Raw genomic sequence first — 72089 nt, 5'->3', positions numbered from 1 at the left:
GATAGGTTAGATTGGGGTTTTTGATATGACTTCTTTTCTGGTACTTCATATTATACATTTTTTGGAGATATGACAAGACATATAGAAGTGTCTTCAAGTTAAAATTTCATAGTGAGATTTGCAAAGTTGGATATGTGACATTTATAACCAGTTCATTCTTGGGAAGAGGCAAAAAAAATAACAAGTTTTAGGAGAAAATAATTATTCTGGATTAATCACACCAATAATTTTCTGTCAATATTTTGAACCAACCAATGTGGTTCGTCATCAAGACATAAATGGAGAGTATGATCTATTCATAGGACTAAATAATGTAGAGATGCATCTCTACATTATTTAATCCTATGGATAGATAAGATTCTCCATGTATGTCCTAATGATGAACAACATTGGTTGGTTCAAAACGTCAACAAAAAAATGCTAGTGTGATTAATATGGAAGAACTATTTATAAACATTATGAATCACATAAGCTTGAACTTAGAGAAGCTTTGGGCGGGTTACCATAAATTTCATTTGCAGATTCAAATTTTGGTTAAACCTAGTGAACGTGATGGTAGTAAGTAAACTTAGTGAAGGAAGAAGTAGCAAGTCGACCTAGAAAAGGAAGAAGTAGTGAGAATACCCAGGGAGGGAAAAAGTAACAAGAAAACTCGATGAAGTTAACATGAATGTGATTATATAATGAAGAATTTACATGCACTAAAGAATATTTTTAATTGAAGGTTCTCGGTCAATCAAAGGGATTGTTGTATCTCGCTAAGTTGGTGCTTGGAAGTGGGGATTGGTGCCCCTAGTAGGTTGGTGCCTATGAATATTTGTGATAGTGGGGATTGGTATCTCTAGTAGGTTGGTACCTACAAATATTTGTAGCAATGGTGATTAGTGTTTCCAGTAGGTTGTTTCCTATGATTTTTTGCAATGGTGGGGTTTAGTGTCTCTAGTAGGTTGGTTCCTGTGAATATTTGTAGCAGTACATGTTAGTGTCTAAAGTAGATTGGTGTATACAAATGTTTGTAAGAGTAGGTTGGCACTTACCAGAGTTTGTAACAATGGGGATTGATGTCTCCATTAAGTTGTTGCCAACAAATATTTGTAACAATAGGTAGGTGCCTACAAATAATTATAAAATTATGTTTTGTGGTTTTCTATTCAAATGATTTCAACATAAATCCATGTTTCATGTTTTATAGTTGATGTATCTCATATGTGATTGTTTTCTCATGGTTCATGAAGTTTTAAATAATTAAAAATTGCCCATGTTAAAATGATGGTACAACACATTCTTCCATACTTTATAAGAAATGTCCCCATTTATGGTACTTTATGGATACCATCCTCCATCCAAAATATCACCCTTGGAAGGGACTATAAATGTTTAGGAAGTGGAATACCATAGAGGGCACCAACATGAGGTTCTCAAAATATTGAAGGATAACTTGGTAATAACACAAAATAGGATGAAACACCAAGTAGATCAACATCGTAGTGAAATGAAATTTGAAGTGGGGGATTAGCCTATATTTGTGAGACTATTTCCCTCAAGAAAGAAAATAATGACAATAAATTAGGACCATGGTATTATGGCCCCTATAAAGTGTTGTAGAGAATTGGAGGTATGTCTTACAAAATGGAGTTTCCTCTTTCTTCACATGGACATCTAATATTTAATGTTTCTTGGTTAAAGGAGGTAATAAGCGACAAGACCCTAGTTTAAACTATTTTAACAGAGATTAATGAAGAAGGAAAAAAAATAGTAGAATTATAAACAATCCTAGAAATAAGGGCTAAGCAGTTGAGAAATCAAACACTTACGAAGTACCTCATCAAATGGAAGAATTTGCCAGTGGAAGGGGTGACATGAGAAGATGAGTTTTTCATGCTGAAACACTTGCAATTAGTCAAGTGTTAAGGAAAAAAAATATTTGAAAGGGAGTGGCGCACTAATCCCTATACAAGCCACATGTTAACTTTAAAACCCCTTATTAACTTTAAAACGTTGAGTTAGTTTGTATGCTACCTTTTGTAGGGCATTGGTTATATTCTTTGGAATTCTCAATGGAAATTTAACTTGACAAAAAGATGAGAGATAAAAATTATGATAATAATTAAAATGAGAAAGCCTCAATGTCAAGAAGAAATGCTCATTTTCTTCTTATAATAATGTGCACAGATTTCAAGCCATCATTTAGAGTTAATGAAATAAAACCTTGGGTTGGTTTATATGTTATCTTTTGTAGGGAACAGGTTATATTCTTTGCATGTCTATCTCCACGTGTGATTCGTTGTGCCTAGTGTAGCAGGGGAAAAGCTCTCTTACATGAGGGTTCATGGGCAGCATTTTCTATCTTTTTTTGCGGTTTTTAACAAATGACTTTTGTTTTTAGTGATATGGGGTGCATAGTGATTCAACCCATTATTTTGTGATTACATTTAAGGAATTATGGTTTTATTCTAATCCAATATTAATGGATTGTGGGTTTATGAATGTTACACGATATGCATATTGTATTGTAACATTGTAAAGAATGCATATACTAGAAAAAATCTTTTTGATTTTTCAATTTATATTTTCAAAGTAAAATTTTTATGTTAATATATATATGTGTGTGTGCACTCCATTACATCTTTTATTGTTTTTATTAAAAATATTTGCAATAATTAATTATACATAGTTAAAGCTTATATATTTAATATTGATATTTTATTTGAAAGTAATATTATTATTTTGTTATTTTTATTGTTTATTTGTTATTTATATTTTGACTTTTTCGAAAATATTGTAAAGTAATAATATTATTATTTATTTTTTATTTATAGTTAGATTTTTTAGGGGGGAAAAGTATTGATGCACTATAATATTATTGAATTAAATAATGTTATGCCATGTTGTTTTCCCTTTATCTATATATATATATATATATATATATATATATATATATATATATATATATATATATATATATATAATTTGATTCATGTTTCCTGTTAAGTTTTTTCTTTTTTCTTTTTTTTGAGGTGAATTGTATTATCTTCAAAAAATTGGGATTTATGAAATGACTTAAAATAGTCTTGTTATAACAAGATCTAGAAAGAACTCTTCATAGAGAGGACAAAGATAATTGTATATTAAATACCATACAACGTGCATTCATATGGGGGGATATATATTGAGGAAAAAATGACATAGTATATTGAGGATATAATAGGGGGTAAAAGGTTTTTATATTGGAAGGTATAAAAAATGGAGCTCAAAGTTAATGAAAAATATAAAGGAGTATAAAAAATGTTAATGAAAACATAGGTACCTATAATATCTAGTGAAAGTAAAATTGGGAAGGTATATTGGTAGGGGGTTAAATAATGCAGTTTTTAGAGGTATTTTCCAATATATAGTCAAATTGAAGGTATTGTTTAGTATGCTATGAACACACGTGATATGTCAAAGGTTCATTGAGTGAATCCCCCATGCTCCTCCTTTGTAGCTAGAAGCTCCTCATCTAGTGGTATGCTCAACTCTCGCTCTAGAGAACTCCTCATGGATTTCTCTTCATCAAATCTCACATCTCTCCTCATAAAAATCATCCTGAGTGAGAGCATGTACACCCTCATAAATATGAGGTGTCTCAGAATGGCCCACAGATATCCCACTCTTTGTAGTGGGCTCCAACTTTTTCCTGCTATCGTTGGAGACATGACAATAGACTATGGATCAAAAAAAGTGAAAATGTGAGGCATCTGACTTCATCACAGTGAAAGCCTCTTCAAGTGTAATCATTCCAAGAATTTTGTGAGGATTCTTGTTCTGCAAGTAAAATTTTGTATTGCAAGATTATGCCCACAGGGATAGTGGCAACCCCTAGTCGTGCAACATTACTGTAGAAACTCCTACAATACTTCTATTTTTCCTCTTTACAACCCCATTTTGTTGTGGGTTGTGGAGTGCAATCAACTCCCTTCTAATACCTTCCTTGGCACATAATTCTTTGAAGGCATTAGACACACACTCCCTCCATTATCACTTCTCAAGGATTTAATTTTCTTTCGAGTCTCATTTTCAACTACGGCTTTAAATTCAACAAACTTCGAATAAAACTCATCTTTCTTCTTCATAAAGTGGTTCCAACATTTGCAGAAAAATCACTTATGCTTTGTAGTTGAGATTGTGGAAAGAGGTCCACACACATCTGAGTGAAGTCACTCTAAGATGGCTCCAACTCTACTATCTCAACCCTGGAAGGAGGATTTAACATATTTCACAAGAATGCATCCCTTGCAAACATCATGTTGATCAAGGGTGCATTTTGGATATCCAATGGTGATCTGTTGCATTGTTTTCAAAGCTCGATGGTGTAGGTTTCCCATGCACATATGCCAAATCTCTCCAACAACTCAACCCTCAATATGTTGTTCCTTCCTACTTAATGTAACACATGCATCAACCTCCAGCTTGTAGAAATTTTTAATCCTAAAACCAATCTGCTTAACCTATCCATAAGCAACATGCTTCAAATAGGCCTTCCCTTTACTAAGCACCACTTCATATCCTCTTTCTTCAAGTACAACTACATAAACTAGATTTTTCTTCAGGCTAGGCACATACATTACATTCTTTAGGTGAAGATGGGAGCTTGACTCCCTCTTAAATGTGACAATTCCAATATCTTTGGTGTTATACCTTCCATCATCTCCAAGCTCTATGTGTAATTGTAGGTCTTTCTCCTCTAAGATGTTGAAGAGTCTAAGTACCACACACCACCTCGAACAATGCATGTCATACAAGCAAAGAGGGTGAAATACAACTCGAATTGTGATATGACAGCACCTCCTCCTCCTCCTCCTACAGGCTTCTTACTTGATGTCTTATGTGGAAACTTGGTTGCATAATGTCCATACTCTTGGTAGTGAAAGAATTTAATTTTACTGAGGTATTTCTTCTTGCCATGTTTCTGGTTGGATTTTTCCTTGCCTAATTGGCCCTTCTTTCATTTTCCAGCTAAAGTAAAGTTTCTTCCTCATTAGTTCTGGATGAGACTCCATCTCTAGTGTTTCTTCTAATCTCCTCCTGCACCAAGTCAAACCAAAGTCTCTCCCAATCTGGGAGCTTATCTCTTCCATTAAATACATATTGATAGTTGTGTTAGGACTTTGGAAGACCAGGGAGTGCTAATCTCACAAGTTTAGGTGGGTACACAATCTTTCCAACTCCTCCAAGTTCATCACTCGCATGAGTGAATCTGGATAGGTATTGACCAATAGTTTCATTTTTATTCGCTCAAATGTTCTTGACCTTATCTTTCAATGCCAGCTTCCTATCACCACTATTGCTTTCAAATAACTCAATGAGGGTTTTCCACATTGCATAAGTAGTCTCCTTTCCATGCTAATTTGAAACCACATGGTGTCTAACTCACTCTAGGATAATCTTCTTGGGTTTTGTTGTATCTTTCTTCCACTGAGCCAATTGTTGTGCATCTCATGTTGCTGGTTTTGGAATATTTATTTTTGTGTACTCTCATACTCCATTGTCATCCAGCACAAATTCCATTATGTCTTTCCAAGCACATAAATTCAAAGTTCCCTTTAATGCATACTCAAGCCTCAATCGATTGAAAGACATTGTTCCCACACTAAAGAAATACCTGCACCACAAACTCGGTTATTCAAAATTTCTTTGAGAGATGATCAGGAACCTGGTTTCTATGTAGTTTTCAATAGCTCTCATACCATGTAGAAAAACTCAAAGTTTTGTAGTCACTACTGAATTCAACTGAAATCAAATGAAACAGAAATTCATTTACTCAATCTATGAAAGGGAAAAAATAAAATAAAAATATAATCAACATTCAATCACCTTAACACAATTTTTATTAGGGAACCCAAATGGGAAAAACCCCTCCTCTATTTGTGTTATATCATATGAGAATAATGATTTATTACAATGAATGCTTTAGTGCTTGAAGCTCCCTCAACACTGCAATATTGATCTCTCTCCTTGAGTCTGCTCTACCCAATACTTAAATTAAATAGGCCTTCCTACTTCCTCCTATTTCCCTATGTAATTCATCTCCTACAAAATAGGTAAAACTCATATTTCCTCGCACAATTCCAAAGGAAAATAGCTCACATGCATGCAAAAAACCTTGTACACTCTCTAGTATACAATAATAATTACAATATGTCTTTTCCCCCAACTTCACTATGCAATTCAATTGCATGCATGACTACGGATATTTTTAGTAAATGAACTAGATAACTCAGAGTTAGTTGAGTTTACAATATTTCCTCTACTCAATTGAACTCCTAACTCACTCTATTCAAGACTAGAGCTCAGTCAAATGTTAAACACTAAAGATAACACCACTAGATAGCTAGAACTTAGCCATCAACTTGTACACAATTCTACCACTGGCCACAAACTTAAATTGACTGACTTAACTGAGTGATTTGGCTATGTCACTCCTGCTAATTGCCTGCCAACTCATCATGCTTGAAGCTGAATTTGAATTTCCTCATTTGACTAAGACACAAGTCAAATGAAGCATTTTCTTGCTACAATTTAACACTTTTCTAGAAAAAGAGACATGGGACATGGACATAACACAACTATAATAAGGGATTTGAGTCTAAGAAAATAACGTGGATGGATTCTTTTGGTTCCTCGAATGTTCTCCCTGCCACAAGAAATATATCGAGATGTTGATCTATTCTCTCCATTTTGTGATCTAAATACCTCAAATACTGATGCAAGTGCTCAAGGGATTGGAGAATGACCACATGGTGCTCATGTCAATCTAAGAGAGTACACCTCAGTATAAACTTATATTCTAGTAGAGGTACACAATTTACATATATTGATTGAACCAACCCTTCTTGTGCCCTATGTCCATGATCCAATCTACCCATTCTATAAGAACCTTTATATCTAAGAGGGGAATTCTTTGAGTGGCAGCTTCCCTCTCAGCCTGAGTGAGTTCTTTCTGGATGGGTCTTTGTATGAGGTCACAATAGCGTGTAGAAAAATCCTCCAATCGATGGTGCTTGTGATTATCTACATTGTGGACCTACTCTTGGTAATATGTGGCCCCCCTTCGAACCCATACCCATTAACGAGGAATGGAGGAGAGAATAGCAAGACAGGAAGACTAGAGTAGAGGCCAGGAGAGGCTAAGTATTTTAGGAGTATAGGAGGGATGCCACGTAAGATAAGTGATAGGTAAGATATAACTACAAGCAATGGGGATGCCTAGGAGGGATATCAAAAATGCCATCACAAGAGTGAAGGAGAGAAGGAGGATGAACCCCCACATGCACCAACTCACCACTAGACCTTAGAAAAGAGGCTTACAAGGAGTCTAGGTTGAGAGCAGAGTGAGCACCACTGAAAAACCAAAAGAGGGGCAAAGACTCAACACCACATGGGAGAATTAAATCTCATATCCATGAGAAACAAAAAGGCACTAGGGAAGAAAGAGAAGACCACAAAGAACCGAGGGGGAGGGAGAAGACCTGTCGAAGAGCCCAAGGACAAAGGACCAAGACAAGAAAAGGTAAGATCTCAATCACCCAAACAGAGAATGTGCTGACAATGTGCAAGTTATCAAAGAAGATTGTTTGAAAAAAAATAGGAAGAAAATTGAAATTACCAATTCCCAATCAATGCTACATAGCATGGGAGAAAATAACGTCAACAAATTTTTGGAATCCCATTTGGTGAGGTGGTTTCACGATAATTAAGGTTACTTCATGATTTTTATAGTTGCATAACCACACTGGCTCTGCTCCATAACCTGCATTCGCTACCCACAACGTCCTCTATAAGCGTCCCACTATAGGAACACTCGCAAAAAATGTTTGCAAACGAAGTGCCATGGGAGGAGTCTTAATGTCAATTTCCATCACACGAGTGCCCAACTCGATTGCTATGAAAACGTCATGCCACCAACTATTGCTCGATTTCAATCATGGTTTTGCAGGCCTTAATGATATTCACCTGTAATAACTCCACTACGTTTAACGTTTGTGAAGGCATGTTGCCACGTCAACTGTTATTTAATTAAAAACCATATCAGTAAGACATCAAATGTGTTAAAAAAATGTTAAAGAGAATATTTTTTTTATGTGTATCTTCATCTATATTCATACTTAATTAAAAATATTAAATTATGGAATACACAATTAAATTTTAATATATATGGTATGTTGTTTTGTAAATTGATTTTAAAAATTTAATAAAAATTAAAAATTAAAAATATTAAATTATGGAATACACAACTAAATTTTAATATATATTGTAGGTTGTTTTTTAAATTTGTTTTAAAAATAAAATAATTAAAATAATAATAATAGTAATTTAATTTAATTTTAAAAATATATTAAATCAAATTTAAGTAATATAATTTATTTTAAAGTTATAACTAAATTTAGATTATTAAATTTTACAAAGATGAAAATATTTTCTCCATATTTTTACTTATAATTTATTATGTTTATATAATAAAAAAATTACTTACAATTTAATATTTAAATCATTAAAAATATAATATTTTTATGATTAAATATTTAAATTATTATTATAAAATATAAAATATATTTATACTAATAATTTGAAAATCGTCAATGATGTATTAGATTTCCATCCATCGCCATGTCCTCCAGATTTCCATGGGAGAAGAGCGAAATCAATGACATGGAGATAGCCGAATTCAAGTAAACTCCTAGACTCAGAATGGAATGTCATATTTGTATTCATCTGTGTGGGTTTCGAGTTTAACATTTGATAGTGAGATTAGAATGAAAATGAAAATTAATCATTAAACATATCTTTGTTTCATCTAAAATTTTTCATTCAATTTTAATATATATCCAACTAAAATTTAAATAAAAATTACAAACAAAACGCCTAATCTAGTAACACTCATCGTTTTGCCGATAGATGAAGTAACACCTTTTTCTATGAGTGACTGTTTTAAAAGAGGGCGTAGATTATTTTTTTAATAAATAAACATTCTAGTTAAGAAAATATTAAACTCTATATACTAAGTCAATAATGGGTTCGGTGTCCTTACACTTTTTTCATCGTATGAGAATAAATTGATGTTGGATATACTAGATGAAAAATGTAGTGAACTTATTATTATAGTATAGTGCTTAATTACGTCGTAAGGCATTTCTCTTTAAAATGAACCCCCCAAATGCCTTTGTGTTTTAATCGTAGCCGTTAGATGTAATGTTAGACGATTGAAGAGAAATCAGCCGTCTAATTAATTACTAATACGTTAAGGTTTTTTAAAGTTTAGTTAGTAAATTGGTTTCTGTTACGTACCAAACTTTACCCTACCTACCTCACTAAACCCGTCCTACCTGCGGATATTCGCATTTGATGCAGAGGAGCGCAGGGGTGTTGAGGAGGGCGCAGCGGAGTTGCTGCAGAGGAGGGTGGCGGACCTGCAGAGAAGGGAGATGGGTTTCGACGAGGGCCGCAAAGGACGAGGCGACTGTTTCTTGGCTGCATGAGGGCCACGTAGGTCGTTTTTCCTGTGGATTGTTTTTCCCTCGCCCTCTGCATATTATGGTGGTAGTTATGAAGTGTTATATATATTTGGGTCACTGTTATCTTAAAATTTACTTTATCTTTGTTGTTCGTGAAAACTTGCAGGTGTATGGAGGATTAATTCTACTCTGCGTAAGAAGAAATCCCTACAAGTTACTTGTTGATACAAGTCAAAAACAGGTTTTTTAAACTAATGCAGAGTGGCGCCATCATCAGTGTCTTGTTTCTGGTGAACATACTATAGAAATCTTAGATACAAACTTCAATATATGTTTTCATCTGCTGGTTAATTATGTTATTTCTTCCAAATTATTCCTGCAAAACCTTCCCCGTGAGGATTCGATTATGTGGACTATATTAGGTTTTTTTCCCGCAGAGACTATACTACTTTCTAAGTTACTATTATCGCGCAACTGAAATGACTTTTTCGCTGTTTTGTCTACCCAAATAAAGATATTATTCACAAACTGATGCTTAATACATGTGCTTGAGATTTTAGACTCTTCAACAATGTGCCCTTATTTTTCATATACAACCAGCGGAATTCAGTTACCAATGTATCTTTCTTCCATTTTGAAAATAAGCAGCAATTCTGATTTTGCACAATGATTGGCTACATTATTATCTGATAAATTGAGCAACAATTATGGAGCTCTATACCATATGGTAACCACATATTCGGTCTTGAAATTGGTTTGGCTTCCTTTCTTTGTTGCACGGGCTGTGTCCATAACATCATGGTTGTTAGTTTTTCCAATTGTATCTTAACATTACCAACCTCGAGGTTTACAAGATATGTCTTACTCCTAGCTCAGACCTCATGTGAAATTGCACCTCATCTATTTTCTTTTTTGAAGAGAGGTTTATCTTTGTACCTTTAATGATAGGAGAGTTGCGAGAACTAGCTCCCAAAATCCATTTAGGATAGAATAGTCATTATAACTTAACCCATGTAGACTGGAGCCAAGCTGAATTTAGTTACCATTGTATCTTTCTTCCGTTATGAAAACAAGCAGCAATTCTGATTTTGCACAATGATTGGCTACAGTATTATCTAATGAATTGAGCAGCAGTTATGAAGCTCTATACCATATGGTAACCACATATTCGGTCTTGAAATTGGTTTGGCTTCCTTTCTTTGTTGCACAGGTTGTGCCCTTAATATCATGGCTGTTAGTTTTTCCCATTGTATCTTAAGATTACCAACCTCCAGGTTTATAAGATATGTCTTACTCCTAGCTCAAACCTTATGTGAAATTGCATCTCATCTATTTTCTTTTTTGAAGAGAACGCCATTGGTTTAAATACTAGACCCAAGATTTCCCTTTTCATGTTGTTGAGTTTTCTATCGGCACTCATCAACACTTTAATATTACATATCTTTGATATTACATATCAGCACTTTAAACTCAGAATTGTTTAGATACTTTTTGGGTCATGAAATCGGTTTCAGCAATAATCTAAGCCAGACCAAATCGTTCCTTCTTTTATATGCGTTATGGATATTAGATCCCCTGCCTTAACACTATAATCTGTAGGTTTTCAACTTGCATTTTAAATCTCTGGTCTATACTCTGTACTAAAGGGGATCCATTCTAACTTAACCCATGTAGTATGAAGCTAAAGAGTTTCATTCTCAAAAAAAAGAGCGCCATTGGTTTAAATACTAGACCTAAGATTTCCCTTTTCATGTTGCTGAGCTTTTAATTGGCATTCATCAGCACTTTAATATTACATATCTTGATGACCTGGGTATCTAGATGTCTCAAGCAAACAATTTTTGACCTGCTAAGACCTATAATTATTGTGTGTATCTTAACATTGTTGTTGGGTTTGTGTTGTGAATATTCACACATAATGTGGGTGGGTTGTGCCTATAATTCCTGAGATAAACATTGGTAAAAAATTACTTGAATCTTGCAAGGGGTACCAACCAATAGTAAAGGGTACACGTGTGAGGCGTTGAACCATTAAGCATAATTTCATTGTACATATCTCTAATACGTTCATAGTTGAGAGTTAGAAATATTTTTCAACAATAGCCACTTGCATCAGTTGATTATTATCTCGCTTGGTTTTCATCCTTATGGCTTAATATGGACGGACCATTTTCTGCAAGATTAGGAAAGCCTATTGTGTCTTTGAAAGATCGATTTGATTAATGAAGGACATAAGTTAAAAATGCAGTGAGCATCCTGTAAACAAATATATATACTCTATATATATCAAAGTAGTAGACTGAAGCCACTGAATTTTCCCATTTCAGACTCATATATGATATATCTATTCAAATGTTTACATAAACCGATATTTCATCCACAGTGGCTAAGAGTAGTATATATCAAAGACTGAAGGCTGCTATGTCCTTAACATCATGGCTGTTAGTTTTTCCCATTGTATCTTAACATTACCAACCTCCAAGTTTACAAGATATGTCTTACTCCTACCTCAGACCTCATGTGAAATTGCACCTCATCTATTTTCTTTTTTGAAGAGAGGTTTATGTTTGTACCTTTAATGATAGGAGAGTTGCGATAACTAGCTCCCAAAATCCATTTAGGATAGAATATTCATTCTAACTTAACCCATGTAGACTGGAGCCAAGATGAATTCGGTTACCATTGTATCTTTCTTCCATTCTGAAAACAAGCAGCAATTCTAATTTTGCACAATGATTGGCTACAATATTATCTGATAAATTGAGCAGCAATTATGAAGCTCTATACCATATGGTAACCACATATTTGGTCTTGAAATTTGTTTGGCTTCCTTTCTTTGTTACACGGGTTGTGTCCTTAACATCATGGTTGTTAGTTTTTCCATTGTATCTTAACATTACCAACCTCCAGGTTTACAAGATATGTCTTACTCCTAGCTCATACCTTATGTGAAATTGCACCTAATCTATTTTCTTTTTTAAAGAGAGGTTTATATTTGTACCTTTGATGATAGGTGAGAAGACCATCTTGAAAAATTTATCTGCCTCCGAAATGCACACATGTGTTGACCTACTAAGACCTAGAATTATTGTGTGTATCTTAACATTGTTGTTCGGTTTGTGTTGTGAATATTCACACATAATGTGGGTGGGTTGTGCCTATAATACCTGAGATAAACATTGGTAAAAAATTACTTGAATCTTGCAAGGGGTACAAACCAATAGTAAAGGGTACATGCGTGAGGCATTGAACTATTAAGCATAATTTCATTATATCATATCTCTCATATGTTCATAGTTGAATTAGGTGTTAACCAACCGAATCCAAAAAATTGAAATCCTCTTGAGCCACTTGTAACATCTATTTCCTAGAAGTTTTATCCCTTTTATACTTCCACTGAGTGTACTTTCATTACATAAACCCTTTTTGTCATTTCCACTCAACAATGTGCCCTTATTTTTCATATACAACCAATTGAATTCAGTTACCATTGTATCTTTCTTCCGTTTTGAAAACAAGCAGCAATTCTGATTTTGCACAATGATTGGCTACAGTATTATTTGATAAATTGAGTAGCAATTATGGAGCTCTATACCATATGGTAACCACATATTCGATCTTGAAATTGGTTTGGCTTCCTTTCATTGTTGCACGGGTTGTGTCCTTAACATCATGGTTGTTAGTTTTTCCCATTGTATCTTAACATTACCAACATTGAGGTTTACAAGATGTGTCTTACTCCTAGCTCAAACCTCATGTAAAATTGCACCTCATCTATTTTACTTTTTGAAGAGAGGTTTATCTTTGTACCTTTAATGATAGGAGAGTTGCGATAACTAGCTCCCAAAATCCATTTAGGATAGAATAGTCATTCTAACTTAACCCATGTAGAATGGAGCCAGATATTTGCATTCTCAATGAAAGGAGAGCCATTGGTTTAAATACTATACCTATGTGCCCACATATCCAAGAATGTCTTCAAGGATTTGAATCCAAATAGGAGAAGGAAAATGAAAATTGTTGTGCCTTATATATTTCTACGTCTATTACTTTTAGAGGGAATACTTTCAAACCAACCTCCAGGTTTACAAGATATGTGATAGATGTTTCCAACCTATACCAACCATTGGGAGCTTTAAAGCTTGACAGATACTGTAGATGCCAACTCAAGCAGTGGGAGATCCATGAACTTATATTCTCATGCATTGGTGATGAGATGACCATCTTGCAAAATTTATCTGCCTCCAAAATGCACACATGTCTTGACCTGCTAAGACCTAGAATTATTGTGTGTATCTTAACATTGCTGCTGGGTTTGTGTTGTGAATATTCACACATAATGTGGGTGGGTTGTGCCTATAATACCTGAGATAAACATTGGTAAAAAATTACTTGAATCTTGAAAGGGCTACCAACCAATAGTAAAGGGTACATGCGTGAGGCATTGAACCATTAAGCATAATTTCATTTTACATATCTCTCATACATTCATAGTTTAATTATGTGCTAACCAACCGAATCCAAAAAATTGAAATCCTCTTGAGCCACTTGTAACATCTATTTCCTGGAAGTTTTATCCGTCTTATACTTCCACTGAGTGTACTTTCGTTACAGAAACCCTTTTTTTCATTTCCACTGAGTTTGAATTGTTTAAAAACTCAGAATTGTTTAGATACTTTTTGGGTCATGAAATCAGTTTCAGCAATAATCTGAGCCAAACCAAACAGAACAGTTCCTTCTTTTATATGCATTATGAACATTATATCCCCTGCCTTAACACTCTAATCTGTAGGTTTTTAACTTGTATTTTAAATATCTGGTCTATACTCTGTACTGAAGGGGAATCATTCTAACTTAACCCATGTAGTATGAAGCTAAAGTGTTTCATTCTCAAAAAAAGGAGCGTCATTGCTTTAAATACTAGACCTAATATTTTCCTTTTCATGTTACTCAACTTTCTATCAGCACTCATCAGCACTTTAATATTACATATCTTGATGACCTGGGTATGTAGACGTCTCAAGCAAACAATTTTTTACCTGCTAAGACCTAGAATTATTGTGTGTACCTTAACATTGTTGCTGGGTTTGTGTTGTGAATATTCACACATAATGTGGGTGGGTTGTGCCTATAATACCTGAGATAAACATTGGTAAAAAATTACTTATAGAAACCCTTTTTGTCGTTTCCACTCAGTGTGAATTGTTTAAAAACTCAGAATTGTTTAGATACTTTTTGGGTCATGAAATCGGTTTCAGCAATAATCTGAGCCAGAACAAATAGTTCCTTCATTTATATGCATTATGGATATTATATCCCCTGCCTTAACACTGTAATCTGTAGTTTTTTAACTTGTATTTTAAATCTCTGGTCTATACTCTGTATTGAAGCGGAATCATTCTAACTTAACCCATGTAGTATGAAGCTAAAGAGTTTCATTCTCAAAAGAATGAGCACCATTGGTTCAAATACTAGACCTAGGATTTCCCTTTTCATGTTGCTGAGCTTTCTATCGGCACTCATCATCACTTTAATATTACATATCTTGATCACCTGGGTGTGTAGATGTCTCAAGCAAACAATTTTTGACCTGCTAAGACCTAGAATTATTGTGTGTATCTTAACATTGTTGTGGTTTGTGTTGTGAATATTCACACATAATGTGGGTGGGTTGTTCCTATAATTCTTGAGATAAACATTGTTAAAAAATTACTTGAATCTTGCAACGGGTACCAACCAATAGTAAAGGGTACATGATTGGCTACAATATTATCTGATAAATTGAGCAGCAATTATGGAGTTCTATACCATATGGTAACCACATATTCGGTATTGAAATTGGTTTTGTTTCCTTTTTTTGTTTCACGGGCTGTGTCCTTAATATCATGGCTGTTAGTTTTTCCTATTGTATCTTAACATTACCAACCTCCAGGTTTACAAAATATGTCTTACTCCTAGCTCAAACCTCATGTGTAATTGCACCTCATCTATTTTCTTTTTGAAGAGAGGTTTATCTTTGTACCTTCGATGGTAGGAGAGTTGCGATAACTAGCTCCCAAAATCCATTTAGGATAGAATAGTCATTCTAACATAACCCATGTAGACTGGAGCCAAATATTTGCATTCTCAAAGAAAGGAGAGCCATTGGTTTAAATACTATACCTATGTGCCCACATACCCAAGAATGTATTCAAGGATTTGAATCCAAATAGGAGTAGGAAAATGAAAATTGTTGTGCCTTATATATTTCTACGTCTATTACTTTTAGAGGGAATACCTTCTAACCAACCTCCAGGTTTACAATCTATGTGACAAATGTTTCCAACCTATACCAACCATTCGGAGCTTTAAAGCTTGACAGATACTGTAGATACCAACTCAAGCAGTGGGAGATCCATGAAGTTATATTCTCATGCATGGGTGATGAGAAGACCATCTTGCAAAATTTATCTGCCTCCAAAATGCACACACGTCTTGTCCTGCTAAGACCTAGAATTATTGTGTGTATATTAACATTGTTGCTGGGTTTGTGTTGTGAATATTCACACATAATGTGGGTAGATTGTGCCTATAATACCTGAGATAAGCAGTGGTAAAAAATTACTTGAATCTTGCAAGCGGTACCAACCAATAGTAAAGGGTACATGCGTGAGGCATTGAACCATTAAGCATAATTTCATTGTACATATCTCTCATACGTTCATAGTTGAATTACATGCTAACCAACTGAATCCAAAAAAAATTAATCCTCTTGAGCCACTTGTAACATCTATTTCCTGGAAGTTTTATCCGTTTTATACTTCCACTGAGTGTACTTTCGTTACAGAAACCCTTTTTGTCATTTCCACTGAGTGTGAATTGTTTAAAAACTCAGAATTTTTTAGATACTTTTTGGGTCATGAAATCGGTTTCAGCAATAATCTGAGCCAAACCAAATAGTTCCTTCTTTTATATGCATTATGGATATTAGATCCCCTGCCTTAACACTCTAATCTGTAGGTTTTTAACTTGTATTTTAAATCTCTGGTCTATACTCTGTACTGAAGGGGAATCATTCTAACTTAACCCATGTAGTATGAAGCTAAAGAGTTTCATTCTCAAAAAAAGGAGTGCCATTGGTTTAAATACTAGACCTAAGATTTCCCTTTTCATGTTGCTGAGCTTTCTATCGGCACTCATCAACACTTTAATATTACATATCTTGATGACCTCGGTATGTAGATGTCTCAAGCAAACAATTTTTGACTTGCTAAGACCTAGAATTATTGTGTGTATCTTAACATTGCTGTTGGGTTTGTGTTGTGAATATTCACACATAATGTGGGTGGGTTGTGCCTATAATACCTGAGATAGAAATTGGTAAAAAATTACTTACAGAAACCCTTTTTGTCATTTCCACTGAGTGTGAATTGTTTTAAAACTCAGAATTGTTTAGATACTTTTTGGGTCATGAAATCGGTTTGAGTAATAATCTGAGCCAAACCAAACAGTTCCTTCATTTATATGTGTTATGGATATTAGATCCCCTGCCTTAGCACTCTAATCTGTAGATTTTTAACTTGTATTTTAAATCTTTGTTCTACACTCTGTACTGAAGGGGAATCATTCTAACTTAACCCATGTAGTATGAAGCTAAAGAGTTTCATTCTCAAAAAAAGGTGCACCATTGGTTTAAATACTAGACCTAAGATTTCCCTTTTCATGTTGCTGAGATTTCTATTGGAACTCATCAGCACTTTAATATTACACATCTTGATGACCTGGGTATGTAGATGTCACAAGCAAACACTTTTTGACCTACTAAGACCTAGAATTATTGTGTGTATCTTAACATTTTTGTTGGGTTTGTGTTGTGAATATTCACACATAATGTGGGTGGGTTGTGCCTATAATTCCTGAGATAAACATTGGTAAAAAATTACTTGAATCTTGCAAGGGGTACCAACCAATAGTAAAGGATACATGTGTTAGGCATTGGACCATTAAGCATAATTTCATTGTACATATCTCTCATACGTTCATAGTTGAGAGTTAGAAATATTTTTCAACAATAGTCACTTGCATCATATGATTATTACGTCGCTCGGTTTTCATCCTTATGGCTTAATATGGACGGACCATTTTCTGCAAGATTAGGAAAGCCTATTGTGTCTTTGAAAGATCGATTTGATTAATGAAGGACATAAGTTAAAAATGTAGTGATCATCTTGTAAACAAATTTATATACTCTATATATATCAAAGCAGCAGATTGAAGCCACTGAATTTGCCCATTTCAGACTCATATGTGAGATATCCATTCAAATGTTTACATAAACCAATATTTCATCCACAGTGGCTAAGAGTATTATATATCAAAGATTGAAGGCACCGAACTTGCCCAATTCACCCATATATCTACTCAAATATCTACACAAACCAATATTTCATCCACAGTGGCTAAGAGTATATATCAAAGTAGCAGACTGAAGGCACCGAACTTGCCCATTTGAGACTTATATATTTATTCAAATTTTTAACAAACCAATGTGTGATCCATAGTGGCTAAGAGTATCTATCAAAGTAGCAGACAGAAGGCACTGAACATGCTCATTGCAAAATTCAGACTCATATATATTCAAACTTTTACACATACAAATGTTTCATCCACACAGATTCATATATCTATTCAAACTTCTACATAAACCAGTGTTTCATCCATATTGGCTCGTGATTTTCAAAATATGTATGTATGCAATAATAAGCACTTCATGAATCAACTAGGAATTGAAGGCACTTGCACAAAGAATATAATAACAGAAAACCAACGTATTCTTGCACAATATTATTATTGATGATAACACTATGCATAAATTGCTATTGCTTTGTTGTAAGCCAGAGCAGGATCTTGATCTTCCTTGGCACAGATGTTACTGTCAGATGGACTGAGATGAATTTTTGCAGCCCCATTCCTCAGCCCAACTTTATTCCTTTTCAATTTTTGGGCCATGAGAATCTGATAGTAGCCAACAGATTTCTTATTCTCCTTCTCAGCCATCTCAACACCATCTTTCTGCTTTTCTTGATCTTTGCCCTGTTCCTTGCATGCACTACTGTTGAAGTCCTGACAGCGGGATTGATGTTCTTGGGCATCAACAACATTATTAGGTTTAATGGACAGTAATTTTCCCACAAATGAAGGCCTGGGTTCGACAGGATTCCCCATCAAATCTCTGAAACCCATAGCCCCCCAGTTGCAGGGATGAATCTGTTCATTATGTGAAGATCTACTCCATCAAGAAGTATGGTCCCAAGGTTGAGAATGCCCTGTGGGTGACCAGATGGATGATGGACCTGCAGTGCCAAGAAACTCATCCCACTGAAATCTGTGCTCCCGTAGCCCTTGACAAAAGTGGAAAGCAAGACCCTCATAGTGCCTAGTAGGGTATCCCTGAGGTAACCCATGCAGTATATCACCATCATCACAGCAGAGGTTTCACAGTGGAGAAAACTCTCTTCCACTCTGAATATGGCCTTGTCGTTCCAAGTAGGGTTTGCGCCCCTTGTTCTATCAATTTGCGTCGTCAGTTTTTTCTCGAAATTGATCCATACAACACAGTAGGTTTGCATCATGCCAAAAAGATGCATCTCCTTCAGATCTTGAGTTGAGATGATGTTAAGCTCCAGCTGTGTGTAAGCTTCCCCCATGATGTAGAGTGAATTTACTGCACAAGGAAATGCAATATTCAGAGACCACCCTGATTGAAATTACAGGAGAAGAAATGCCATGAATGAAATCTTTTGAAATCTGAACATTGTATATAACTGACTTATAAGAAAAAACACATCATAGACTCTCTAGCTCATGATGATGAAAGTAGATGGAAATTAGTGGAGAAGGCCACCCCAAATGGTCATGATCGAAGCCAAGAAGCAGAAAAACCCATTCATAGATACAACAATAATGGATCAAACAAAAACAAATTTGTACCAAATCCATTTGTTGTTTCATTTTAGAATTTTATTGTTGTAATTTCCATTTCAAAACTCCATTAATTCACCTGCACCTATAGTCTCAGGCTCTCATATTCATAAAAACAATGTACAAAATTTTGCTTCAGTTAGTTTTAGATTATAAAATCTACCCATTTCAAAACTCCATTGCTTCACCTGCACCTATCTTCTCAGGCTCTCATATTGATAAAAGCAATGAAGAAAATTTTGGTTGTTAGTGTTAGACTATAAAATCTACCCATTTCAAAACTCCATTGCTTCACCTGCAACTATCTTCTCAGGCTTTCATATTGACAAAAACAATGTAGAAAATTTCGGTTGAGTTAGTTTCAAACTAGAAAATATACCACAACTTCATCCAATGGGCTTGTAATATAGCATTCTTTCCCACATTTTCTTGACTATAAAATAATGTCAAAGTAAAATGAGAGTTAGAAACATTTTTCAATAATAGTCACTTGCATCAGCTGATTATTATCTTTCTTGGTTTTCATCCTTATGGCTTAATATGGGCGGACCATTTTCTACAAGATTAGGAAAGCCTACTATGTCTTTGAAAGATTGATTTGATTAATGAAGGACATAAGTTAAAAATGCAGTGATCATCCTGTAAACAAATATATATACTCTATATATATCAAAGCAGTAGACTGAAGGCACTGAATTTGCCCATTTCAGACTCATATATGATATATTTACACAAACCAATGTTTCATCCACATAGGCTAAGAATATATATCGAAGTAGCAGACTAAAGGCACTGAACTTGCCCTTTTCAGATTCATATATCTATTCAAACTTTTACATAAACTAGTGTTTCATCCACAGTGGCAGAGTGGTGCCATCGTGACTGTCTTGTTTCTGGTGAACAGACTCTAGAATCTAACTTGTAGTTTTTATATATGTGATGGCAAGCTATCTTATTATAGTGGAATACCTGATATGATTGATATGATCAAAGTCAAACAGTTGACTTTGCTCATGTCCATCAAAAATCAGTTGATAGTTTTCATTTAAAAATATTTTTGCATTGTTCACTCTTTGCATACCTTTATTTGGAAATAGTCAACTATGCACATCATATAAACATTCACTCCATTACCTTGAGATTAAAAAAATCCATTACAAGAAACACTTAACTATAACAAGCTATACATTTTTATTTTCTAGGACACCCACATTAGCTTACTTTATTCCAACCATTGGGAGATTTAAAGCTTGACAGATATTGATATCTAAACTCTTCCATAAGAACTATCTATTCTACTAAAACAAAACCACCAACCAGACATTGCTTTTTGCTCCTTGTTTGAATTGATTTCTGTATCCACTTTCCACTGTCAAAGATTTGGCAAAGGGATCTTGACATTCTGTGGTCTTCTTCATTTCTTTTTTTCACAAATTCAGTTGTGGTTGGTTTTCTTCTCCTGGTCCCTGTTCTCAAATGTGGTCTTCTCCTGTGCTGAGACTCGAGAGTCTATAGGAGTTTTCTTCGTTCTTCATGGGCCTTCTCTGTAGCTGTTGTTTCTATAATTTTGGTTGTTTCAAGGATTTGGCAAAGGGATCTTGACGTTCTATGGTCTTCTTCATTTCATCTTTTCACAAATTCGGTTGTGGTTTGTTTTCTTGTCCTGGTTCCTGTTCTCAAATGTGGTCTTCTCCTGTGCTGAGACTCGAGAGTTTGTAGGAGTTTTCTTCCATCTTCATGGGCCTTCTCTATATCTGTTGTTTCTATAATTTTGGTTGCCTTCCTTTTGGTTGTCTTCTAATCTAAAATCAGTTGATAGTTTTCATTTAAAAATATTTTTGCATTGTTCACTCTTTGCATACATTTATTTGGAAATAGTCAACTACGCACATCATATAAACATTCACTCCATTACCTTGAGATTAACAAAATCCATTACAAGAAACACTTAACTATAACAAGTTATACATTTTTATTTGCTAGGACACCCACATTAGCTTACTTTATTCCAACCATTGGGAACTTTAAAGCCTGACAAATACGACAGATACTGTAGATACCAACTCAAGCAGTGGGAGATCCATGAACTTATATTCTCATGCATGGGTGATTAGAATACCATCTTGAAAAATTTATCTGCCTCCAAAATGCACACGTATTGACCTGCTAAGACCCAGAATTATTATGTGTATCTTAACATTGTTGTTGGGTTTGTGTTGTGAATATTCACACATACATAACAAATGTGATCACTACTGTCGCTTTGAAAGAAAAATGGTTCAGATCTGTACTTAGCATTTTTTTTGTCATTCACACATTAAGAAAGCGGAAAACAAATACATGCATGTGCATTTGCATTTAGAATGCATGCGAAAATTGATTTAGGACAATGCATCTTAGTGTGTGCTCTCTGCTCTATGTTAAAACAATTTCACTTCTCTTTCCTTAGTAGCTAAGATTTTCATTGCAAAAAGAAAGTAAACAACTGTTTATCATCTTAGATTGCATATTTAGGAATTGTATATCTACATCACGCGATCAACCTTAAAGGCAAACTTCTTAAGAAAGATCAACTATAAAATAAATTTCAATAAACATAAAAATGCTTTGGAACCCAATGCACAACATTTAGAAGTCTAGGCTAGAGATGTATTCCGGTGTCGTAAAGCCTGGTAACTATCACTTTCATCGTAGGTTTGGTGATTCCTCCTCTTTGAGACGACAAGTGCCAGTACGGACTTGTGCTCCCACGTACCATCGAGTATATATTGGGAGACCACAGTAGGCTATATCCTTTATCCTTAGGAAGTTGTGTTTGCCACCCTATTGATCGCAATGCACTGAACACAACATTCGGGAAGATTGACTATCGTAGCATAAAAGTATTTAGTAGTTTGCGATTGGTTTGGTAATCCCCCTGTCTAGATTTCTAGAGTAATCACTTTCATTCCTTTTCAAACTCCTTAAAATAAAAGGTCCATCTAAGCACTTGTCACTTCAGGCTCATTAAAAATCGAAGGCGACTAGAGTCATCTTTAGCGTTTTCTCGACTCTTAAAAGTTCAGAAAGCAAGTTGTTTCAAAGCATCATAAAATTGATTCAAATCGGAATAACATCACTGTTCCCTCATTGCTCTTAGGCTGAGAAAATGGAGTCCACCAATCAAGGATTTCCCCTTGGGGGAATCCTACTCCCTTTTTCTCTAGGGGAGATGTTGGTGCACCTCATATGGCTACATTATCCCTTCCAAGGCTTACAATTGGCCAGCTAGTATGGATTTTCTCTAACTCTGTCATTCAAAACACTGTGATTCTTGAGCAATCAAATCACCAACCAGATGATACTAGAGTTACCCCCCAACCTTCTACTTTGTTTGTTTCTCCCTCTCCTTCTTCCTCTTCGCTTGGTGAAACTAGTCAAATTAAAAACCAAGTAACTGAGAAGAAGAAGAAAAGGAAGGAGAAGAAGAAGAGGAAGCCAACGATGAAAGGGGGCAACCATGCATAATTTGACGAAAATCCACACGCTGCACCATCCAAACCTAAATCTCCATGTGTCATTTGCAAAGGAAGTCACTATCATCGAGATCTTCCTTGCATCCCGCGGATCTTAAGGGACTGGTCTCCCCGCTTGACGTTCCTTTCTAGCACTATTTTTGGCTATTGCATATTCCTTTACTCTTTTGAGTGACGTACTTTATTTTATCCTCTCATCTAGCTTTCACAAGAGCTGTCCTTTCTTTGTTTGTGAATATGTCAACTAAACAAATTCCAACTGATCCTGAGGATTAAAAACATCTAATTCTAGGCCCGTACAACATACTAAGTACGAGGCAGGTAAGTTGTTCAAAGCTTTTAGATGTTCTAGAATGGTGCCAAAAGTGAAGTTGTTTGGCTTAAAAACACTCTCCTCATTTGACCTAAAACATTTCGGGCCTCATGGCATTACCCAACGTAGGCCTTGACAATGATGCCAAAGCTAAAGTTGTTTGGCTTAGAAACAATCTGCTTATTTGACCAAAAACATTTAGGGCCTCATGGCATTACCCATCTGTGCATATCATCAAATTACAAATCCTGAAATTACATAATTTTATGTAACCTCATCTAGCATAGGCATTGTATTAAATAGTTTCAGTGCTTGGTCATTAGACCTATGTTGAGCTTAGCCACCTATCATTGCATTCTATGCAATTGCACAACTTCTCTCCACCATTATGTACAACATTCGTTTTCTCTGGAAACAAAAATACTCATGCAAAAACCAAATTCCACAATACAAATTTGCCTAATTCAAAACCCACAATGTAGCTCGAACGTAGCTCTGGTGTTGCTACTGCCAAAATCCCTAAAAAATGTATACATCATTTGGCACGGGAAACTCAATCATCATGCCCTATCTGATTGTTTCTAACATGTGTAGGTTTCTGAAATTGTTAATTTATAGCTTTAACTATGTTTCAAAAAATGATCATATAAAAGTTGTTGTAATAAATATCTTTCTTCGTTATGTTTACAAGCTTAGATAACCACTTATTTAGAAACAAATTGAACATGCTTCTTGCCCTTTGCCCTTTAATTCATATATTTTCAAGTAATGTTATAGGAATGTAATGAATATTAAACATCTTACGCAAAGAAAACAACATTTTTGTGTTTTGTTTTGTACCAGAAAATGACAACAAACCTTACTTAGAATGCAATTTTCTCAATGTTATCTGGATCAACTCATATTCAACCATACCTACAAATTGTTGAACTTGAACCAATACAATCAATGCAAAATTCAACTCCATGATATCGTACTGCAAATTCAGATGGGACACATAAGAAACGCATCATGCTTCCAAAAGATTTCAATGATCTCATAGCAACAGGCTTGCTACAAAAGGGTTCTGTTATAAATGTTAAAAGCTGGACTACCTCAACTATTGGTCCATCAACGTGAGTTTGTTATAAATTTATTATTTCAAATTTAACATTTTTATTTATAACACATTCGCTTCTAACAATTATTCCTATGACTCTCATTTGTCGTGTAGGTCTATAAAGCTAATAGACTTCGAAATTTCTACTTCATTTGCACCCTTAATTGGAAATCCAAAAACTATGAGTATCCCGATCACATCTGATGAAAACAATCCATCCTCATCGAACCCAGATCCTTTATCAAAAAGAAACTACCCTCTTCCAACTACTCCAACTCCATCTGTTCTACCAGTTCAAATTCCCATCAAATTGTTAAACCCTTACCACTTAAATTGGTGCATAAAAGGATACGTCGAAAGGAAAACAACTCTTCGCCAATTTCAGAATCAATACGGATGCAGTAAAGTGTTTGGTTTTGACCTGTTTGATAAGAGGGTGGAGAAATACATATTACATGTTTCAACAATGTCGCAGATTATTTTTTCGAAAAAATCCAAGATGGAAATGTCTACATTGTCTCTAAAGGGAATGTAAAAATGGCTAATAAGTAATACAACCACTTGAACAATGACTGGGAAATTTTGTTGAATGCAACATTTACCATAGAACATGTTGCCAACGAAAAAAACATAATCCAATAGTGCAATTCAATATAAAATCAATTAATGATATCAGAATAACAAACGTCAACTCCATTGTTGATATTCTTGGTATTATCACAGACATTTCCAGTGTATGCACTATACGTAGAAAAGACGGCTCTTAAGTTAATAAACAAACATTACAACTTCAAGATATGTCAAGGTATAACATAGATGCAATCTTTTGGGGAGATAATTTTAATGCCATGTCACAGGAAATCTCCTCCCTATGTGCTACAGGAAATAACCCCATCATTGCAATCAAATCTGCGCGTGTTGGAGAATTTAATGGAAAAAATGTTAGCACTACAACGAGATCCATTATTCTTGTAGATCCTGACATTGAAGAGGCCCATACGCTAAAGTCATGGTTTAAAAAAGAAGGTTCGACTGCAGCTTCTACATCTTTGACAACAAGATCTCCTTTTGGCCATCAACAAAAAAAAATAACAACTGCTGATATTTACAGTATGGATTCCTTAGAGAAACCAACATTTTTCTAATTAAAGGGCACAATAACAAAAAATGGGATGGATAGTTTTTACTACATTTCTTGCCCATCAAACTGATGGGAAGAAATGCATGAAAAAACTTATTCCACAAAATACAGGGATGTGGTTCTGCCCAAAATGCAACGGTGAAGTAAGTGACTGTGATTACAGATACTTAGTGAAAATCGACATACAAGATCACACTAGTGAATTAGCTTCAACTGTTGCTTTCAAAGATGTGGAATCTACAATTCTTGGAAATAGTGCCAAAGACTTATATTTACTATCTTTAGATCTAGAACTGATCGAGGAAATTGTCTCCAAAGCTCTATGAAAAGATCATATCTTCACACTATCAGTGAAGACAAAAAATTTTAAAGGAGTACCACGATTGAAATGCATTATCATAAAAGAAGAAAAGTTGCATTTCACAACAGAATGCAACAACATCCTTCGAGAAATTCAAAACATCTCGATATTGTAGATAAATATCGCAAAATGTATTCCTTGGTTTTTGACAATTCCTATTGTCCAATTTTATAAATACAATTTTACACGATATACTGTTGCATGCTTTCTTACAAAATTTTCTTATATACCATTGAAATAAGTATTCGTCCTCCATTGTATCTAGCATTATGTGAGTAGACAAATTCACATTCATTTTTTCTTCTATCATCTTATTTCTTTTAAAAAATTAGGTAACTTGTTGCATTACACATGAAACTATCTACATGTATAAAGAAAAAATACTAATATGTTCTTTCAAACACATTATTCAAATAAAAAATTCACATAACCTATTCAAAACTTATTTTTTTTTCCCTTCTTTCACTTTCATACAATAACATGGTTGTTATCTCCAAATAACATTCTTCTTTTCCCCTCTCTTGCTTATAGGTACCATAAATTTTGTGAATGGCTTCTTCTTCTAATGATGAATGTGCTCAAAGATACTATGCAACAAATAAAGAACGAATAAATACACATCGCTGTGAGCTTTATCAGGCAAAAAAAGACATCAGAGAAAGTCAAAAACACAAAAAACAGAAGGAAAACCAACATTTGTCGTCTGAAGTGACCCACCCCGAAAACAATCCTCCCTTGCAATTATCAAACTCTTTATCTTCTCAGCAACCTCTCAAACAAATACATCCATACCTCATTGCCCTAAACCCCTCCTTCGCACATGCTTTCAGCAATGTTTATACTAATCAATCACATCGAGATTTCTTTGCAAAGATTCATAAACTTCCACCTAAATTCCCATGCTCCATTTGTCTTGAATCATATGTTGGAATACATATCCGCAATTCCAATCACATGTATTGCTGCTCCAGATGCATCTCTGAAACAAAGGGTCATCGCTTCTCATTATCAAACAACATGGACCCTGGTCCTCAACCAGCTATCCTTACATCTCTTTCAAAAATAGAAGAAATGCTCATTGCTAGGGTTAACCCTATACTACAAGTAACATGCACGTGGTGGCCAATATAAATACAGTGGCCACAAAATTTGTTTTCCTCAACACATTACAAAAATCGCAAACATGTTGCCACGACATGTTGAAAACTTGGACATCCTAATTCTCACTTGTCATAGTAATGACCATAAAGCTTATGATTTCATTGTCAGTAAACATCGCGTTCTCGTTGCATTAGAATACAAATTGGCAAATGACCCATACTATAAGAATGTTTGTATTGATAACAACGCATTGGCATCCTTACCAACAATCCTCGCCAATGTCTCCTCCTCCCTTCACCATTCCAATACTATAGAAACCACTGTCTACCTTTCACTTGAGCCACCACATGAGCTCACCAAAGATTCTGCAGACCCATCCATAAACCAAACATCATCATTCATACCCATCATACCTAATACAAATACAGAAATCCAAGAAATCCACCATTATTTACATTCTTACAACCACCAATATGATACTACAATTGAGTGGCCAACAATTGGTTTATCACCAATCAATGAATACAACACAAAAGGTCTACTCTCTATGGCTTTCCCCACCCTTTTTCCGACAGGACCTGCAATGCCAAATCAGGCAAGAATGAAAGCAGTGCAGTTACATGAATATGCACTTCATCTCATACGTTACTATGATAACAGATTTTGAAAGCACCCACGCTTTCGTTATTACATATATAATCTCATGATGCAACATCGCATTCAAGCAACAACATCGATTTTTGTGAAAAACAACATCGTAGATAACTTCCCAATATCTATTCAAGATCTGAACATCCAATTAGAACAATTTCCAGATGAGCAATTGGCAGAGCAAGTCATGCGATTCGGTATCTCTTTACGTGGAACAAGATCATTTTGCCACAAAGCTAAAAATGAACTATCGGACATGATATCTCAACTCGGTTGCCTGATGTTCTTCTTCACATTAAGTGCAGCTGATACAAAATGGCCTGATCTTCATGCAATCATGCTCGGATGTCAACCTTCTGATATTGCAAAACAACAAAAGTGGAGAAATGATAACATTATCTCTAACCCACATTTAACATCACTATATATTCACCATAGATTCACAGTATTTCATGAGATTATCTTAGAGAAACACTTGAAGACAAAAGATTATTGGTACAGGTACGCATTCTACCACATTTGTTTTCCAAAAACTCGAAACAACATTCCTCACCTATTACAAAATTATCTTACAAAAATGCATACTTGACAGGTATGAATGGCAACATAGGGGATCTGCACACATCCATGTTTTCCTTAAGATAGAAAATGCACCTAGTATGGAAAACCTCAACTGGGAATACACAGAAGTAGTTGATATTACAAGGCAGTTCTTCGAAAAATATATTTCCGCTTGGAACCCTCGTACTCCTTCGACTTCAACCCAACCAATTACTTGGACAAATCCTAAAGAACCTTGTCTATTGTCCACACCACAAATCTTCAGAACTAATCCTTTCAATGACTATGAACAACTCATCAATTGTGTTGAACGTCCCACAAAATGCTCAAAAAGCACATGCCTAAGAAAAAATGGATCCTCATTCCAATGTCATTATAAAGCACCATGGGAATTACATCCAAAATCGGCCTTATTCATTGATTCCAATGCCCAAAAAACATACCCCCCTGCTCACAACGACGATCGACTCAATAGCCATAACCCTACCATCTTATCTATTTGGCATGCAAATGTTGACTGCCAACCAGTACTCTCCATACACGCTGTACAAAAATATATCGCCAAATATGCATCTAAAGCAGAAAAAAAAAATCTGAAAGCTTCCACCACATGCTACGTAGAATTGTCCTGGCTTCACCCATTGTTGACCTAGCAACATACGCATTTTGAAAATTTCTTGCAAAAACCCTTGTTGATCGTGACATTGGAGCACAAGAAACCTGCCATATGTTGCAAAAATTACCATTAACATTATGTAGTCGACCATTCATTTCTTTAAATGTAAACCAAAAAATTCTTATGTGCCTTCCACAAACGAACACCACCTCCACTACATCCCCACACATCATAGATACATATATCCAATGCCCTTCTACCCTAGAATCCACATCACTTATAGAATTAGCAAGATACTGGTCATATGATCCTCGTCGCAAAACAAACAAATGGAAACAAAGACCTACAAAAGAAATTGTTCAGGTCATACCACATTACTCCTCCATACCATCCACAACTGAACCTTGCTATGCTGACTTTTGCAGAGTTGAACTTATGCTATACAAACCTTTTCGCCATATCGTACAAGATATAGGAGATTCTGCTGCAGAATTCATCACAAACTAGCAAACATTTTGTCCATTCTACAAACCTTGGCATCAACACCACACACTATCTGATATTGAATCTGTCACAAATGATACCTCAACTATTCATGAAACCAATCCTCCAGACACCATGGAAATAAATGAATGGGAATTACTTTCCCAATTACACCCTACAAATGAGTTTCTCATAAATGACCTTGACATGCTTGGTCTTCATGACTTTGATGACAACCATAACTGGAATCATACCACTATCCCATTAGATCTACAAAATAATGTCATACAATTCATTAAGAATAGCTGCTCCATCCAACGAATTCTTCAAACACATCAACATATCCTGGCGACCCTTACTACATTATCTCCAATGCAAAGAAAAGCTCTAAATATTATTTTTAATCATTTTGCTAAGAAGGATTATTTAGCCGCTCTTAGAATGATAATACAAGGCACTGCTGGTACAGGAAAATCCCTCCTTATCAATTGCATCAAAGATATGCTCATAAGCCTTGCAAGCCTAGAACCTTCACTGATCATGCTCCTTGCCCCTACAAGGGTTGTTGCCTTCAACATACAAGCATCAACAATCCATTCTGCTCTGCACCTTCCTATAAAGGATCTTATGCCCTTAGAAGGTAATGCTCTTGCAAAATTCCAAAAGAACTCAGGCATATAAGGTACATACTAATCGATGAAATGAGCTTCATTGGGCCAAAGCTTCTCAGCCATATTGATGAACGTCTTTGAAAGGCATTTCCACAGCAAGGAAACACTCCTTTCGGTGGTTGTTCCATTATATTGGTTGGTGATCTTGGTCATCTACCACTCATCAAAGACATACCTCTATATGCAGGGACGAGCCACGGAAGCGCACTGTGGAACACCTTCAACACAGTCATCACATTAGACACAATATTTCATCAACAAGGCGACAACATCACACAGGTTACTTTCAGGAACATTCTCCAGAACATTAGAGATGCAAATCCAACAATCGATGACTACAACATACTCATGTCGCGCACAGATTCCTTTTTATCAGAAGATGAAATACATTCATTCCATGATTCCATGCATCTATTTCCAATAAATGCACAAACAGTAGTCCATAATAAGCAAATGATGAAATCTCTAAACACTCCAACTGCAAGATCAATTGTTGAAGATGACAACACCTATTCCAACATTTCCTCAGAAGATGAGCAACTTGATTGAATTTTATTACTATGCAATGGCGAAAAAGTTATGTTAACTTCAAACCTTTGGGTTTCATCCGGACTTGTTAATGGTTCCCTCAAAGAAATTATAACCATCTTTTACAAAGAATCAACTGCACCACCACAAATTCCAACATTTGTTGTTGTAAATTTTCCAAAATACATCGGGCCTCCTTGGGATGAAAGAAACCCCACTCACTTGCCTATTCCAGCAGTGAAAAGAAATGGATGTGCACAAATTCCACTGAATATGGCTTGGGCTTTAACCATACATAAATTTCAAGGTATGACACTTCCAAAAGCAACAATTGACATTGGAAAAATAGAACGTCAAGGTCTCACATTCACAGCAATTTCAAGAGTAGCTTCTCTACAAGATCTCCGGATTAGCCCCACATTCAGTTTCGATCGTTACGGTAAAATGAAGGACAACAAAAACATTGCTCGTAGAAAACAAGCAGAAGAAATTCTCTGTTCAATGCCGCCTCTAGATAATCTACTCCAACCCATACTTTGACATCACCAAAAGGTTTCCACCATTTATTTACCTCATTCTATTTAATAACATACTTTTCATATCTTTCAACAACAACCAAATTTAATCAATATTAATAATGAAGCAAATATTAGAATGTCTTTATATTATCTATACATCTCACTCTAACATTTTCTTTCTTTTGCAACAGGACATATGGACTCAGAAATACCATACCTAAGCAACTGCAAGTAGAATGGCAAGCAAAAAATATGTGTCTCCAACTATGCATAAATCTCCAATGATGTTCAGTATGTCATTATTCACCATGCATCTTCCACTAACAATATATAAATCCGCATGGCAAAGGTAACTTCATTTCCATTCATTCCAAATTCATTTTAACACAACTCACCTGCAAAGTATTACTAATAAATTTCCACAATTGATTTACATATTACTAATTCTAACAAAATATATATTTTTCAGGTCTATTACTGCTTTTTCATGTCTGTTTGATACAACTTCAAAATGGAATGACAAGCACAATGCTCTTTATACTATTATATTGCTTCTCGAACCTCTTCTGTTACAGTTCACTATTTGTATTTTCAATTTGAAACTTAAAAAATGATGTTTCAAGATCAAATACCATTTTGATCACTATTTGAATTTTCAATTTGAAACTTAAAAAAAGGATGTTTCAAGATCAAATACCATTTTGATGTTTCAAGATCAAATACCATTTTTATAGTTTAAGTCTTCATAACCAATTCATTGTCAATGGGTTTCAACATATTTTGTTAACAAAATCAATTGATTTTAATGAATATAATACATGTTCTCAATATAACTTCATATTAATTTAATTTCCCGTTTGAATAATGATTTCTTAAATAACCCTATCCAAATCAATATGGATACCCAGTTGTTGTTCGCGTGAATTCATTCATTTACCTTCACCTTCAACTACGCAATTTTTACCAAATACAAACAAAGGTCTCTAAACAAGTTCAATGGATATTTATGGCTACTTGCATTCCATTTCGTAGCCACTTTAACCCCCAAAAATGGTTTTCCGCATGGCTTCATCAAATTAAACCTCAGAATCATCGACCCTTGCTTTCAAAAAAGCCTACAAATGCCCGTTCACATTTCAATGTTCTTCCACACATTATGCCTTACAGCTTTTCCTTTGCAACATTGGGTGCAAATGCTAGTATTTACTTTTTAGCTATATCTTTATACTCTAACTTTACTTTAGTCAAATAATAAATTCTATTTCTCTAAAAAATTATTATTATTATTAAAAATATTGACTTATTTTTCATAGAGAATACGTTTCAAACCTGTTACATCTAATTAAAAAATAATAATAATAAATTAAATGTAGAAATGGAAATTTGTCAGTTAGAGAAGGACAAGTACAAAAGGACTACGACTCCCAGTAATGATTAATGTCCTATAAATGTGGAACTCGTTATTAAAATATTGATTAGTTAGACAACAGTTGAGTAATGAACGGTGTCCCGTTCGTGTGGAATTCGTTATAAAATATTGATCAATTGACCAAAAGTACGCATACATCTTGGAATAAATAAAGTTTCAGAATGGGAATTTTCAAGAAGCACACGTTGTAGCCTCTGACTTTAATGTTTGAGGTTAATGTTGATATTTAAACATAGAGTTTGTCATTTCAATATTGAACAACTGGCCAAAAGTACGCATACATCTTGGAAATGCTAAAGTTTCAGAATGGAAATTTTCAAGATTGAGGCGTAGTAGCCTCTGACTTTTGAGGTTAATGTCTATATTTAAACATAGAATTTGTGATTTCAAGATATAGGATGGTTGAATTTGATTGTAAGTTTTAGGAATAATTTAGAATTTAAGGAATGAAAGTGAAGTTGATTGTTTCACATTATTCCTATCTATTATTTTTCAGAATATAAAACAATTTTAATATTCCTTTAAAACGCAATTTGAATAGACATTATTCACCATGTTACAACCCATTTATTACAACTTAAGCAATACACAGAAATTTACAGCTCACATGTTACCCTCAGATGCAGTAAATGTAAATGTGCTGCAACCAAATGTTTATTGTTTGTTATTCTCCCTATCATCTTAGGTATCTGCAAAGCAAAAAGAGAGTAGTGCGGAAAGTTACTGAAAAATGAACGTGCAAGGCAGACTCTATCTTCAGCAAAGTGTTGAAGGTCTGAGATGTCTTTCTGAACTGTCTGACTTTTTCTGAAAACAATAATTTCTACAAATATTACAAGAGATACAGAACAGATCAACTACAGAGGGTGAAATATCAAGAGCCACTCCTTAGTAAATGAAGGGCAACAGGAATGCTATTGGCATCCAAAATCTTTGTCCTTAGACCAAATGGATAGCTACCTCTCTCGCTGTGGCGTAGCCAGCTTGTGTAGAGTTCAAGCATTGAGTTAATTTTATACGATGTGAAAACAGTGACCATCGTAAACATAGTAGACCCTCAATGATTAGAGATTCAGTGAAGTATGAAACTTTCCATCAAAACAGGGAGTACAGAACAAAAGAAAAGAAATATAACAAAAGCAAAGAGTAGTTCCTGCACTGAGTTTCCTTGGCAATATATGTGCTCTGAAAATTTACATTAGGAAGCTATATTGTATATATTCCTATCTTGTATATATATTATAGCCTAATTACAATGAACGTTGTTTTGCGGGAGTGATAAGAATGTTAAGTTAGATATACAGAAAGCAAAGTCCCAGCGATCTCAATATTAATCGTGAATACCATTTTTTTAGTAGTCTGATCATCTTACTGTAATGGCATATCCATAAGGTGAAATTTTGTTCCACCTTTATACTCTCATTCCTTCTATGATCTCCCTGAACTTAATGACGATGGATTCCTTGAACTTAAGGATGATGAATTACCGTGAAAGAGATCCAAGAGACGAGTTTCCAGCTCCTCAGGCGTGTACTTTATATACATCTCATAGTGTCTCCCACTTTCCAAACACTTGCCCACTCTACCCAAGAAGGACCGATAGGCTGGTATCATTTTCTCAGCGATTGAAATCCTAATCTCCTCCCGGAGCTCCATATCCGGCACCATCCAACCAGAATGCTTCATGAGTGCCTCTTCAATTGCAAAATTGAAACCCTTGAATCTATCCTTCAGGGCCTGCTGTGACATCCAAGTGGAAGAACTCCCACTCACATGAAACCCCTCATCCCTCAAACAATTGAGAAGCTTCATCCAGGCCACTCGCTCATAATTTGCGCATATTAGAAAATTTCGCAGGTCAGAGGAGAGGAGAGAGGAGTTTGGCTCAGAATTTAGTTGCCAAAGGTAAGTGTTGCAGCAAGGATATCGCAACTACACATAGTCTTAAACAATACACAGGAAATAACTCACGGCAAAAATAGAACTTATGTTGCAGCAAGGATATCACAACTACACATAGGCTTAAATAATACATAAAAAATAACTCATGGAAAAAGTAGAAACAAAAGGTTGCGGTAAATTTACTCATAAAGGTTTAAGACCACATCCCAACCTAACATACTTTGTATTATATTTCAAAACATAGGAAAATACAATGGCGTGATAAATGGAAACTGCAGCTCCAAGTGAAAACACAAAAAGTTTAAGACCACATAGAAACCTAACATACTTTGTATTATATTTCAAAACATAGGAAAATACATTCACGTGATAAATGGAAACTGTAGTGCCAAGTGAAAAGACAAAAGACTTTAATACATGACAGAGAAAATATGTAATACACAGCATGGACGATTTTACATAGTAAATGGTTTTCTGAACTTGCAGGTGTTGTCGAGTGTGGGCAATGGTCGCGGAGTGAATGCTTGCCCATAATTATTTACCAAACATCATTAAGTGCCTTAACTTCTCTATTCTATTGTGGAATGGTCAGCGATGTACTTCTGCCCAGACTTCAGTCCTTCCGCCTGCAAACAAAATCACAACCCTGCAGTAGTTGACTGGGCAAGCATGGTGTTTGTCAGTGTTTTTAAGACGGTGGTTGGGATTATTATTTCCAACACTCCCCCTTAATCACAACTGCCACCATTGACAATTCCCAAACAGTCTCTGAGATAAACAAAACTTTCACGTGCCAATGACTTTGTGAAAATATCAGCAAATTGTTCCTGTGACCTGCAGTGCTGCAACACAATTTCATCATTGTTAATCAACTCTCTGATAAAATGATATTTAGCATCAATATGCTTGGTCCTCTTGTGAAAAACAAAATTATTTGACAATGCAATTGTTGAAGTGTTGTCGCAGAAAATAGTTCTTGTTCCCCTTGGTCGTGGTGAAAATCCCTTAACATCCTTCTCATCCAAACTGCTTGACATGTCGCTGCTATTGCGGCGACATATTCAGCTTCTGTGGTTGACTATGAAACTATTGACTACTTCTTGGAGGCCCGTGAAACGGCTCCGGAACCCAAATGAAAAGCATATCCTGATGTGCTCTTTGTGTCATAGACACTTCCTGCCCAATCACTTCATTGTAACCAACCAACCTAAAATCATTTGGTGCGGCATACAAAACGCCATATTGTTTTGTCCCATTGACATACCTTAGAATCCTTTTCGTTGCTTGCCAATGTGTTTCCTTGGATGTCTCCATGAACCTCGACACTAGACTTACTACATACATTATATCCGACCTAGTGGCGGTCAAATACATCCAGTTTCCTATCATACTTTTGTATAATTTCGGATTGACATTACTGCTACAATCTTCTTTACTCAATTTCAACCCCATGATGGTTGGAGTTGGTGTGGGTTTGGTTTTTTGCATATTAAACCTCTCCAAAATGTCTACCGCATACTTTTCTTTCTATTTTCTTCACGTCTATGCCCAAAACATATCTTAACAACCCGAAGTCAGTCATTTCAAATTCATTCTTCGTGACTTGTTTAAAATCAGCAATGAGGAAATCATCACTGCCCGTAAAAATCAAATCATCTACATATAAGATGACCATAAGAATCTTACCATCGCTCTCTTTGATATAGAGGGTAGGCTCTCTGTCACATTTGTCAAAACCATTGTCCAACAAGTAGGCATCTATCTTGCTGTACCATGCATGAGGTGCTTGCTTCAGCTCATAAAGAGCTTTCCTCAACCGATACACTTTGTCTTTTTTGCCTTCTACCTCATAACGAGGCAATTGCACAACATACACTTCCTCTTTCAACACTTCATTCAAGAACGTTGATTTTATGTCCATTTGATACATTTTCCATTTATGTTGCGTGGAAATCACCACAACTGTACGCACTGTCTCCATCCTCATGATTGGCGCGAATGTCTCTGCATAATCTCTTCCATGCTACTACTTGTATCGTTTGACAACTAGCCTTGCTTTTTTCTTTCAATCTTACCATCAACATTGCTCTTGGTCTTATAGACCCACTTCACTCCAATGACTTCTTTTCCTTGCGGAAGGTTCACTAACTCCCATGTGTCATTCTTTTCTATTGCTTCTATTTCTTCCTCCATTGCCGCAACCCATTTTTCTTCTTTGACTGCATCTTCAAAATGGATTCAGCCATCTACATGACAAAATAATGCAAATAAGGAATTCAAACCAGCACTACTATCAACTTCATCTTGCTCATAAATTTCATTTAAATTTCTAAATTTTGGTCTTCTTGTGCTTGTTGAAGATGGGCTTGACATGTCACTTGGTGTTGTGCTTTGCGGCGTGCTTGGAGAAACACTTGCTTGACTGCGCGACGTTGTCCTATTATTTGTTGATGGTGTTACTTGTTGCCTACTTTGTTGCACTTGAATAGGTGTAGAGGGAGTCACTGTTGAGGAATTACTTGCTGCTGTCAATTCCTCTTTGTCCTCATGTGGTATACATGCTTTGACATTAACTGTCTTCTCTAAACTTCCATCCCATGCTTCCTCTTCTATGAACTACACATCTCTACTGATTATGACCTTCTTGGTTAATGGATTGTAGAGTTTGTATGCCTTGGATTTGACACTATATCCAACAAATATACATTTTCCCCTCTTGTTTTCCAATTTCTTCCTCAACACATCCAGTACATGTGCATATGCCACAGATCCAAAGACTCTCATGCGAGTGACACTATGCTTTCTTCCACTCCATGTATTTTCAGGAGCCACATTCTGGACGCTTTTGGCTGGACATCTATTCAAGATATATTCTACACAGGCGACAGGTTCAGCCCAATAATCATTTGGCAAATGCTCTGCCTTCAACATACTCCTTGCCATTTCCATAATGGTCCTATTCTTCCTTTCTGCAACACCATTTTTCTTAGGTGTATATCATGTTGTAAATTTATTGTGAATTCCATGCTCCTTGCAAAATCGAAGGAAATCATTTGAGATGTATTCGCCACCTCTGTCAGTCTTGAGGACTTTGATGTAGTGTCCACTTTGCTTCTCAACAAGAGCTTTGTATTGGCGAAAGTGCTCAAACTTTTCACTTTTATGTTTTAAGAGATAGACCCATGTCTTCCTTGTGTAGTCATCTATAAAGGTCAATAAATAGTGGCTACCACCAATTGATGGTGTTTGCATTGGTCCACATAAATATGAATGGAAAATCTCCAAAGGTGCCTTTTCCCTTACTGACTTTCCTACTGGAAATGTCTCTCTATGTTGCTTTCCCAAGATGCATCCTTCACATAGCTTGTCTAGTTTTTCTATGAATGGCAATCCCTTCACCATGCCTTTCCTATTCAGCGAATTCAAACCTCCAAAGTTGAGATGTCCAAATCTCAAATTCCATTACCAATTTTCAACTTTGACCTCTGCTTGATAGTTCACTTGTGTGACAGCTGCATCTTTTCTTTGATCCTCTTGTGAGTTCATTGATAGTTGTTCTTGTGCACCTTCTTCCGTCAAATCTGATCTTATCTTTAGGGGAAACATTCTATTGTTTATCATCTGAACCTTTGCAATCAACTATCTACTTGGAGGCCTATCCAAAATTGTGCACACATCATTTTTGAAGACATTGTAGCCCTTTTGCATGAGTTGTCCAATGCTTATGAGGTTATGCTTCAAACCAATGGCAAAGCAAACACATGAGATGTAACTCTTCTCCCCCTTTTTTGTTAGGATATTGAATCTTCCTTTTCCCATGACAGAGACTTTTCTATCAGTCCCTAGTGTCACTTCAGATTTCACACTTTCATCTAGATTGGAAAAATATGTTCTATGACATGTGGTTGCTACACCCTGAATCTAGATAACATGTATCACTTTGTTTTTCTTGTGCTACATTACAAGCTAAAAACATGCTATCATGGTTTTGATTTTCTTTTGTGAAATTTACACTTGGTTTGTTACTAAAGTCATATTGCTTATTTCTACACTCATTTGCATAATGACCATACTTCTTACAGTAATGACATTGAACTTGAGATTTATCGTTCATCTAACCTTGTGCTTGATTTTGGTTTGGGCCTTGACTTGGATTTTTATTGTTGTCTCTTCCACTTGAGCTTCAAGGGTTGTTCCTTCCACCTCTATGTGGGCTTCTTCCTCTTCCTCTAGCATATGATCTTCCTCTGCCTCTACCTTCACCAAATGAAACTTGTGTCTTAAGGCATGCTCCAATGAGGAGCTTGTTGCTCTATTCAGTCCATGTTCGTGAGAAATTAGTGATGTATGAAGCTCATCCACTGAGAACGGTGAGTAAATTTTGTCTCTTCTATGGCTACAACAATGGCATCAAACCTTGTTGACAACTTCTCAAAACTTTCTCAACTATTCTCCTTTCCTCAAGTGTCTCACCGTGAGACCTGATTTGAGTAACCAACCCAATTACATGTGTAAAAACGAGTCTACATTCTCAGACTCTTTCATACAAAGTGTTTCAAAGTCTCTTCTCAACATTTGCAGCTTTGTTGTCTTGACTTTTGACATGCCTTGGTAGGTTGTCTGGAGGGTGTCCCATGCTTGCTTGGACTTCGTTGCTGCTACAACCCTTGGGAAAGTACTTTCATGAACTACTTTAAAAATGTAGAAGAGAGATTTTGCATCCTTCTTCCTATTGTCCCTCAAAAATTCCTTTATGCTTGAGACAAGGCATTGTATGCTCCTACATCTGCTAGTTCTTGAAAACCATTCTCCACCAAATCTCAAATGTCTTGAGAAGAAAACAGGGCCTTCATTGTAATATCCCAATAGTCATAATTTTTTCCATTAAACTGAGGTATCCGAGGATTAGTCAAGCTTGTGGTTGAAGTTTCCATTTCTGAGTGTAAATAAAACTTTATACTTGCTCGTAAATACACTTCAAAATTCTGCCCTCAAAACAATTTTAATTGTTACTAAAAAAAAACTTGTTTTTACACTATAAAATTTTAACCTTCTCTGATACCATATTAGAAAAATTTCGAGAGGCAGAGGAGAGGAGTCTGGCTCACAATTCATTTTCGACAAGGTGATACCATATTAGAAAAATTTCGGAGTGGCAAAGGAGAGGAGTCTGGCTCACAATTCAACTGTGGCAAGGTGAGTCTTATGTTGTGGAAAGGATATCGCAACTACACAGAGGCTTAAATAATACATAAGAAATAACTCACGACAAAATAGAGTAGAAACAAAAGGTTGCGGTAAATTTACTCATGAATGTTTAAGACCACATCGCAACATAACATACTTTGTATTATATTTCAAAACATAGGAAAATACATTCACGTGATAAATGGAGGCTGCAGCTCCAAGTGAAAACACAAAAGACTTACTGTGATTTACGCATCATTGGGGTTGCAGAGTAAATGTCTGTAAAACTCCGTAAAACTAGTTTTCACGCGCCCACCAATATTTCCTCCACAATTTTCTCCTCACTACCTCACATACTTTCACCCTCTCTCACTCTCTAACTTGCCCAACTATGCAAATGAATTTTACATTCATATTTATCTCAACATACAAATTTGACATTAATACATGACAAAGAAAATATTTAATACACAACATGGGCGATTTTACATAATAAATGGTTTTCTGAACTTGCAGGTGTTGTGGAGTGTGGGCAACAATCACGGAGTGAATGCTTGCCCATACTTATTTACCAAAATTCATTAAGTGCCTTAACTTCTTTGTTGTGTTGCGGAATGGTCAACGATGTACTTCTACCTAGAATTCAGTCCTTTCGCCTGCAAACAAAATCACAACCCTACAGTAGTTGACTGGGCAAGCATGCTGTTTGTGAGTGTTTTTAAGACGATGGTTGAGATTATTATTTCCAACAGATTTTTCCTTAGCCAACCATACCATAACAACCCTAAAAGCTTCGAACCTTTGACCTTCTTCACAATGTAATGAAGATTGTTCATGAGAAACAGGTATGACAGAGAAGCATTCTTGTAGAGGTTAGATTTTGAACCTATCTTACATTGGAGGATTTGGTGATAATCCATCCCAGTTTCGCAAATAGAGTAGAGGTCGGGCTACCGGACTCATTATCATGATGGCTATCCAAGTCCCCAAAAATACCCATGAGACCATCAGGCAGGGCCAGCTTAGGGATTTCAATTGGTGCATCGGCCATTATGTTCCTGAGATAGTCCTTAAAGCTCAGATAATTCATAGCATACCTTGTAAGTGGATGAAGCGTCCCTCTTGGGATGGAGGTTTTTGATTTTCCATGTGGACTGCATTCTCGAATTGCTTCAAAATACCCTATGCCAACTCCCCAAGCAGAATTATGATCGTAGAGACTTGCATCCTCACGCTTGCGAACGATTCTTGGCTTAACATGGTGTCGATGTCGGGCATAAGGTCCAACAGAGACACATACATGTCAAGCACCCTGAAGATCCTTTCGTTGGAATTTTTTCTCATTTCCATAGAATGCCAAAAGCCAGAAACTTCGTCGTCGACCCCTTGACATCCTCAGCGAAACAAGAATCCCTGATGTTTTAAGAGATAGACCCATGTCTTCCTTGTGCAGTCATCTATAAAGGTCAATAAATAGTGGCTACCACCAATTGATGGTGTTTGCATTGGTCCACATAAATATGAATGGAAAATATCCAAAGGTGCTTTTTCCCTTACTGACTTTCCTACTGGAAATATCTCTCTATGTTACTTTCCCAAGATGCATCCTTCACATAGGCTGTCTAGTTTTTCTATGAATGGCAATCCCTTCACCATGCCTTTCCTATTCAGCAAATTCAAACCTCCAAAGTTGAGATGTCAAAATCTCAAATTCCATTACCAATTTTCAACTTTGACCTCTGCATGATAGTTCACTTGTGTGACAGCTGCATCTTTTCTTCCATCCTCTTGTGAGTTCATTGATAGTTGTTCTTGTGCACCTTCTTCCATCAAATCTGATCTTATCTTTATGGGAAACATTCTATTGTTTATCATCTGAACCTTTGCAATCAACTATCTACTTGGAGGCCTATCCAAAATTGTGCACACATCATTTTTGAAGACATTGTAGCCCTTTTGCATGAGTTGTCCAATGCTTATGAGGTTATGCTTCAGACCAATGGCAAAGCAAACACATGAGATGTACCTCTTCTCCCCCTTTTTTGTTAGGATATTGAATCTTCCTTTTCCCATGACAGGGACTTTTCTATCAGTCCCTAGTGTCACTTCAGATTTCACACTTTCATCTAGAGTGGAAAACATTTCTATGTTCTATGACATGTGGTTGCTACACCCTGAATCTAGATAACATATATCACTTTGTTTTTCTTGTGCTACATTACAAGCTAAAAACATGCTATCATGGTTTTGATTTTCTTTTGTGAAATTTACACTTGGTTTGTTACTAATGTCATATTGCTTATTTCTACATTCATTTGCATAATGACCATACTTCTTACAGTAATGACATTGAACTTGAGATTTATCATTCGTCTAACCTTGTGCTTGATTTTGGCTTGGGCCTTGACTAGGATTTTTATTGTTGTCTCTTCCACTTGAGCTTCAAGGGTTGTTTCTTCCACCTCTATGTGGGCTTCTTCCTCTTCCTCTAGCATATGATCTTCCTCTGCCTCTACCTTAACCAAATGAAACTTGTGTCTTGAAGGCATGCTCCAATGAGGAGCTTGTTGCTCTATTCAGTCTATGTTCATGAGAAATTAGTGATGTATGAAGCTCATCCACTGAGGACTATAAGAGATATTTTGTCTCTTCTATGGCCACAACAATGGCATCAAACCTTGTTGACAACTTCTCAAAACTTTCTCAACTATTCTCCTTTTCTCAAGTGTCTCACCGTGAGACCTGATTTGAGTAACCAACCCAATTACATGTGTAAAAAACGAGTCTACATTCTCAGACTCTTTCATACAAAGTGTTTCAAAGTCTCTTCTCAACATTTGCAGCTTTGTTGTCTTGAATTTTGCCATGCCTTGGTAGGTTGTCTCGAGGGTGTCCCATGCTTGCTTGGACTTCGTTGCTGCTACAACCCTTGGGAAAGTACTTTCATAAACTACTTTAAAAATGTAAAAGAGAGATTTTGCATCCTTCTTCCTATTGTCCCTCAAAAATTCCTTTATGCTTGAGACAAGGCATTGTATGCTCTTGCATCTGCTAGTTTTTTAAAACCATTCTCCACCAAATCTCAAATGTCTTGAGAAGAAAACAGGGCCTTCATTGTAATATCCCAATAGTCATAATTTTTTCTCTGATACCATATTAGAAAAATTTCGTAGTGGCAAAGGAGAGGAGTCTAGCTCACAATTCAACTGTGGCAAGGTGAGTCTTATGTTGGGGAAATGATATCGCAACTACACAGAGGCTTAAAGAATACATAAGAAATAACTCACGACAAAACAGAGTAGAAACAAAAGGTTGCGGTAAATTTACTCATGAATGTTTAAGACCACATCGCAACATAACATACTTTGTCTTATATTTCAAAACATAGGAAAATACATTCAGGTGATAAATGGAGCCTGCATCTCCAAGTGAAAACACAAACTGTGATTTACGCATCATTGGGGTTGCAGGGTAAATGTTTGTAAAACTACGTAAAACTGGTTTTCACGCACCCACCAATATTTCCTCCACAATTTTATCCTCACTACCTCAATACTTTCGCACTCTCTCACTCTCTAATTTGCCCAACTATGCAAATGAATTTTACATTCATATTTATCTCAACATACAAATTTGACATTAATACATGACAAAAAAAATATTTAATACACTACATAGGTGATTTTACATAATAAATGGTATTTTGAACTTGCAGGTGTTGTGGAGTGTGGGCAACAATCACGGAGTGAATGCTTGCCCATACTTATTTACTAAAAGTCATTAAGTGCCTTAACTTCTTTGTTGTGTTGCGGAATGGTCAACGATGTACTTCTACCTAGAATTCCTTTCGCCTGCAAACAAATTCACAACCCTACAGTAGTTGACCGGGCAAGCATGCTTTTTGTGATTGTTTTTAAGACAATGGTTGAGATTATTATTTCCAACAGATTTTTCCTCAGCCAACCATACCCTAACAACCCTAAAAGCTTCGAACCTTTGACCTTCTTCACAATGTAATGAAGATTGTTCATGAGAAACAGGTATGACAGAGCAGCATCCTTGTAGAGGTTAGATTTTGAATCTATCTTACATTGCAGGATGGTGATAATCCATCCCAGTTTCGCAGACAGAGCAGAGGTCGGGCTACCTGATTCATTATCATGATGGCTATCCAAGTCCCCAAACATGCCCATGAGGCCATCAGGCAGGGCTAGCTTGGGGATATCAATTGGTGCATTGGCCATTATGTTCCTGAGAGCCTCCTTGTAATCAGACAGAAAGCTCAGATAATTCATAGCATACCTTGTAAGCGGATGAATCGTGCCGCCTGGGACCGGGGTTTTTGAATTTTCCGCGTGGACTGCATTCTCGAATTGCTTCAAAATCCCCTGTGCCGACTCCCCGAGCCGAATTACGATCGTAGAGACTTGCATCCTCACGCTTGCGCACGATTCTTGGCTTAAAACGGTGTCGATGTCGGGCATAAGGTCCAACAGAAACCCATACATGTCGAGCACCCTGAAGATCCTTTCGTTGGAATTTTTGCTCATGGCCACAGAATCGCCAAAAGCCAGAAGCTTCGTCGCCGGCCCCTTGACGACCTCAGCGAAACAAGAATCCCTGACGTTATTAAAACCTGAAAAAATCTCGTCACAGAGACGTTTCTCACTCGCGAACATAATTCTCACCGCAATACTCATGACGCGTATCCAGTTCTTGATCCTATTGTCCAGAATTCCCCATTCCATCTTCTGCACATCGCTCGTATTAAGCTGGTCGACGCCGATTCTGTTGAGACACCCTTCAATTACAGGGTTTCTGGTCATCCCATAGATTCGAACGCACTCCCTCCCGTACCCACTGGCAACCATGCGCTTCGCTATACTGCGCAGGTCTAGCACGGCTTCCAGCGGCATCATGTCGATTTCACAAATTTCGTCGGCGTTAGAACTTCGATTCCAACGGGGTCTACTGCTTCTCCCCTCTTTGTCCATCAACTCTTCGCCCCTCGAGTTATCGTTGTTCGGCACCATCGTCGGCTTGACGTTGGCCGACAGAATTCGGTGAAACTCTACTTTCATGCGGACCATCGACATCTCCATGAGGCGCTGCGCGTGCACCAGTTTGGCTGAGCTGTTGTCAGTGACGACTAGATTTTCCATGAGTTGCCGGAGACTGTCCACGACGGCGATATACTCGTAGGCTTCCTTTCCGTTGCTCTTGAACAATTTCATGGATTTGGCTGCGTTCGAGTCCTAGAATGAAATTATGCAGTTTGCGGAGGCCAAATTGTCCCCCAAGTCGGCCGATTTCCCAGGTCGGTTGTTGAGATTTTGGCGACTTATGGCGGAAGGCTACTTGTTGGAGGTGGAAGGGACCATGAGGATGTCTCTCGTTATGTGATCTGAGCAGCACAAAGATTTCATGATATGACGTTCAGTGGCCACTACTTTCCCTTCTCCTTCTCCTCCTCCTCAATCTGCTACCGCTTCTTCTATCTCCATGATGTATAATGAAGATACAGTATGAACAGAATGCCTGTGATGCTTCAGAATCCAGCAGAGAATCAAGGGAACAGAGAAATGCAGAATGAACGGAGAAATGCAGAATACTCTGGTTGGTTTTATACAAAGGGTGGTTATGAAAGGTCCAGGGCGTCGATAAACATGAGAGCATGGTGTGACACTCAGAGTTTTAATGCTTCTATTTGAAGCGGTCTAAATGTTTTGGGGGGATGTGGTCTACATGGTTTGTCCCCCTTCTACATGTGGCTGAGCTATTAGTCCCATTTTAACTCTACTACAGTAAGAAGTTGAACGAGGTGTCGTTGAAAGATTCTAAGTCAAGTCAAATTAATAATATAAATAATATTTGGTACTAGGGTGTCGAGTCATACGCGATTGTAGTGTCTGCCCCGTACACTTGAACTCTCATGAATATAACGGTATAACGTTTGTTGATTTTTATGCATTACTTAAGTTAACATTAATTGTTTGCCCAGAAACACTGGGCTCAAACATTATTGTTGATGTTGATAATGGGACATAAAACATTATTGTTGATGCTGCTAACGAGTCTTTCCACGATCCTCTAAGCCCTCTTTCCACAATCCCCTAAGCCCACTAACTAGTCTTGCCATGCTCTCTTGGGAAATATTGTCTCTTATTTTCTTCACCTTATGCTCAGGCTATCTTGAAATCAGGGAGATGGAAAGCGAACATCTAAAGCTCAAGGAACATTTGAAATTCCAATTGAGGACTTTCCTTGTAGAGTTTGTGTATTGTTGTGAAACTTTTGGTGCTCGGTGATTGTTCTAGGGTGAATGTTGAATGCGAGGTAAGTACGAGTACTATAATAGTCAGTATCAGTGTTTAGTTTTTCTAGAGTACAGGTGAGAGTGTATTAAAATCCTTCTCTGAGATGCTAGCTAGCGAGATTCTGTATTGTTGTTCAAGGTGTCACTGGCGAGTTTCGTGCTCGAGGTAGTGTTCCAAGCCTGGGTGTATTTTGTCTGAGCAAGTCTCGACATATTTTGTCTTTGAAAAATCTATGTTAGGACCAGAAATGAAATAAAATGGAAAAAATCCATAACGCAATCAAACTAATGAAAAGCTTGTGTTCTCTCATGTTTTCATTATTTAAACTTAGGTTTAAAACAAAAATGTCTCATAAATTTCTCATGAATTTAAACTAAAATAAATGAAATCACACTAAATATTCACTCTTAAGTTTGCCAACATAAGTCTGTGTTCATTATTATGTTTTCTCATCCTATATATATTTTCTCCATTTACATTTAGATTTAAAACAAAAATGTCTAGTAAATTTCTCATGAATTTAAACTAAAATAAACGAAATTTACACTATTATGTTTCTTCATCCTCAACATATGTTTTAAAAAAAAAATGTTTCATACATTTTTACTAATTTAAACTAAATTACACTCTTCGAAATTTTTTGAAAGCAAAGCTAAGAATCAACTACCTCTACTAAATTATGGAATCAACTATACAACAAAACAATATAACCGTACACTACAAAGCACACTAACCAACCTACAAGCAACCAACCTTAGACCAACTACTGGATCAAAATAATCGAGAAGATCGACTAACTCACTTTTCTTTCCTGCTGCTGCTGGTCTGGCTAGTTCTAGCAGTAGCAACCTTTTTTCCTTTAGCTGACTTTTTGGCTTTATGCCTTTTCCTATTAGATTGAGAAGATTATGTTCATGTTCTTTGCCCCGTCCTGAATCAATATCCCTCCCAGATCAGAGCTTGTTGAGCATCCAGTGAGAGCTAGCCTATCTTAATCTTATGCTGCCTATGTCAAGACGATCGTCTATCTTGGCGTCTTAGCTAGGATTCTAAATTGAATATTATGATAGGTTGTTGCCGTTCAATTTGATATGACATACCCTTGATTTCATGCCATTAGTTGCGGCGGTTCATGCTCAAGAGACATTTAGTTAGGGGAACAGCTGAACAACCTCAACAAAATACCATGCTTTTTTGCGTCGTCAGCCCGTTAAAAAGGAAAATCCCTAAACTGACTGTCAATTTAAGTTGTTTTTGCGTCGTCAGCCCGTAAAAAAGGAAAATCCCTAAACTGACTGTCAATTTAAGTTCATTTTCTGGACACCAGAGGGCACTTCCCGCTAAATCCCAAACACTATTTAGACAAGCGAATGAACTGGGAAAATGACTTTGCACAAAGATGGATTCCAGATAAAGTAGGATGATAGACCGGATAATAAATTGGCCATTTCGTTTACTTTGTAGGCCACCTGGGAATCAAGGTTGATTTGCACTATTTTTAGTTTGGACTATTTTTTGTGAAAATTCTGCAAGATTTTTGTAAATTTAAATTATAATTGTTAAATTTCGAAATTTTAGATGTCTGACGTTGAATATATTTTCATTATAAAAAAATAAAAAAAATTCCTCTGTAAAAATCCCTTCGATCTAGATCTAGATCTTGATAATGTCAAACCGACATCCAATGCTGCATTTTTAATATAACGGTATAATGTTAGTTGACTTTTATTCAAAACACTGTAGGTACACTGTACGTTCTACTGTTAGTGAAGCGTCTCAACACTATATATATTTAAGATTGGTTAATTTTGATATAAACTAAAATAAATAATTTAATTTTATAACAAAGATAATTTTAAGTTTATTAATATATTTATATTAATCTCCAATATAGTTAAATTTTTGTAACCATAAAGTTTTAAATTAACAACCTTTACACTTTACATAAAACTAAATAAATCATCATCTTACATTAATATATTTTATTTGGTTGTTGTTTGAGTTTTGTATAATCTAAATTAAATTGTACTTTATTTCTAATCTATATATGGAAATTTAAAAAATAATAATTTAAAAAAAAAAAAAAAATTAAATTAATAATAATAATAATAAATAAGTCATTATTTTTATATGTAATACTTTATTATGTTGTTGCATTGATTATTATAAATAAATTATATCTATATTTAGATTTATTTTAATATTGGATTTAAAAATAATGTAATTTTTTCTTAAATTTTTCAATTTAAAATAAAATAAAATTGTTTGTATATTTTCTTCGGATAATTATATATTGAGTATATCAATATGAAAATAATTATAATTATATATATATATATATATATATATATATATATATATATAATATTAAAATATTATTTTTAAATTTTCAATTATATATAAATTACAAATAAAATAACATCTGAAAAATGAAACTTATTAAAATAATAAAATTTTAATTCAATCAAATAATAAAATTTTAATTGAAGCAACAATTTGATAATCGAGTTTACATTAATGAATTTTAAAAATAGAATGAAGTTATGTTTAATTAATTATATAAAAATAAAAATTAGTTTATATCCATCTTCATTCTAAATCTATCACTTGGAAGGATCAAATCTTTGAAGTGGCAAACATCTCTTTTAAGTACAAAACTTGAAAAAATATTTGCACTTAGAGAGATTTTGATCTCTCCACCCTTATCCCTTAACCTAAACTAATTTAATATTTATATATTAAAAATAAATTATTTAATTATAAATTTATATTTATATATTAAAAATAAATTATTTTATTATAAAATTATATTTATATTTTTTTCATGGTATTAAAGTGTAATAATATAAATATATTTAATATAGTTTAATAGTTAAAAATATATGTAATTATATCGAGAATATACTAAAAATATTTACATGTTTTTAATAAAAAATTTAAGATAAATAAAATTAATTATAAATTTATATATTTTTTAAATTTAAATTTATTAAAAAAACTTATATATTAAAAAATCTGTTTTTTTTTTAAATAAAATAAATTTAATTTTTAAAATATTATCAAATATATACATAAATATTTATTTATTTTTATTTTTCTAATATAATAATAAATGGTAAATCCTGAAAACTTGTTTCTATAATCATAATATAAACTAAGTATAAATATATCTCATCTCTCCTTTAATTCCTATTAGGCATAGAAGATAACTCGTAACGATGTTCTAATTAAGTAAAACATGACACACTGAAATAATATATATGAGCATTATATGGATTTGCAATATATTCATTTGTTTTTTTTTTCTCGGTAAATCTATTCTATTTTATTATGTACAGAAGGCATATATTCAGATTGCCCAAGGCCGACTGTGGCTCTTTGGAGCATGATTTCTCAACACCAGACCCGCCCTCGCAGGGGCTGCTCGACCAGACAAAACTATCCTCACAGTACATTAAAATATGACAGTGAATCTTTACCATGCAAAAAACATCCCGCGCAGGGGCACCGGAGCAGAGTAGAACATCCCTCGCAGGGGCAACAAAAGAGTTATAGACATAGCCGGAGCCGACATAGACATAAACGTAAACTAGAGGGACATAGCCATAGCAGACATAGACAGAAACATAAACCAGAGAGACATAGACATAGATATAAGACCGGAACAGGACCTGCACAATTGTGGAAAACGACAGATTGAACCAGTGGAGGTTAGTCCTCCGGCTTCTCCTCGACAATTCTGCACCATCCATACTTCTCTCGCTCTTCTGCAGTGGGGAAGGAGTCCCAGTCTTCAGCAGTGTTCTCCTTGGATGTCGACGCCTGCTGAGCCTGAGGGCTGATGGAAGCTTGCACAGGAGCCCCCGCCGGTCTTTCCTCGTCACCTTCCATGCTTTCGTCTGGGACCTCCTCCTGATTGCACGAGCCACCCTCACCATCCTGATTTTCCTCGATGAATAAGACCGAAATGTGAGCATTAATGCGTGGTTTATTCTTCGAGCTGCCGAAAGTGAAGATGGCTGAGCCAAACGCAGGAAGAGGGTCTGGTTCAGAGCTTGGACTGCTCGCATCCATGAACTGGCTCGCCTGGAGGGGATTGGCCTCTGCCCTTCTGTGGCAATTACAGCGGCAACATTGGAGATGGGGCTCTGTAGCTGGAGGACGAGAAGACCCTCCCCGAGCAGAGCCTCGTCGACTGAGCAGTCTTTGCCGGGGTCTAACCATAGTTGCAGGAGTACCAACGGCTTGAAGCAGTATTGCGATTGAAGACCTTCCCAACTGGATACAGCCCCCAACTGAGTTAGCGTTGCTCTCAGCAGACCTGGGACAACACTCAACAGAGCAAAGGCGGCAACCAGCAGAGTTTCCGGCCTGGAGGCAACCCTCTCCACCTTGAAAACTGGCCTTGACAACAAGAGCTGTGGCCTGTAGAATATAACAACACTCAGGAGCCTGAACCTTGTTACCACAACATTGAGCTTGACCCTGCTCCATACCTTTAGCCACCTTAATAACCTCAACATTCCCTCGATACTTGTTTTCCATAACTGCAGATTGGAGTCGCACCAATGAACCGGACGCTGCATTGAATTCCCATCACCCTCACCTGAGCTTTTAATCTTCGGCGGCGAGAGACGCATTAGCATTTAAGCTTGAGCTTAAGGCTCCACATGGCTGGCATGTGGCTCCTCCCTGCCACCCGTACTATCACCCGCATCCGGGACATCAGTATCACATTGGACCAGGTTATCATATTCCTGAGCCTGGACAGTATTTGGAATTATGGTGGTATTCCCAGTGAGAAGGGAGTTCTCGCTTTCCACTCCTATATTGGCGAGAAGGTCAGCAACCTTGTTTCCTTCCCTTTTTATATGAGTAAAAGAGATAGCTCTATTGCTGCGTAGGAAATATATTCATTTGTTGTGTTATATTTCCAATTTCGTTAATCCAATAATATGAAATCTTTTATATATATATATATATATAATATTTTTTTGACTATATATATATATATATAATTAATATTTTTCTGACTCGTTGCTTTCCTGTGATACGGTGGAAAAGTTTGGAGATATGTATATATAGAGTATGCGCCTTTGCGTAAAATTGAGTGATCAAATATCTGTGAAGTATGGACATGATAATATCACGCGGGTATTCTCAACCTAACATTTTAAAATACGAAGATATTGGAAAATAAAATTTGCATGTTATTGGCATACACTTTTGTCTGTTTCTACGTTAAAAGGGTTTGAAGAAAATACCGAAACTGAAGCCCTCGATTCTAGATATTTCTTACTTTGACTCTGGCGGTGTAAATATTTCAAAGTTAGGGATTACGGCTCAGTTCCCAGAGGAGGTTTCTAGATAAACAAAAAGCGCTGCAAAGCAGCAAGTCCCTGCCGTCAGTTAAAACAGAACTTTAATCGATGGTACGAAACTGATAACTTCTCCACTTGCGCTTCTGCATCCTGGATTACTCTTAGACCCGCTAGCTTTTAATATGTAAAAAATCCTGTAAGGGCTGGCTGCTTTGCCTTGGAAACTGCTCAGACTTCCTTGCTGAAATGATACATATTTTTGAGTGCTTTGAGTGGGAAGTTGGGCTGGAGCTCGTTGTTAATGGAGCTAATGTTGGATTCTGTTGTTAATGGAGCTTATGTTGGATTCTGTGCACAGGTGATACATAATTAGAAATTAAGCAGAGCAGCTAGTCCCTACTTTAGAAAGAAAAATAATGACGAAGAGGAGGTTTTTTGCCGGCAATAATACGAGTAATTAGTAGCAACAAGAGCATCTAAGCTAGAAGCAGAAATTGCAATTGATGGCTCGCTGAAAGATGCAATATGCAATGCTAACTGGTGTGCTTGAATGTAAACTGTATGCTTGGAGAGCACTCACAACTAGATTTTGCATTGCTTGACACGTGCAATGTTGAAGACACCTGCCATTCATGCTATCGATCCTATAACATCATAGGCAGGGGAACCCACGTATGTTCAAATGGGTCCACGTATGTTCAAATGGGTAGTAGGGACCCACGTATGTTCAAATGGGCAGGTAGGGACCCACGTATGTCAAAATGTGAAGCACGGATGTCAGATGTTACCATAAATATATTTGGTCTCTTATAGTCATATTTCACAGTGAGTTTATTGCCTTCTCCCACTGAATTGCACTGATGTTACCATAAATATGCATTATAGCAGCAAATGTAAAATGTGCTTTCAAATCGGCCATTTCCTGCAATCCTTGTTTTATTAAGAAGTTGTAATAAATATGAGAGATATATTTTACTTATTAATTTTCTCTTTATGGTAGTTTGAAGATTTTGATACACTGAGAAAATTATCTATTATAAAGCCCAAAAAAAACTAGTTTTGTACATCAAGCATGTGATTTTAAATTTCATTAACACATACACCCAATTAAAACATTGATATATGAGTAAGGTGTAATTTCTACATACTTAACATTGATGTTGAAACGTAAATATAAAAAGGAGAACATCGTTAATGGCTTTGTGTATGGTTGAATTATATGTAAGAAATTAGTGGACTAAAATGCAAAATAATGTAGCTACATTACTTCATTTGCTATGCTCAAATTTTTAAAGGGTAAAAATTATTTTTGGTTGAAGGCATTTCTATATCAACTTTGAGTGGATGCACTGGTGTTGATTTTTTTTTTTTTTTTTTTTGTACAAATGGATGGCCGCGATGGTGTTTGAAGGAATATTTTTCGTCCGAATCTAGAGCAAAGAGCGAAGGTGAAGTGATAGGAATTTCCACCATTTGATTGATCACTCGAAACGGAAGTGCGTCTGCCTTCAACGTGGCCTCTTGGAGTTCCAATCAGCCTCTTGGAGTTCGATCTAAAAGGTTGTCACTCGATTTTGATTTTGTTCTCAGGTCTTATGGACAGGCTGAGTATCGATGTGGTGGACAGCTCTATTGACCGGATTTCTGGTAAAAACCCTCCTCAGTCATGCGATCTGGCATCAACCCTCTTGGGTTTGTAATTATATTGGTTTTTGGATTGGAAAAACCAGAGTCTGTATGTGGGCTCACTGTTCAGACCACTTGAAAGGCGTCGAACGGGTGATGAACAGATGTAGATATAGTCAGTTTGAAAGCCATCTTAGCCCGTGCATGTATTACCCATAAAAGTCAAAATAATAATCATATTAATTACATGGCCTTGAGGGTATACTTAAATAAGCAGGTATTATGTAACACAACGGAGCTTATAGTCATTAAAGAGGTATACAATAAACAACATGAAACATGATAGACCATGTGGGCTCTCACATGAAGATCACGTGTCCTCATTGCTGCATCTCAATGCTCTGTCTTCATAACATAGTTCTCCTCATTGTTGGATCTCAATGTTGCGTTTCATAACATAGCATGTAACCCTTCTCCATAACATAGCGTGTAAGCCTCAAGCATACAGTTAACATTCAAGCACACCAGTTAGCATTGCATCTTTCAGCGGGCACGGTATTCACTTCTCTGGTCATGAAGCAAAGGATGGATGGGGGACATCCGGAAATGAGTCTCCGCCTCCTACCGTGGTGTGTCGATCAAGGTCATATAGAACAAACTTTGTATTGGCTTGCTCTGCTCCTGGTAGTGAAGCTAGAACTCAATCCACAGATGATGCTTTAGCTGAATTGGGACAGGGAACACCATAGAATTAGAACTACAAGCTCTGCCATTAATTTGAGCATGATTTTCTTGGGGTTTGCAGTGAGCGTGTTGTTCATGCAGAAAAAGCGAGTGAATTATCACTTTTGGCTAACACTGCAGATGGGTTCCCTAGTCTTATATGACTATTCATCTACATTTCACACAGAAGTACTGGAGAGGCCACCATCCCATTGTAAATATGCAAGTTTGCACCATCGGAGGTATATTGATTATGAGCACCAGAATGCAGTAATTGTGAGTGGTTGATGCAGTTACATGCCTGTTTTGGAGAGCCTCCAGAATTTCTTCATGCCTCTGTGGCAGCTTCCTGAGATAGGAACTGTGGTCAAACACTTCCTGATTAAGCTGGACTGATTGAAGATTTAACCAGAATGTAGCAGGTTCTGAACTTGCACTGGATTCAATAATTGTTAAGCCACAATTTTCAGAACTGGATTCAGTAATTGTTAAGCCACAATTTTGCTTGAACATATGAGGGATTATTCTAGGGCCAAACTTAGAATATTTAGCACACATATTGGTATTAATATGCTGAGATCATTCTAGCCCATAGATGTTTGGGCTTGTAAAGCTCTCTAATGTAACATAGCTTTGCACGTCCTTGCCATCTTTCTTTTCTCAGAGATCCAAGAACGGGGAGGCTTCAACCATCACTATTACAGAGAGCATTCAATATTCAATGCAGTTAGTAGCTTTAGTTTTACAATTTAGCTTTGCAGTCCCTTCATGTTTCACTGAGTATAAAATCAATCAGTTTATTGAAACATGAATCACTGAGTATAAAATCAATCAATTTATTGAAACATGAATCTCACGGCTGGTAGCAGAACACTAAATTTAAATTACAATTTTTTATTTTCATGGATAAGAAAAACCACCGCTTTTATTTTATGAACCTAGCAAAATACTAAATTTAAATTACAGTTTTTTATTTTCTTGATAAGAAAAACCAGTATTAATAATAGAGGTTGCAGGTGCATACTTCTTACTTTCACAGGTAAAACGATAACAATTTTAAATGGCTGCAAGCAACAAGAAGATTTCAGTTGAATTCTACATATTTGCAAGCAACAAGAAGAGTTCAGTTGAATTTTACATATTTATTAGCAGAAGAATGGCTCCTTTTCATATGTAGATTCCTGCTCACATGTCCTTATCTAGGACTGCTATATCGTCTCAGGTGATGATATTGCCGCAAAAAACTCTCGTTTTTCTATGTTCTTGGGGCATGAAGCACGCTGTTCTGGGCTGTTGCGGTTGCCTTGCTGAAGCAAGGGCACAACAAGTTGTAGCGATATTATATATTCTAAGGTGAGATCTGAGATTGTTATGGTATTAAGACAGAGACCTGGGATTCTTAGCAATAAGGTATTAAACCAAGCCCTAGAGATCCCAGTGCCACATAAGTGTTACAAAGGCCCAAATGGCAGTGTCGGAAAGATCCAGACGTCAAAAAGGGAAAGATAGGAAAGGAAACATATTAAACTCACCATGTATGTCGGTGAAACAGAACTGGCATTTAATGTGCTCCGCTAATGCTAGCATTAATTTAGCTAGTATTTACTAGTTTGAAAATACAAAACGAATTACTAATTATAACATATGGTTTTGCTCTTCGGCCTCGGGAAGAGGCCAAATAAGAAGGAAAATGAATCTGTATCGAAAAACATTGGATGGCGAATCGGTCTTTGTCGAGAAACTTTGGTTATAGCGTGATCAGTGGGATTAACAAACAGGTGAACTAGCATGGTGAACTAATGCTAAGATGGGCATAATCGATTACTATAGTCCCTGAACATTGCCAGATGGCATGGACTAATAATTTGATGTATATTTTTTATAATATTTTCTTTCAACCGTGGAAAAAGATAGTGGGAAAAACTTAGGTTGTTAAAATTTTGAATCAGAAAACGCTCATGCTTATATAACATAAAAACATTCTTCTGTATTGAGTTGGATAATATCTCATAAAATGTTGGTTCAATTGAAAGCAGAACAGGACACGATTAAATATTTTATAAATAAATTTTATCGAATTTAATAGTATGTACAAATCTAGATTTGGATGTATAAAATATTTCGAATTTTTTTCATTTGCGTATCAATTTCCACACCTCATTGTAGTTTGTGTCTCTCGAAAGAAAAGTCAATGTGTGCGTTAAAGAAACACCAAAAAATTGTCAATGTGTGTGTAAGAAACGCCAAAAAAGTGTAACTAGCATTTGCACCAAATGTTGCAAAGGAAACACCATAAGGCATAAATTGAAGAATGCAAATATTTTATATTTTAAATAAGAATCTAAATATAACCTAGATGTATTTTCCATTGGAATGGAAGAAAAGCATAGATAAATATATATATGATATGGTATTGTGATCTAAATATACCCCAAATGTATTTTCCATTGGGAATTTTTCATGTTGGTGTTGATAGTTTGGACATTAAAATGATCTTATATTTTCCACGGAATTTTTCATTTTAAAGTTGATTTGAGTGTCAAACATAATTTAGGCATTAAAATGATCTTATCTTTATCTTATCTCATGACCTTTGTTTGAGTGATATTACCAATTTTCATAGACTCAATCTAATTAAACCTTAAGATGTCGTTTACAAGTATTTAAAGAAAACTTAGTTATTGACAAGTGTTTAAAGAAAACTTAGTTATTACCACCGAACCTTTGAATGTGTGATTAACCTTTGAATGTGTGGTTAATCAGGAACTCAACACTCAATTTGAATGTGTGGTTAATCAAATATGAATCGTTTGCATGAATTTGTGGTTAATCAGGAACTCAACACTCACTTTGAATGTGTGGTTAATCAGATAGTTATTGGCAAGTATTTAAAGGAAACTTAGTTATTACTACCGAACCACTCACTTTGAATGTGTGGTTAATCATTTGAATGTATGGTTAATCAGATAGTTAGTGGCAAGTATTTAAAAGAAACTTAGTGACGACAACCATAGCCCTTATCCCCAACACCATCCATTATACCAATATCCCTTGATCAACACCAGCCAGTATCCAATATTCTGGTCCATCCTTTCCATTCCATCCTTTCTATATGGTTCCAGAATCTATTATTCCGGGCCGACCTTTCTTGTCTTTCAATTGTGAATAGGAAGGGGGATTGCAGAATGTAAGGCTCTCGAGCGAGAGGGAAGGAGATGCTTGAACTGGTTGGATAAACAGTTTGTTAACTGAAGGATCGATTTCGACTGCGCAGTAGGCATGTAAGAACCTAATGTAACAGAGAAAAACTTCAAGGACCTAAGCAGGAGGGAGGGGTGACTGCTTGAATCTGTATCCACGTCTGAGACCTTTCAAGGACCTAAGCAGGAGGGAGGGGTGACTGCTTGAATCTATATCCACGTCTGAGACCTTTCAATGGCTCATTCGTGCTTTTGTAAAAAACATGACCACAAATGTTCATTCTGTTTAAGAAAACAATAAACCAAAAAAGAGTGACAGAGAAGAGGTTGAGACTGGCTTAGCAAACACTTGTCAAATGTCGAAAATCGTTAGTCATTGAAACATTCTGGGATAAAACTTTAGATGACTCAGAATTGCTGGCATAATTAACATATGTTGAAGCAAAATTAACATATGTTGAGGCAATGGTGATGAATTTTATGTGAAAGGATAAGAGGATCCATAGGATGTCCAAGTAGAAAATGCATGCCATATGGTTGCTACAGAGACAGTTACTCGAGATCTATCTGTAATCTTTGCAGCTCCCAACAGGAAAATCAATGAACGAGTGAGCTGGACTTCTAAGCAAACCTGTTGTGACAATAAGGTTTTCATTTGATAGTGGGGTTACATGCATTATATCCTAATATCAATGTGCCTCTTCTTTGTGTTGTCCATTTTGCAATATCCTAATTCCATGACTATAAACAAGACTCATTGGGTTGGTTCAGAATAATTCCTTTTCTTCAAGCCTGTTCTTGGGTTTTACTTTGGATCTCACTGGATTTGATTGTTTTGTGTGAATTTAGCATGTCCATGTTCATTTGGGCAATGTTTGCACCAGAGTTCATGTACTTTTAAAAATGCAGATAATTGTTCCACAGACCTAATTCCATCATAAATGTTTGTGTGATTATTTCCCTGTGCATAATTTGAAGGCACTTCCACACTTTGTTGCCATGAGTCTCGCATGTCTGACCTGTCTAAACGTACTAAGAATTGATTCTTTCCAGAGTTCGGACTCTGCAGAAGATTGTTCCCGGCGGCAAGAAAATGGAAGTTCATACACTTTTTCAGGAGACCGCCGACTATATTTTGAATCTTCAAATGCAAGTTCAAGGTTTGGAAGGTCTTGCAGATTTCTACACTACGAATTTTGCAGGTCGTGTGGTCGAGTCCACGCCACTACAGGACCAATCAGCATCCTGCGCTGCACAGGTCTGATATGGTATATACGCGAGCTTGCTTGCTTGTGTGTATAATTTTAACTATGCAATGTATATATGAAGGCAACGAGGATGTAGCTGGTTGTTACCTCAGAATGTTTCTCACTGTATGGTATGGCTATATAAGGCCGATAAATTTACTAGGTTATCAATTCATTTTAAATATAATATTTAGATGGCTTCCAAATTAATTTTTTGTTTAAAGGACGGACTACTACTTTTTATTTATTCAATAGTGATATTATTGTGCATAAAGTAGAGGTGTCGATTTTATTTACCAACAATGATATATCTTGCTTCATTTTCGGTAAATGTAGTTTGGGACCCAGGAATAGTCGACAATATAAAGAAACGAGGTCACTAACTCTTGCCATTGATTAGGTAATTCATTTTTCATTCACTTATTGCTTCGCCTACTAAAATGTCCAAATATCCATGTAGCTAAAGAACCAACCAAGACCATAGAAGTGTTTCAATGCACAACAGAACTCCGAGGTGAAAATAAGGCAACTCAACCAATATCGAGAAAAAGTAGTCAAAGTGGAGTGCATTGGTTGATTGTCTGAATTCAATGCTAGAGAACATTTGGCTTATAGTACAAGAAATACCCTTGATTGTCCGAATTCAATCTTTTCTTGCATAGATATTATTGTATCCAATATTATTATTTAATTGCTTTGAAAAAAAGAAGGGAAGTTTAATTAGAATATATACCCCTACGTCTAAATATCTGGAATATCACCATTTCCTCCATATCACTGAATCTAAATATCTCTCATATTTCTCCCTTTCCTCCATATCACTGAATCTAAATATCTCGCATATTTCTCCCTTTCCTCCATATCACTGAATCTAAATATCACTCATATTTCTCCCTTTCCTCCATATCACTGAATCTAAATATCTCTTATATTTCTCCCTTTCCTCATATCACTAAATCTAAATATGTCTCCCTTTCTTCATCCCATCTCTGGAATGTCTCCCTTTCTTTTATAAATGCCTATGTCTTCCTTCCTTCTACGAATGTCTCAAAAATTTGAACTTATTGAATAAAAAAGAATTATTACATAACAAAATGCAATCTTTTACAGCTTCTAAAAGAATCCCCACACTATCAATGCTACAACATGCTTATGCTAATCTTAATTAAGTGATAACACGATAGGAAGTTCACATAATTTGTGCATTATATAGCAGACTAAACTCTGTAAAATCAATTAGTAAAAGATGTCTTCGGTGAGAATATTTATGCTTGTCAGATGGAACCTGACACACCCTACAAAAGCAAAAGGAATTTGGGCAAGACGTAGTCAGGCACTTTTGAATAGCCTTTTTTGGAAAATACTGGATACAAGCCCAACCAATCAAGTATAAGATAACCCTGGAAAATAGGACATATAAAGATTTCAGTCAACATAACCATCTTATCAGAAAATCTAATGTTATAACAAGTTCGTATGTAAAGTTTTCAGCCAACAGAACCATCTTACCAAAAAAACTCTCAATTTACAGCGAATTCACATGTAAAAGTTTCAGCCAACAGAACCATCTTATCAAAAACTTTCTCACAATTTATGGCGAGATAGAGACTTAACCATCTTACCAAAAACTCTCAATTTATAGCGATGAAGCCTCTAACTCAAATATGACAATTGTTTCAGGACTTCAGTGCATAGAACTTCAAATTTTACATCATTCTAAACAACATTATGATGTAAGCCAACCCTCAAAAACCTTTACCTGACATTTACATGCACCAAATGTAGGCCCCACCTAACAAGGGCCTTTTAGTGGATACAATTCAACAAGCAGGATGTACAGAGAAAATTCCAAACAATGTCTGATACTATACTGCATTTTGCTGCCAGGAAAAAAGGTATATTCTACCTTTACGTAGTGGTGTAAACAGCCTTCAGTTGCATATGACCATTCCAATATGCTTTGAGCTGTGCAGCTCAAGAGTATCTGTGAATTGGAATTTGCAACATTATAATAATGTGATAGAAAACTACCTAGTCCATGTGCTTCAAAGCTAGCTCTTTGATACATAATACTAATCAATTAGATTGAGATTGACATAGAACCAGGTCTACCAGGAATTTCAAAGCTAGCTCTTTGATACATAATACTAATTAATTAGATCGCAATCCTTTTGTAGTCTCCATCTGCCAAAGTAGTTGCTTATGCTATTGTCTTACTAGGATCTGGTAAGAGAATTTTTTGTTTCCCTCATCGAACACTCAGGTAGTAGTTGAAGCACGGCACTTAGAGCTAGTTTATTGAGTTACAAGGTCAAAGGCAGGAGCAGGGTAAGAGGTTCTTTCTTTCTTCCTTCTTTTCCTCACACAAGGTGACATCTATTGTCTTACTGGGATCTGGTAAGTGTTTTCCACATCGAACACTCAGGTAGCAGTTGAAGCAGGGCACTCAGAGCTAGTTGATTTAGTTACAAAGTCAAAGCCAGGAGCAGGGTAGGAGGTTTTTTCTTTCTTCCTTCTTTCCCTCACACAAGGCCACATCCCCATTCTTCGTTCTTCTACTGTTACATTCATTTTCTTAAATGACTGACATAAATTATAGTTAAGAGACATCTATACAGACATCGTATATATTATTTGTCCAATATTTCTCCCAAAGCTATCTAATTATAAAGACCAAAACAGATCCCTACACAATCAAACCTAAACAAATGAAATCCTAAAAGATTCTTTTCTGATAGGACCAAGATAGGTCCCTACAAAATCAAACCTAAACAAATGAAATCGTAGGCGATTCTTTTCTATTCTATTGAAATTGGAAAACCTAACGTGAGAATATTAGGAAAACCTAATGTGAGAATATGAGGTGTAGAGCACAATAATTCAATTCCAAAACCAGGACATCTATTTGACTCATAAAATGAATATAAAACTTGACCTTTTATTGCTAAAACTGAATATCCAAGTAAGACAAGGAATTGCAGCTCTACTACTCACAGAACCAAGTATATTCTGAAACTGCTACTGGTAATCTGCCTCCGAACAGGGTTGATGGGACATGCTATCAATTTATTTTAAATACAATGTTTTCATGGCTTCAAATTCAAATTTTGGTTTAAAGGAAGCACTACAAATTTTTATTTATTTGATACTGATTTTATTGTGCATAAGATAGAGGTTTTGATATTATATACCAACAATGATATGTGTGGGAATATGCCTCTGAACACGGTTAATGGGACAGGTTATCAATTCATTTTAAATATAATATTTAGATGGCTTCCAAATTAATTTTTTGTTTAAAGAAAGGACTACTATTTTTTATTTATTCAATAGTGATTTTATTGTGCATAAAGTAGAGGTGTCGATTTTATTTACCAACAATGATATATGTTGCTTCATTTCTAGTAAATGTAATTTGGGACCCAGGAATAGTCGACAGTGCAAAGAAATGAGGTCACTAACTCTTGCCTTTGATTAGGTCATTGATTTTTCATTCACTTATTGCTTCACCTACTAAAATGTACAAATAGCCATGTAGCTAAAGAACCAATCAAGACCATAGAAGTGTTTCAATGCACAGCAGAACTCGGAGGTGAAAATAAGGCAACTCAACCGATATCGGGAAAAAGCAGTCAAAGTGCAGTGCATTGGTTGATTGTCCGAATTCGATGCTAGAGAACATTTGGCTTATAGTACAAGAAATACTCTTTATTGTCTGAATTCAATCTTTTCTTGCTTAGATATTATTGTGTCCAATATTATTATTTAATTTCTTTGGAAAAAAAAGGGAAGTTTAATTAGAATATATACCCCTACGTCCAAATATCTGGAATATCAACATTTCCTCCATATCACTAAATCTAAATATCTCTCATATTTATCCCTTTCATCCATATCACCGAATCTAAATATCTCTCATATTTGTCCCTTTCCTCCATATCACTAAATCTAAATATGTCTCCCTTTCTTCATCCCATCTCTGGAATGTCTCCCTTTCTTTTATAAATGCCTATGTCTTCCTTCCTTCTACGAATGTCTCAAAAATTTAAACTTATTGAATAAAAAATAATTATTACATAACAAAATGCAATCTTTTACAGCTTCTAAAAGAATCCCCACACTATCAATGCTACAACATGCTTATGCTAATCTTAATTAAGTGATAACACGATAGGAAGTTCACATAATTTGTGCATTATATAGCAGACTAAACTCTGTAAAATCAAGTAGTAAAAGATGTCTTCGGTGAGAATATTTATGCTTGTCAGATGGAACCTGACACACCCTACAAAAGCAAAAGGAATTTGGACAAGACGTAGTCAGGCACTTTTGAATAGCATTTTTCAGAAAATACTGGATACAAGCCCAAGCAATCAAGTATAAGATAACCCTGGAAAACAGGGCATATAAATATTTCAGCCAACATAACCATCTTATCAGAAACTCTAAATTTATAGTGAGTTCGTATGTAAAGTTTTCAGCCAACAGAACCATCTTACCAAAAAACTCTCAATTTACAGCGAATTCGCATGTAAAAGTTTCAGCCAACAGAACCATCTTACCAAAAACTTTCTCACAATTTATAGCGAGATAGAGACTTAACCATCTTACCAAAAACTCTCAATTTATAGCGATGAAGCCTCTAACTCGCCCATGACAATTGTTTCAGGACTTCAATGCATAGAACTTCAAATTTTACATCATTGTAAACAACATTATGAGGAAAGTAAGCCCTCAAAAACATTTACCTGACATTTACATGCACCAAATGTAGGCCCCACCTAACAAGGGCCTTTTAGTGGATACAAGTTAACAAGCAGGATGTACAGAGAAAATTCCAAATAGTGTCTGATACTATACCGCATTTTGCTGCCAAGAAAAAAGGTAAATCCTACCTTTACGTAGTGGTGTAAACAGCCTTCAGTTGCATATGATCATTCCAATTTGCTTTGAGCTGAGCAGCTCAAGAGTATCTGTGAATTGGAATTTGCAACATTATAATATTGGGATAGAAAACTACCTAATCCATGTGCTTCAAAGCTAGCTCTTTGATACATAATACTAATTAATTAGATCGAGATTGACATAGAACCAGGTCTACCAGGCATTTCAAAGCTAGCTCTTTGATACATAATACTAATTAATTAGATCGCAATCCTTTTGTAGTCTCCATCTGCCAAAGTAGTTGCTTATGCTATTGTCTTACTGGGATCTGGTAAGAGAATTTTTTGTTTCCGTCATCGAACACTCAGGTACCAGTTGAAGCAGGGCACTCAGAGCTAGTTTATTGAGTTACAAGGTCAAAGGCAGGAGCAGGGTAAGAGGTTCTTTCTTTCTTCCTTCTTTTCCTCACACAAGGTGACATCTATTGTCTTACTGGGATCTGGTAAGTGTTTTCCACATCGAACACTCAGGTAGCAGTTGAAGCAGGGCACTGAGAGCTAGTTGATTTAGTTACAAAGTCAAAGCCAGGAGCAGGGTAGGAGGTTTTTTCTTTCTTCCTTCTTTCCCTCACACAAGGCCACATCCCCATTCTTCGTTCTTCTACTGTTACATTCATTTTCTTAAATGACTGATATAAATTATAATTAAGAGACATCTATACACACATCGTATATATTATTTGTCCAATATTTCTCCCAAAGCTATCTAATTATAAAGACCAAAACAAATCCCTACACAATCAAACCTAAACAAATGAAATCCTAGGCGATTCTTTTATATTTTATTGAAATTGGAAAACCTAACATGAAAATATTAGGAAAACCTGATGTGAGAATATGAGGTGTAGAGAACAATAATTCAATTCCAAAACCAGACCATCTATCTGACTCATAAAATGAAGATAATACTTCACCTTTTATTGCTAATACTAAATATCCAAGTAAGACAAGGAATTGCAGATCTACTACTCACAGAACCAAGTAAACACCTAAGTCCTTCCAAATAGCGGAAATTATATTCTGAAACTGCTACGGGTATACTTGGGCAGCCAATCCAAGCAGAAGGAGAGCCAGCATAGGTAATATCTCAGAAATATTCTGCAAAGATACTACTCACTTTTTACTGCTGGGAGAAGAAGTGTTAGCATTAGGAGCTGAAGCAAATCCTACATGCCCACAACCACAAATCACATTATCTAACAGATTCAGATCGAAGTGTCTTTGCACCTAACTCTCACATCTGATTCATTCAAGCCCCTAACAACAAAATCGGAAATAAAAAATATCTATGTTTATGCCAAGAGAAAAAAAAAAAACTTTATTAATGAGGAGGAGAAGAAAAATTCTAAACTTGAAGAGGTGTTGTTTTCACCAACTGTCAAAACAACAAAGAAAGAAACCATAAGGTCTCACAAAAACTAAAAAAATGGTAATTTTTGAAGAGAAAATGGGGTGTGATGTAGAATCATACATTTAGAGCAACCGCTAGTAGAAGCATTGAGGCCGACCTCCTAGCCTGCATGTATGCATCCAGCTTCTCCCAAATCTCTATTGCTGCAGCGTTATCTTGATGCCGCTTATGTTTGCTAATCTGCAGGTAAACTACACGAGCTAAACAATAAGCAAACAAAATTAATGGCAAAATAAATTATCATACATGATACAATAAGCTCTAATAGACTAAAATTTAACCCATCATCTGGAACAAGACAAATCCATAAGCAGCGTGTTATAGAAGCAGAGCTCGGAAACTTGACAATACTCGAAACAGTAACAGAAAAGTCTAAATCTCATACCGAAACTATCTTCACATTCCACTACCTCGCAGATTTAGTAGACTCCACACTGTCATCTTCAAAGCGAATGTAAAACCCCAGGACTGTAAACATCAACACCATCTATTAGATATTGACATACCATCTGCATGACATTACAATTGAAAAGAAAATCCGATAAATCTTGATCACCTTACCTCCTGCAACAAAGCATTAAGTTTGAGAATTCAACCCATGGTGTTTGTGGGGTCAGATGGACGCAGGAAAATTATATAGGAAAAGGAAAACTTACTTTTATTGAATATCTCTGCATGGTCCTTGCTCTTCCTCTAGATAGTAATACACTCTGGCTTCTTGAGCATCTCCTTCACCTTGGCATCAGGGGTATGGTAAAACACAGAAATTTGGATCAGACCTTTAACCACAAAATAAACAAAGTGTGAAAGCTCAACAAGAGAAAAGAAGAAACCAAAGAAACATTAGGGTAATTGGATTTTATACCTTCGGACAATAGAAAGTCGAGACAAGTATTCACGTTTGTGACTGCTAGCTGGGCGGAGGCAAGATAGCTGTCAAGGTAGTAGAACAATTTACCCAAACCATTGGCAACCCCTGGCACATGAGCTGAATGGATGTCTTCCTATAATTTTCCTTGCATATTCCGGTACAGAGTGAGCCAGAGAGACGAAACATTGTGGAATGTTGAACCTATTATAGCCTTGGAAGAGTTAGCACACGAACACGACTCAGAACCTTAGTTGCAGTGGTATGAAACGAAATTAAAGAAAGAACATACATAAAGTATCCCTTGGCTACTAAATTGCAGAGAGCATTACTTACTGCAAGGAGGAAAAAACCCTAGCAGTGCAAGGGTTCAGTAGGCAGAGCATTTTCAGTTGAAGGAAACGTAACAATGACCAGCCAAGCGTCATGGTTGGCATTGTTCAATTCACATCAACGGCTAATGATTACCTAATCGTCTAACAACAAAATCGAATGGCACATATTTTGACACGAAAGCAGTTTGGGGAGTTCATTTCAAATTTTGGTTTAAAGGAAGCACTACAAATTTTTATTTATTTGATACTGATTTTATTGTGCATAAGATATTGGTTTTGATATTATATACCAACAATGATATGTGTGGGAATATGCCTCTGAACACGGTTAACGGGACAGGCTATCAATTCATTTTAATTATAATATTTAGATGGCTTCCAAATTAATTTTTTGTTTAAAGAAAGGAATACTATTTTTTATTTATTCAATTGTGATTTTATTGTGCATAAAGTAGAGGTGTCAATTTTATTTACCAACAATGATATATGTTGCTTCATTTCTAGTAAATGTAATTTGGGACCCAGGAATAGTCGACAGTGCAAAGAAATGAGGTCACTAACTCTTGTCGTTGATTAGGTAATTGATTTTTCATTCACTTATTGCTTTGCCTACTAAAATGTCCAAATACCCATGTAGCTAAAGAACCAATCAAGACCATAGAAGTGTTTCAATGCACAGTAGAACTCCAAGGTGAAAATGAGGCAACTCAACCGATATCGGGAAAAAGCAGTCAAAGTGCAGTGCATTGGTTGATTGTTTGAATTCGATGCTAGAGAACATTTGGCTTATAGTACAAGAATTACTCTTGATTTTCCGAATTCAATCTTTTCTTGCATAGATATTATTGTGTCCAATATTATTATTTAATTGCTTTGAAAAAAAAAAGGAAGTTTAATTAGAATATATACCCCTACGTCTAAATATCTGGAATATCAACATTTCCTCCATATCACTGAATCTAAATATCTCTCATATTTCTCCCTTTCTTCCATATCACTGAATCTAAATATCTCTCATATTTGTCTCTTTCCTCCATATCACTAAATCTAAATATGTCTCCCTTTCTTCATCCCATCTCTGGAATGTCTCCCTTTCTTTTATAAATGCCTATGTCTTCCTTCCTTCTACGAATGTCTAAAAAATTTAAACTTATTGAATAAAAAAGAATTATTACATAACAAAATGCAATCTTTTACAGCTTCTAAAAGAATCCCCACACTATCAATGCTACAACATGGTTATGCTAATCCTAATTAAGTGATAACACGATAGGAAGTTCACATAATTTGTGCACTATATAGTAGACTAAACTCTGTAAAATCAAGTAGTAAAAGATGTCTTCGGTTAGAATATTTATGCTTGTCAGATGGAACCTCAAAACACCCTACAAAAGAAAAAGGAATTTGGATAAGACATAGTCAGGCACTTTTGAATAGCATTTTTTAGAAAATACTGGATATAAGCCCATGTAATGAAGTATAAGATAACCCTGGAAAACAGGGCATATAAAGATTTCAGCCAACATAACCATCTTATCATAAACTCTAAATTTATAGTGAGTTCCTATGTAAAGTTTTCAGCCAACAGAACCATCTTACCAAAAAACTCTCAATTTACAACGAATTCGCATGTAAAAATTTCAGCCAACATAACCATCTTACCAAAAACTTTCTCACAATTTATAGCAAGATAGAGACTTAACAATCTTACTAAAAACTCTCAATTTATAGCGATGAAGCCTCTAACTCACCCATGGCAATTGTTTTAGGACTTCAGTGCATAGAACTTCAAATTTTACATCATTGTAAACAACATTATGAGGTAAGTAAGCCCTCAAAAATCTTTAACTGACATTTCCATGCACCAAATGTAGGCCCCACCTAACAAGGGCCTTTTAGTGGATACAATTCAACAAGCAAGATGTACAGAGAAAATTCCAAACAGTGTCTGATACTATACCGCATTTTGCTGCCAGGAAAAAAGGTATATTCTACCTTTACGTAGTGGTGTAAACAACCTTCAGTTGCATATGACCATTCCAATCTGCTTTGAGCTGAGCAGCTCAAGAGTATCTGTGAATTGGAATTTGCAACATTATAATAATGGGATAGAAAACTACCTAATCCATGTGCTTCAAAGCTAGCTCTTTGATACATAATACTAATTAATTAGATTGAAATTGACATAGAACCAGGTCTACCAGGCATTTCAAAGCTAGCTCTTTGATACATAATATTAATTAATTAGATCACAATCCTTTTGTAGTCTCCATCTACCAAAGTAGTTGCTTATGCTATTGTCTTACTAGGATCTGGTAAGAGAATTTTTTGTTTCCGTCATCGAACACTCAGGTAGCAGTTGAAGCAGGGCACTTAGAGCTAGTTTATTGAGTTACAAGGTCAAAGGCAGGAGCATGGTAAGAGGTTCTTTCTTTCTTCCTTGTTTTCCTCACACAAGGCGACATCTATTGTCTTACTGGGATCTGGTAATTGTTTTCCACATCGAACACTTAGGTAGCAGTTGAAGCAGGGCACTCAGAGCTAGATGATTTAGTTACAAAGTCAAAACTAGGAGCAGGGTAGGAGGTTTTTTCTTTCTTCCTTCTTTCCCTCACACAAGGCCACATCCCCATTCTTTGTTCTTCTACTGTTACATTCATTTTCTTAAATGACTGATATAAATTATAATTAAGAGACATCTACACACACATTGCATATATTATTTGTCCAATATTTCTCCCAAAGCTATCTAATTATAAAGACCAAAACAGATCCCTACGTGCAATCAAACCTAAACAGATGAAATCCTAAAAGATTCTTTTCTGATAGGACCAAGACAGGTCCCTACAAAATCAAACCTAAACAAATGAAATCCTAGGTGATTCTTTTATATTTTATTGAAATTGGAAAACCTAACGTGAAAATATTAGGAAAACCTAATGTGAGAACATGAGGTGTAGAGCACAATAATTCAATTCCAAAACCAGGCCATCTATCTGACTCATAAAATGAAGATAAAACTTGACCTTTTATTGCTAATACTGAATATCCAAGACAAGGAATTGCAGATCTACTACTCACAGAACCAAGTAAACACCTAAGTCCTTCCAAATAGCGGAAATTATATTCTGAAACTGCTACTGGTATACTTGGGCAGCCAGTCCAAGCAGAAGGAGAGCCAGCAGAGGCAATATCTCAGAAATAGTCTGCAAAGATACTACTCTCTTTTTACTACTGGGAGAAGAAGTGTTAGCATTAGGAGCTGAAGCAGATCCTGCATGCCCACAACCACAAATCACATTATATAACAGATTTAGATCTAAGTGTCTTTGCACCTAACTCTCACATCTGATTCATTCAAGCCCCTAACAACAAAATCGGAAATAAAAAATATCTATGTTTATGCCAAGAGAACAAACAAAAACTTCATTAATGAAGAGGAGAAGAAAAAATCTAAACCTAAAAAGGTGTTGTTTTCACCAACTTTCAAAACAACAAAGAAAGAAACCATAAGGTCTCACAAAAACTAAAAAAATGGTAATTTTTGAAGAGAAAATTGGGTTTGATGTAGAATCGTATGTTGAGAGCAACCGCTGGCAGAAGCATGGAGGCTGACCTCCTAGCCCGCATGTATGCATCCAGCTTCTCCCAAATCTCTGTTGCTGCAGCTTTATCTTGATGTCGCTTATGTTTGCTAATCTGCAAGTAAATTACATGAGCTAAACAATAAGCAGACAAAATTAATGGCAAAATAATTGAGCGTACATGATACAATAAGCTCTAATAGACTGAAATTTAACCCATCATCTGGAACAAGACAAATCCATAAGCAGCATGTTATAGAAGCAGAGCTCGGAAGCTTGACAATACTCAAAACAGTAAAAGAAAAGTCTAAATCTCATACTGAAACTATCTTCACATTCCACTGCCTCGCAGATTTAGCAGACTCCACATTGTCATCTTCAAAGCAAATGTAAAACCCCAGGATTGTAAACATCAACACCATCTATTAGATATTGACATACCATCCGCATGACATTACAATTGAAAAGAAAATCCGATAAACCTTGATCACCTTACCTCTAGCAACAAAGCATTAAGTTTGAGAATTCAACCCATGGTGTTTGTGGGGTCAGATGGACGCATGAAAATTATATAGGAAAAGGAAAACTCACTTTTATTGAATATCTCTGCATGGTCCTTGCTCTTCCTCTGGATAGTAATACACTATGGCTTCCTGAGCATCTCCTTCACCTTGGCATCAGGGGTATGGTAAAACACAGAAATTTGGATCAGACCTTTAACCACAAAATAAACAAAGTGTGAAAGCTCAACAAGAGAAAAGAAGAAACCAAAGAAACTTTAGGGTAATTGGATTTTATACCTTCGGACAATAGAAAGTCGAGACAAGTATTCACGTTTGTGACTGCTAGCTGGGCAGAGGCAAGATAGTTTTCAAGGTAGTAGAAAAATTTACCCAGACCATTGGAAACCCCTAGCACATGAGCTGAATGGATGTATTCCTATAATTTTCCTTGCATATTCTGGTACAGAGTGAGCCAGAGAGACGAAACATTGTGGAATGTTGAACCTATTATAGCCTTGGAAGAGTTAGCACACGAACACGACTCAGAACCTTAGTTGTAGTGGTATGAAACAAAATTAAAGAAATAACATACATAAAGTATCCCTTAGCTACTAAATTGCATAGAACATTACTTACTGCAAGGAGGAAAAAACCCTAGCGGTGCAAGGGTTCAGTAGGCAAAGCATTTTCAGTTGAAGGAAACGTAACAATGACCATCCAAGCATCACAGTTGGCATTGTTCAATTCACATCAATGGCTAATGATTACCTAATTGTCTAACAACAAAATCGAATGGCACATATTTTGACACGAATGCAGTTTGGGGAGTTCATTTCAGAGGGAAACGCCTTATGGCGTAATTACATTATCCAACTTCTTATATGGTTATTAATTTTATAAAGATGATGAATTTCTAGAAACACCTTAGCTATTTCAACCATGCAATTAAATGTATAAATATGTTTTTGTTTTTTTTCTTATTTTTAAATTAGTTTAGATAATTTTAAATTCGGATTTACCAAGTGTCAAAAGAAATCAAGGTTGGAGATGAATTTAAGTGGGTACTTTTGTATTTTATAATAGGTTTCTAGCTTCATCATAATAAATACCTAGACAAACACGATAGCCAAAATACCATAGACCTGTATAAACCCTCAAAATTTTATTTTAATTTTTAATTTTTTAAATTTAATGTTGACTAAGTAAATATAAAATTACATTACATTACACCTTAAATAAAGTTTTATAACATGGCTTCTATAATGGGTTGTAGTGCATCTCTCCACACAATTAACTAATGTATTATGAAGTAGGGGAAGGACATGTATACGAGAATAGAGGGTGGATTAATTGTAAAATGGAAAGTGAAGTGTATTTTTTATAATAACGGATCAATTCATCCCATGGAAAGTAGGTATTTTGTCAAGATAGTAAGAGAGATGTTTATGTAAAATTAATAGTGAGACATCAATTATAAAAAATATGGTTAAGTAAATCTTATGATATTGTCAATATTGCAAAATTGATAAGTGATGGGTACTTCCAAATTCTAACACATTAACACTTACCAATATACCAATGGATCACATTATTTAATAGTGAAAGGGCTATACTTGGGTAGGGCAATTTTCCCCTCTTACAAGAATTATATATGTGTTCACATGGAGATGAAGATAGAAAAATGAATAGAAACAATCTTATTCAAGCATAGTGTGTTTCTGAGAAGAAACATATGGATGCCCACATGTTAATGGAGTTTCAAGTGATCACATTAGGAATTTTGATCACCCACTTTCTTCACTCTCGATTACCTTACCAATTTATAATGCTAATGGGGAGGAGAGATGCATTGAATTCAAATTAGTGAAATGAAAATGGTTAATTCTAGCATGTAGCAAATAACATATTGCCATGCCAAAAATGCCAATTGTAAAGCTAGTGTAACATATTATCACACCACCAATGCCAATTTCTTAAAACTTATGTAAAATATTATTACACCATCAATGTTGACTAAAAAAGAGAATAATATTTGTTTAGATCTCATAATAGATGTCAAAGAATCATAGTCCCATATATTTCAAAAGGGGTTTCCAACCTTTTATTGTGATAAAACCACAAGTTCTTAGTTCAAACACAAATCTTAAAGAATATTTTAAAACATTATAAAGAAATATCATAGATTTGTTTGGTTTGTTTTTGTTGAAAATGCTAATTTAAAGGGAAGACACAAGTGAAAAATGACCAAAGCATGCATCTATCGCATGAAGTTGAGAAATTATAGGGGAGATCACCAATTGACAATCATAACCCTCTCTAAATTCCAAGATGGAGTAGTTCATCTCATCCCGCAAGAGTCCCATACATTTATAATGGTTTACCATAAGATTTATACTATGTCAAAAGTACGAGATATATCTGAATCCTAAAAAGAGTGTATTTTGTCTGAGGGGAACCTCCTTGGGCATATCATCACCAAGAGTG

General features: G+C 35.8%; 1 protein-coding gene and 1 pseudogene across 1 annotated transcript; both read right to left on the bottom strand.

Moving 5' to 3' along the window:
- Positions 1-18694: 18694 nt before the first annotated feature.
- Positions 18695-19177, bottom strand: LOC149189394 (protein SRC2-like). Its single transcript, XM_089410215.1, has one exon. It carries the CDS (start codon positions 19175-19177, stop codon positions 18695-18697), a length of 483 nt encoding a protein of 160 aa, XP_089266341.1.
- A 14689-nt stretch (positions 19178-33866) lies between these two features.
- On the bottom strand, positions 33867-45031 carry LOC149189393 (exocyst complex component EXO70A1-like; annotated as a pseudogene).
- Positions 45032-72089: the final 27058 nt, after the last annotated feature.

Source organism: Pinus tabuliformis, chromosome 3_1, assembly GCF_031772625.1.
Source record: "Pinus tabuliformis cultivar Carrire ecotype Pingquan chromosome 3_1, CPIR1, whole genome shotgun sequence".
Classification (NCBI taxonomy): Eukaryota; Viridiplantae; Streptophyta; class Pinopsida; order Pinales; family Pinaceae; genus Pinus; species Pinus tabuliformis.
The sequence above is the reverse complement of the archived record's forward strand: the minus strand, read 5'-3'. Positions and strand labels throughout refer to the sequence as shown.

What these genes read in the sequence shown, in the direction of transcription:
- LOC149189394 (XM_089410215.1), bottom strand. Translation starts at nt 19,177, where the DNA reads ATGGGGGAAGCTTACACACAGCTGGAGCTTAACATCATCTCAACTCAA.